The sequence below is a fragment of the Lytechinus pictus genome, chromosome 4, assembly GCF_037042905.1.
Source record: "Lytechinus pictus isolate F3 Inbred chromosome 4, Lp3.0, whole genome shotgun sequence".
NCBI classification, from domain to species: domain Eukaryota; kingdom Metazoa; phylum Echinodermata; class Echinoidea; order Temnopleuroida; family Toxopneustidae; genus Lytechinus; species Lytechinus pictus.
This window is the reverse complement of record NC_087248.1, coordinates 30,551,133-30,604,200: the sequence shown is the minus strand read 5'-3', so window position 1 is coordinate 30,604,200 and position 53,068 is coordinate 30,551,133. Positions and strand designations below refer to the sequence as shown.

At 38.2% G+C, this 53,068-nt stretch overlaps 3 protein-coding genes across 8 annotated transcripts; all 3 read right to left on the bottom strand.

The window, feature by feature from the left end:
* Positions 1-16,456: 16,456 nt before the first annotated feature.
* Positions 16,457-23,051, bottom strand: LOC129258712 (tubulin alpha-1 chain-like). Its single transcript, XM_054896942.2, has 3 exons — positions 22,529-23,051; positions 19,138-19,360; positions 16,457-18,659 (listed from the first exon to the last, which is right to left on the bottom strand). Exons 1-3 carry the CDS (start codon positions 22,529-22,531, stop codon positions 17,530-17,532), a joined length of 1,356 nt encoding a protein of 451 aa, XP_054752917.1. The 5' UTR covers positions 22,532-23,051; the 3' UTR covers positions 16,457-17,529.
* A 3,230-nt stretch (positions 23,052-26,281) lies between these two features.
* Positions 26,282-37,133, bottom strand: LOC129258713 (tubulin alpha-1 chain-like). Of its 2 annotated transcripts, none has more exons than XM_064098813.1 (3): positions 37,054-37,133; positions 29,190-29,412; positions 26,282-28,820 (listed from the first exon to the last, which is right to left on the bottom strand). In XM_064098813.1, the coding sequence occupies exons 1-3, from the start codon at positions 37,054-37,056 to the stop codon at positions 27,685-27,687; spliced, it is 1,362 nt and encodes a 453-aa protein (XP_063954883.1). In that variant the 5' UTR covers positions 37,057-37,133; the 3' UTR covers positions 26,282-27,684. The 2 variants fall into 2 exon arrangements, with proteins under 2 accessions (XP_063954883.1, XP_063954884.1); XM_064098814.1 differs by lacking the exon at positions 37,054-37,133 and adding an exon at positions 29,725-29,886.
* A 1,898-nt stretch (positions 37,134-39,031) lies between these two features.
* LOC129258715 (tubulin alpha-1A chain-like) lies at positions 39,032-52,841 on the bottom strand. 5 transcript variants are annotated; one of them, XM_064098810.1, is made up of 4 exons: positions 52,751-52,841; positions 48,940-49,383; positions 42,445-42,667; positions 39,032-41,341 (listed from the first exon to the last, which is right to left on the bottom strand). In XM_064098810.1, exons 3-4 carry the CDS (start codon positions 42,563-42,565, stop codon positions 40,212-40,214), a joined length of 1,251 nt encoding a protein of 416 aa, XP_063954880.1. In that variant the 5' UTR covers positions 42,566-42,667; positions 48,940-49,383; positions 52,751-52,841; the 3' UTR covers positions 39,032-40,211. The 5 variants fall into 5 exon arrangements, with proteins under 5 accessions (XP_063954880.1, XP_063954879.1, XP_063954881.1 ...); XM_064098809.1 differs by having other exon boundaries at positions 49,159-49,383; positions 52,751-52,839; XM_064098811.1 differs by having other exon boundaries at positions 49,311-49,383; positions 52,751-52,830.
* Positions 52,842-53,068: the final 227 nt, after the last annotated feature.

Sequence of the window (53,068 nt, the reverse complement as noted above, 5' to 3'; positions counted from 1 at the left end):
TAGTAGTAGTAGTAGTAGTAGTCGTAGTAGTCGTAGTAGTCGTAGTAGTCGTAGTAGTCGTAGTAGTCGTAGTAGTAGTCGTAGTAGTCGTAGTATAGTAGTAATAGTAGTAGTGGTAGTAGTGGTAGTGGTAGCAGTAGTAGTAGTATAGCAGCAGCAGTTAATGTGATAGTAGCAGTAGTGTAGTAATCGTTGCGTTCGTTAGTCATCATAGTGGGTGTAGTTGTTTTAATTGTTTCGTTTTTGCTGCTGTAATTGTCATATTCAAATGATAGTAGCAGTTTAATTTATTGAATCATGTTAAGAAAACGAGTATCAATTAATTCATACCTTCGAGTCCAGGGGGTTCTGACGAGTAAATATCTTCTTTCTGAGCTGAGATCGTTGATGATCCTGAAGATGTATCCAGTAACTACCAGAAAAAACATGTATTTCAGAGGCTTTGTATGAAATGCAAGGTTATCGTTCCGTTATGATGTGTATACTTTCTTAGCAGTCGTAATGTGATTGGTTAGATCTGTAACACGCCCAGTATATGGTATCATAAATTCTTATCAGCTCTATATAACTGGGCCAGAGATCAAAATATGACATATGATTCTCTTCTACCCCTTTGATTCAGCGCAAATAGGGCGGTGTACAAACTAGGCCGATATCGCACACGAAATATCAATTTCAAATGAATTGCATTGAATTCTATTCATAGAGCCCCACCCCCTTATCTCTTTCTGGAACATAGAGAATGTTTTATCAAATGCCAGTCATGACAATGAAATCTTTATCGAGGGTCAGTGAATCGAAAGAGCAGTTTCGTCTCCATGGTCATGGACTCTGGACAGACGACACACAGCAAAAACTGTGGTGTTAACCGGTGTATAGAGGACCACAACAGTTATTTTACACCAGTTAAATTGACAGGTTTAGTTCAACACCTATAGGTGTTATACAACACCTTTGGTTGTTACATTTGCACTCTTTGGTGTTATGTTCAATCTCTAGGGTGTAATTTTAACACCTCAGGGTGTGGTCCTCTATTAACATCAACTGGTGTCAGTTTTAGCACCACAGTTTTTACAATGCATGTTGGCAAATTTTCGTCTGCAACCAAACCACAGTTCTGATTCGCCAATAATATCGATAGAAACCTCCTAGCTATCCTTGTGATTTGACTTTCATTTTCAATGGTTTGTACGTTGTAGGATTCATTCCGCGTATATCGGTGCAAAAACTCGCTATTGTTGGAGCATTGACCCTCCACGTTATTCCACTATAGCACACGGTCTTGGGCACCCCCCCCCCAGATTGGGGGGTGCTACGTGTATTATTCTCCATATAGGCAGCACCCCTGGAATTCTGGTCGTTGTGACAAAATCAAGAAAATAATGTAGCCAAAATGACCAACATTCTGTATGGAAAACCTTTTTTGCTTTTCAATTTTCTAGCGACCAAAATGACCTACATTTTGTATATGGAAAATCTTTTTTTTTTGCTTGTCAAATTTCTCGCGACCGAAATGACCTACATTTTGTATTTTTCATTTACATGTATTTTCTTACTTTTATTTTTATTTTTGTTTATTTTTTTATTATCATTATCATTATTAGTACTTTCTCTCTTTTTTTTTTGGGGGGGGGGAGGGGCTTGTCTATATCTCGGGACCAAAATGACCTTCATTTTGAGATGAAACCCTCATTTTGATTGTCAAATTTACATCAGGAACCCCTTTAAAAAAATTTCCCTGGGCCCTGCATTAGCACTGCGAGAAATGGAAATCCAATCTCCTCTATGTATCCGCCCCCCCCCCCAATATTGCAATGCCCTTGGTAGACCTTCAAACCTTCTTGGTCACATGATCTACATTTTTGCCTCCCACTCAACTCCCTTAGCGGCATCAAGGGGGCAAGGGTTGAAATAAGACCAGACTTAATGGTAAAAAGGAATAATAATAACAATAATATAGGGTATTTATATTGCGCACATATCCACCTTGTTAGGTGCTCAAAGCGCTCCTATATTACCCGGCTAAGCTAGGCGTTCATAGCGCACACAGCTTTTTAAGGAATTACTTTCTACCGGTACCCATTTACCTCACCTGGGTTGAGTGCAGCACACTGTGGATCAGTTTCTTGCCGAAGGAAATTACGCCATGGCTGGGATTCGAACCCACGACCCTCTGTTTCAAAGTCCGAAGACTAATCGACTGGGCCACAACGCTCCATGAATGATGATAATAACTTTTAACTTTGGTTATTAGATATAGAGAGAAATTTCGATTCCAGTTTATATTCCTATCAATATACCCAATGGCGTACCGTGGGTCACGGCATGTATGGGGGGGGGGGGGGGGGGGGCATCAGCAACATTTTTCAGTCACATAGTCGGTGCGCAAAGCGCGTTCAATATCCAGGTATACTGACCTGATGGAGACAGTTAAGGACTGTGCTATTAAAATTATATGTATCTCACTGATCAAATAACGCGAGCCCAAAGCGCGAGCTGAAAATTTTGATATTCAGACTAAAAAGAGGCAATGCAAGCAAAATTATGTCATCATGATACTTACCTGTGTCATTAACTATGCGAGCACGGAGGGGGAGCTGAAATTTCTGTATATATTGACCCCAAACAGGGACTATTTTTTTAAGGACTTTATGAAGAGCATACATATTTCACCGTAGTCATCTAATGCGAGCGCTAAGCGCTTGCTGTTTTTTTTAAAGAGTTACGCATGAAGCACATTTTGCATTCATTGCATTCATGAACATGATACGTATCTCACTAATCAAATACTGCGAGCGCAAAGCGCGGGCCAAAATTTTTTGAAATTCAGACCTAAAGAGGGGCATTCTACATGTATAAGGCTTATTTGTAGGAATTCATTAAGACCATACGTATTTCACTAACCAAATAATGCGAACTCGAAGCACGAGCTGAAAATGTTTGATATTCAGACTAGAAAAGGGGTGATTTTACGGACTAATTTTAAGAATTCATGACGAGCAGATATATATTACCGATTCACTAAATGCGAAAATAAGCACGGACCAGTGTGATTACCAGGCACTAAAGCAAATTATTTTTCAACAAGTAATGAAAAAACATTTATTATGTAACAAGATATAATATATGTGTGAAGAGTAGAGTAGAATCAAGGATGAAGCAAAGTATGGACTATATTGTATAGCTTTTGGCCCTGGCCTTCTTCAGCTTTTATTTGCTAAACAAAACAAATAAAGCAAATCATAGAATAAGCAACAGAACGAACATAATGATATAGCAAATAATAGCAAATTAAGGCAAAACCAAAACAAATATGAGAAATCTTATGGTAATTACACAGAATAACAAATGATCATACTCAACAGAAATAAAAAGTAAAGTGAAATAGTACCTGACATGGGTCATAGCAAATTCTTCTGAATTAGGGTTGTGTTGTCTACCGTGCGTGTTATTTACAAAGTGAATTGTATCAAAAGCGAAGAGGGCGTACTCAGAAAATCGAAGTAAATTGTCTGCATTTGAGCAGAAATCATGAACAATGCAAGGTACAAGTGAATGGCTTAACGTAGGACATGTAGGACATATTAAGTTTAAATGTATATGTCACAGGTGGATATTCAAAATTAACATTTTGTAATTTATTTTCCTCATTTAGTCTAGGGAGCTTATGATAATTTTAAAGGATTTGATTATTTTAGTAAAGCTGTGAAATAGAGTTCTTTGCAGCGAGCGATCTGTTGTAAATATGCTTGATAGATGATCACTGGTGTAGAACTCTATTCTTTATGACCGCTTGCCCGTGGTAGCATAAATTACGCAAATGAATTTGGGGTAAAGGTCACGAGCCACACCCGTCGCATTAGGTCGGGCAAGGCTACGTGCGTTTGGTTGGGGACCCGTCATTACGTTTCTTGTGTTGATTCGGAAATGTTCTGTTTAAGTTCCTGCCTGCAAACTTAAGGAAAGCTGAGATGTTTTTTTTTGTTTGAAGCCAGTGTTTGGTAATTTCTGTAGTCGAAGATGACACAGCTAAACCTACACTTCAGTTCCAATACATTCTTTTTGCTTGGAAAACTCACGTGCGGTGGTAAGCGTTCATTTAAATCTTTATTCATTGCTTATCCGAAAATAATTTGTATTTTGAGGTTCTGAAGCATTCATCTATTAATACTTATTATACAAGCATGATAGAAAGTATCGCTTATGGTTTAATAGCTTTTTTTTGGAAATGTTATAGTGTGAAAAATGATCAATGATGACTCAAGGAATAATTGAATTTCATTGCATTCCTCTTATCAACATTTTCATTTGTTTTCTAATCAGATATAGGATTGGTGTGTATGTGTATGAATGCGAGTGATTGTGCTCAGAGGGCATTCGGTAAATCACAATGGTTTTCAGATGAGATTTCTAGATGAAATTTTGAATTATTCTTTCAAACAGAGTTTTCGTTGGGGTTTAAAACTGCTGATAATATGACGTCAAAATGACAGTCAAAGCATTCACCGATACATACAACGTAGACGTCAGAGGGCGCTGTCTCCGGTGGGACGCTACGGAATCGTCGAGGAGTCGTCGGTGGATCAGGACATTGCACATGCGTGACATCGATATCGTAGGACTGTTGTGTTTTGGCATGCCACATGTACATCGAGCCCATCCTCGAACTTTTTCAGGCTTTCCCCTTGTATGAATGTGCTTGATTGAGTGAGTGTTTGAGTGATTTATTTAGATGTTATTTTAGATCAACTTGGCCAAAAAGAAATTCATTGTTTAATTTGATATGGTTACTTTATTGATAATGGAATTTTACTGATTGTGTGACATCAGAGAATTGAATTCTAATTGAATTAAATGTACTCAAAATAAATTCAAAGTCTTAAAAGTCTATTATTTGGTCTCTTGTCCTAAGATCTCCTTCTCTTATTTACTGGTTCCTTAACCGGGCCGTGACAGTATATATAACTCTTTATTCATTTTTCGATATTATTACAAATTGGCGTAGAAATACATGTATGAGATGCATGGACGGCAAAAAGCAAAAATGTAGTATGTATATTCAAGTATACAAAAATTACACAAATTGAGGTCCAGACCAGAAAAAATGAAAGACAGACATCGACGGAATGAAGAAGAAAAAAGGGAAGATCAAGATGATCAAGAGGAAGTGGAAGAGGAAGAAGAAATAGAAAAAAGAAGTAAAGATAGAAAGAAAGAGAGAAAGAAATAAATAAAGAAAGAAAGAAAGGATTCAAAGAAAGAAAGAAAGAAAGAAAGTAAGAAAGAAAGAAAGAAAGTAAGAAAGAAAGAAGGATAGATAGATAGATAGGAAGAAAAAGAAAGAACGAAATAAAGAAAAAAAAAGAAGTAAGGGAGAGAAGGAAAGGAAAATAAACCTCTTTCGGTCTTCATTCATCTACATCTACATCTATTATATTCCCGCCTCTCTCTGATATAATATAACATAATATTATACAATGCGTCCCAGATAAAAGGAAACCTGAATTCAGTGTAATTTTCTCCTATCATTATCATAATCTTGCTTCGTGAGATGTACACCAATAAAGAAATATGTTTCCCTTCTTTCATTTGAAGCAAATATCAACGTTCATAATGCATGCATAACTGAGTTAAAACAATAAAAAGAGGTGCTGGTAAATTTCCATTTGCACGATTAAATTACGATTTTAAGTGAGTCTATTCGGAAAACAAAGTTCGTAACTTAAGGACGTTCCACAGTTATATTTGTGCGCATTATGATCTGCGCATAGTTTACACTCTGCGCGCTGACGTCACAATGGATGAACAGGTGATTAATTAGCTGCGGGTATGAGCTGATTTTTCTCATCTTCTGCACTTTAACTGCAGATCCGATGCGTTATTTCATGAAGCTAAAACATTGAATTATTCCATGGACCATTCAAAAAAATATTCTCTACAATTTCAAAATACTTTACTCTGCAGTGCTGCCAAGAATCACGAATATTACCCCGAGTTTGAATAAATGGTAGAGTGGTTTTGATTTTTTCTTCACATAGATACTAAGCATTCGGCCCATTTTTGGTGTTTTAAAAAGCACATTTGCTCTAATAAAAATGCTGATAGTTTAAAAACAAGCACATGAACCCCTATTTTTTAATGTTTGTACCTCTTAGGTATACCTTCCTCTACAACTCTGCAAATTTTGGTGAAAATGACATGGATTTTGAATAAAGTGCAGCATTTTTTGTACGTTTGTAGTTTGTTACTGAAATTTTACATTTTTTAGATTGGGATTTTTTTATCTTTTACGCCATTTTTAAGAACTGACAGTGCTGTTAAACTTAAAATTGCAAACAAATAGCACTATTAATAGATTCTCCATTCTAACGATACAATTATTAACTCTCTTGCGAAATTTGATGACTTTTTCATGTATTTTGACTGAGTAATGGAGGTTTAAACTCATTGTAGTAATCTTGGGCGGTCTAAAAATGCCAAATTCTTTTGAATGCGCAATTCTTAAGAACATCAATTTGGGTGAACTTTGAAGCTCTATAGCAAAAAATCAAGCACATGGACCTATGTTAATTTTTGCATATTTCGAATATTAAGGTTCTAATGTATCTATGTGCAAAGTTTGGTGAAAATGACATGGATTTCACTTTAACTGTGGAACGTCCTTAAATATCCATTTTGTCATCTTTCATAGGAGACCTTGTGCGTTAATATGATTGACGCATGGTCGAAAAAAAGTTGCATGAAAACATATTTGATTTCAACCTATTGAGCGGATCGTTAAAAACAAAGCATTTTCGTTTTCCCAAGCAAATTCAGCAGACAATTAACGGGGAGTGCTGTTCGGGCCAGGGAATGAAAGCGGGCTGGAGTCTATAGCTTTGGGAATTCAATTTCATAATGGTTGTCAATTTGTTATTTTTTATTTCAAACTTCTCTCAGTCATGTCAGTCGTTTCATTCGTCGTTACATTTCACAGGGGCGGCGGAACATGTTTGAAGGTTCGGGATGAAGCAGAAAAATGGTACAAAACTTTTGACAAGTGTAGAGGAGAAAACCATGTTTGACTTAGATGTCGATTTTATCTAAGTAGGCATACCCCCACCCCATCCAACATTCAGTTGCCCCTGCCTCTTCCAATCATTTCATATTAACAATTTTTTTTTACAAGTTTACAGAAAGAATTCAAACATATTATTATTATGTCAATCCAACCACAAAATCCCACTCACTGCGCATTCACCGGTAGCCAATTGTCTGCCGCTTTGTTGGATATGCTTAATTTTTCAACGATCCGTCAATAGGTTGAAATCAATTATGTTTTCATGCCACTTTTTCTCAACCATGCGTCAATCATATTTTACGCCCAAGGTCTCCTATGAAAGATGAAAAAAATGATTTTAATTATGAACTTTGTTTTCCGAATAGACTGCACACTTAAAATTGTAATTTAATCGTGCAAATGGAAATTTACCAGCACCTCTTTCTATTGTTTTAACTCAGTCATGTATGAATTATGAACTTTATAATTGGATTCAAAACGAAAGAAGGGAAACAAATCTCTTTATTTTTTACTGGGTCGCACTGCATAATATACATGTACCATGGAGCTAATACAGATTTCTTCTTCTACGTTTCTGTTTCTTTCTCCCTCTTTTTCTCCTTTCCCCCGTTTTTTCCCAGATGATGGGGGGGGGGGGGGGCACGTGCCCCCTTAGTTACGTTACTATTGTCATATGTTATCTTATGTTCATTTCACACACACATATACATGTACATATTGAGACAGTGATGTTGGCACTCCATACACACATTAACAACCAGACTGGCTGGACCTGAACTGTATATCACTTCTCAATCCGTGTCGTTATTTCTGTTTATCTCAGAGTCAAACCAACCCACATAACATCGTAACATGGTGGCAGCTAATTCAAGAACCCGTTGAGCAATGTGAGGAACTTTGAATCATTTTTGAACTGTTTTAGGAGATAATTTCATAGCAGACTGTCATTGGATTCCACTGGTGCTTTTTCACTACAGTCCCATATGCAGACTTTCGTGTGAGTAAACAGTGACTTTGACATTTGCATTATTATTGGTGGTGATATTGACTGCTGACTTAACAATGAGTGATTATACACCCCGAATGGATTGGGATGACCCTGATAGGGCTAGCGCAATAAAGCTCTTTCATCAACAGTGTGAGCTCTTTTTCTCAGTCAAGAACATTGATGTGGGTAAACAGGTGGACCATATCCTCTTTTTCACCGGTGCAACAGGCATCAAGCTCTACAACTCGTGGGGACTGGAGGGTGATGATCGTAATAACCCAGTCATTGTTTGGGAGAAGTTTGAGACACAGCTGAAACCTAGAGCTAATTTTCGTGTGGCTAGACTATTTCTCCAAAAGTATACGCAGAAGGAGAGGGAAAGTACAGATGACTTTGTATCACGTCTCAAGCTACAGGCGTATGATTGCGAGTTTCGAGATGAGACTGAACTTCAAGATCGAATCATCGAGCAATTTATAGCGGGTACAAGGTATCCAGAGCTCCAGAAGGACCTATTGGGTAAAGGCAAGACCCTCAGTCTCGCACAAGTTCTTGAACTGAGCAGGACATTTGAAGCATCCCAGATGCATATGGCCCAGCTTGCCCAAATACAGACCAACATGCAGCCAGCATCAGTTGATGTACATGTAGTTCGACAACCGTTAGCAGTAACCATGGTAACAAGTGTCCAAATTGTGGTGGCAAACATGCACGCAGTCCACGTGAGGCATGCCCAGCCTATGGCACTAAATGTAACAACTGCGGAAAATCTAACCACTGGAAGAGCGTGTGTCGATCCCCAGCTTCAAGTTCTGGTACCAAGAGGCAGAACTGCAATGGTCAGCACCAGAAGCATACTACACAACACCGCAGTGCCAGGGGCATGAACGTGATTCATAGCACAGCTGACAAAGACACAGAATTCCAACAGCTCCATGACGCTATGGATGTGCTGTCTTTTGACCAAATTGTTGTGTCTAGCATCAGCGCGGAGGATGACGACACCAACGACCTGGCGATGACATATGTTGAGGTGCAGCGGGATGAGCGCACGATAGCAAAGCTTCGCTCGAAGGTTGATTCTGGCGCGGAAGGCAATACAATTCCTCTCAGAATGTACAGAGGGATGTATCCTGGTCACCTTAACAAGGGTGGACTGCCCAACCCCCAGTATATACACAACTCAACCGCAAGGCTATTCGCGTACAACGAGACACCAGTTAGACATTATGGATCGGTGAGTCTGCCTTGCCGATTAAATAAGTCTCCTTGGCTATACGCCACCTTCTTCATTGTCGACTCGAAGGGACCGGCGATTGTTGGACTCAGCACAGCATTGAAGTTGAAAATGATCACTCTGCACACACGCGTCGACGAGATCAAACATTCAACAAAGATCAGCACTACTGATGACCTTGTGAGACAATTCCCTGACCAGTTCGACAAAATTGGCAACTTCCCTGGAGAGTATCATATTGTGCTAGATCCTGATGTTCAGCCTGTGGTCCATGCTCCCAGACGGTGCCCAATTCATGTGCGTGGTGAACTCAAGCGAGAGTTTGACAGCATGGAAGGTAGTGGTGTGGTCGCTAAAGTGGATGAACCTACAACTTGGGTGAGCAGCATCGCCATTTCCAGGAAGGCGAATGGCAAGCTACGTGTATGCTTAGACCCCAAGGATCTGAACAAGGCTATTCGACATTGTCACTATCGCTCTATGACAACCGATGAGGTGATACACAAACTAGCAGGTGCTAAATATTTCAGCAAGCTGGATGCCAAGAACGGTTACTGGTCGATCAAGCTTGACCATAGCAGCTCCCTTCTCACAACCTTCAATAGTCCCTTCGGACGCTACAGATTTCTTCGAATGCCATTCGGTCTTGCAATGGCACAGGATGTATTCCAGCAGCGGATGGATGTAATCCTCGAAGGCTGCCCAGGGACAATAGGAATTGCAGACGACATCGTTGTCTTCGGCAAGAGTGAAGAGGAACATGACTGGAACCTGAATCACCCCATGTCACAAGCCACAAAGTATGGTCTGCAGTTCAACAGTGACAAGTGCAGCATAAAGGTCAACCAGGTTGCCTTCTTTGGTATGATCTATGATGCTGAAGGCGTCCACCCAGATCCTCATAAGGTTGAGGCGATCAAGTCGATGTCTCCGCCTGAGAACAAGAGCCAACTTCGAGAGTTTCTTGGTATGATAACCTACCTCAGTCCCTTCATACCAAACCTCTCAGCTCAGACTGATAGCTTACGTGGTCTCTTGAAGCAAGACTCTGACTTCCAATGGACTCCAAGTCATGAGACCGCATTCAATAATCTGCGTGACAAGATCTGTCATGACGCCACTCTAGCATACTTTGATGTCAGCAAACCAACTGTGCTTCAGGTAGATGCCTCTCTGCAAGGATTAGGGGCAATGCTCCTTCAAGATGGCAAGGCTATTGCATTTGCAACCAAGGCCCTTAGTGATGCAGAGAAGAGATACGCAAACATTGAGCGGGAGTTGCTTGCTGTCGTTTTTAGTTGTGAGCGTTTCCACACATTCCTGTATGGAAAGAGCTTCACCGTGGAAACAGATCACAGACCTCTAGAGATGATACAACACAAGCACTTAGTAGCAGCTCCACCCAGACTCCAGCGTATGCTTCTTCGTCTTCAGCCATATTCGCTTACTATTGTCTACAGACCTGGAAAGGATGTACCGGTAGCTGACTGCTTGTCCAGGCGTCCCCTTGGTCCCCCAGAACACATTCCCCTTGACCTGCAAATCAACTTTGTACAATTCGCTCCAGACCGTTTGAGTCAGTTGAAGGAGGAAACAGCCAAAGATGCTGAGTTTGCAGCACTCCGGGAGGTTGTCGTTAGAGGCTGGCCAGAGAGAAGACGAGATTTACCAAGACATCTTCAGAGCTACTGGGCTTTCCGTGACGAGCTTGCTGTCGAGGATGGACTGATCCTGAAAGGAGAACGTATCCTAATCCCAAAGAGTATGAGAGAATACATACTGTCCAAGCTCCACGAGAGTCACCAGAGTATTGAGAAGACAAGACTTCGGGCTAAGGCTTCAGTGTACTGGGAATCTATCAATGATGACATTGAGGTTATGGTGAAGGACTGCACAGTCTGCCAAGAGCACAAGCCTTCACAACCCCGAGAGACTCTTTTACAGCATGAGATACCAACTAGACCTTGGCAAGTCTTGGGTACAGACTTGTTTTCCTTCGAAGGGTACAATTATCTCATCATAGCAGATTACTTTTCGAAGTTCCCCTTCGTCCGCAAGATGCCACAGGAGTGTACTAGTGCTGCTGTTGTCAATGCAACACGTCAGTTGTTTGCTGAACAGGGTGTCCCAGAACGCATCATCAGTGACAACGGTAGACACTTCGACTCCTCAACCTACAGAGAGCTTGCAACACAGTGGGGATTTAACCATGTGACTTCCTCTCCCCACTACCCCAGATCGAATGGCTTCATTGAGCGGATGATCCAAACTGTGAAGAACACGCTCAAGAAAGCTAAGGCGAGTGGCATAGACCCTAACATGGCTCTGCTGTGTATCCGTGCCACCCCAATAGATAGCTGCATTCCAAGTCCAGCTGATCTACTCTATGGAAGAAAGATGAAGGATAATCTCCCTGTGAGAATCCCCAACAACGCTTCATGCCGCGACAATGTCTACCGGCGCTTAGAACAGAGACAAGAGACCCAGAAGTACTACCATGACAAGTCGACACACCACCTTACCACCTCTTACAGCTGGTCAACTTGTCAGAGTCCAGGACCATCGAACTGGACATTGGTTTCCAGCTACTGTCCGAGACAAACTTCCAGCGCCTAGATCCTACCTGGTGGAGACGCCGAATTGTCGCCTATTGCGAAGGAACAGAAAACAGCTAGCAGATGCCCGACCTAGGCTTCCTCACAATGACCCGGAGATACCAGCACCAAATGCAACACCTGAAGACAAGGCTACCGCACCACCATCTCCCTTGTCTCGTCAGGACTCACCCCCACATGCTGACGGCCCAAACATCACCCGCAGTGGCCGTCATGTTAAGAAGCCTAACAGGTTCACCTATTAATTGTCCTTTAGCCATTACACGCATGTCTGGAACCGGATCTTCAAAAACCCTATACTCCTCCTCAAGCCATTATTAGTGGACATTTAAACAACCGCTGACCTTCAGTCGACCTATATTGATTGGATCTTAAGGACTTTGTCCCTGGAAATCTCGATTGGAACTATATATATGGACTCAGTTTTATTATCCGTAAGAGGGATGTCATATGTTATCTTATGTTCATTTCACACACATATATACATATTGAGACAGTGATGTTGGCACTCCATACACACATTAACAACCAGACTGGCTGGACCTGAACTGTATATCACTTCTCAATCCGTGTCGTTATTTCTGTTTATCTTAGAGTCAAACCAACCCACATAACATCGTAACAACTATAAAAAAAAAATATTGGGTAAGAATGTTCCATGAGGGTAATTATGTGTCCGACCAACATTGGGCATTTTTATTTTTCCAGTGTGATGAAAATTTTTCTAAAGTAATTATTTTTTAACCTTCCTGGACAATATGCTTCCCGCATTTGGTAAAATACTTCCCCAAATTGGTTGGACACATAATTACCCTCATGCTGGTTAAATTCTTACCCAACATTTTACAATGTACCTTACCTTGATCGTATTGGGTTTAACTAATGGTTGCACTCATTTATTTAAAGCTCTCAACATTTTGTTTTGAAAGAAAACAAAACAAGCCTCAGTTTCTATCTTTTTATTGTCAATCGATATTTTTATTCTTATGTACTAATTTATTTTATTTTTTGTATCATACATGTATAGTCTGTTATTGCATTTTGTCTGGGGTTTTTCATTGTCATTATTCTAAAGGTATGTGTACAGTCTTGAATTATTATTATAATAATAATTATTATAATAATATATATATTTACAGAACCACTCGGTACCGTCGAGTTTATTCGGCAACTCACGACTTGTTATATTAATGATTTGGAAATGCCTTTCACTGTTTTAGAATACGAAGAAAGCTCCAAATAGATTTGCATCTCGTCAATGGCACTTATGCACTTTGCCAACAATGTCGACATCGTTTGAGGCACTGGCGGATCCAGGGGGGCACAGCTGGCCCATGCCCCCACCCCTCCCCTCTGAGAGACACAACTAAAATATGTAATGTAAAAATACCGTTGAAACACAAGTGTGCACCCCCACTTTGAAAGTGAAGATCATTCTTTCCCCTTGGAAATTCATGGATCCGCCCCCTGGTTTGAGGTACACCCACAAAACCACTTTGACCTGCTTGTCCGCCATGATCTTGAGAGCATAAAAACTTTTAAAGGAAAATATTCAATGAACATGATAAGGGAGGCTGTGATATTTGACCAAAATCGTATTTATGTCCAATGATTAAACAATTCACTGAAAGGTTCATCTGATTGGTGTAGGGTTATTTTCAATTTGTCTAATGCCAATTCGTCCAATTACCTACTCGTCTACTATCATTTGGTATACCATCAGTTCGTCCACTCCACATGGTCTAATTGCCATCTCGTCCACTCACCATTTCGTCTAATAACCAGTTGGTCAAATAGCCATTCAGTCCATATACCATTTGGTCTAATTTTACTTTTTGGCTCTTGAACACTGTCTACAGGAACTTCGTAGATGGATGTTGAGCAGTAAGTTGAAACTCAATGAAAGCAAAACTGAGTTTCTTATCATTGGAACACCTAGACAAGTGTCTAAACTAAATATAGATTGCATAACAGTTGGAAATACTGTAGTCAAGCAGACCATGGTTGCAAAAAACCTTGGTGTCTGGTTTGACTCGCAGCTAAACATGGAAACCCACATATCCAAAACATGCAAAACTGCCTTCTATCATCTCTACAACTTACGTCATATCCGAAAATATTTTAGCAGCACATGTATTAATACATTGGTCCATGCATTTGTAACAAGAAAATTGGATTATTGTAATGGACTACTTTTTGGCTTACCAGATTCTTAGATAAACAAATTACAGCGTGTTCAAAATGCATGTGCCAGACTCATTTGTAATTCCCCCAAATTTTCCCATGTAAGGCCCCTACTCCACGATCTACATTGGCTTCCAGTACGTCAGCGAATCAAATTCAAAATAATGCTCCTAACATATAAGATACTACATGACATGGCCCCCACCTATCTCAGTGAACTCCTTAAATTAAAATCACCCACCCAGTCTTACGGGCTTCGTAGTTCCCATGACACAATGCTCCTCAGTCTCCCACCATGTAAAACAAAGATTACACTAGGTGACCGTGCCTTTTTCAGTGCTGCACCCAAACTCTGGAATAGTCTCCCTTCCTCAATAAGAAATGCATCCTCTGTCAACTTATTTAAAACTAAACTGAAATCCCACCTCTATCAAGAGAGTTTTTAATAAATAAGTCACTTTTTTGTTATGTATTTTGTAGAAATAATTAATCTTTACTTATTTTTCTTCGATTAATTTAGCGAGCTTAAATTTACTTCTAAAATTTTTGCGTATACTGTTAATAATTGTTTTTCTGCTTTTCTGTTATGTATTGTAATGCACAGTTGAGTATATCCAAATAGAAATTGCGCAATATAAATTAACAATTATTATTATTATTATTAATTATTAATTATTACTTAGTGTTAATTGGGCAAAATTAATGAAAATAAAATGGGTTTTAGACCAACTGGTTATGAGGCGAAATGGTCATAGACGAACTGGTGATTAGACGAAGTGGTAATTGGACCAAATGGCCAGTGGAACTGGTTGTTAGACGAAATGTTGATGGACGGAATGGCATTAGACTAAATGAAGATAGACCATGTGGTGAGTGGACGAGTTGGCTGTAGACGAATTGGCAATTTACCGATGTGGAGACATTTGAAAACGTTTTTTATTCCACTCTCTCTCAATCTTACCGGCTGACCTTCTTGCCATTCTCTCTCCCCCTCCATCTCTCTACCCCCATCTCTCTAACCCCCCTCTCCCCCTCTCTCAATCCCTCTATCAATCTTACTGGCTGACCTTCTTTGCATCCCCCTCTCTATTATCTATCATTCTCTTTACCCTCCACCTTTTGTTTTCACTCTCATGACAATCTCATTTCTCCAGAAAATCTTACCCAAGGTAATCATGATAATGATAATAGGCCTACGCCTCTCCGGACCACTTTTGATGGAGTTTCCCCGATTTTGTTAAAGTTTTCAAAAATAATTTAACACTGGGGTAATTACCGAAACTGAAGCATGCATGTTAATAAAAATGTTAATTTTGCAATATTCGTTGCAAACAGGTCAAGTTGAATAACTGATTTAATTATACTCGGCTTTTGTGTATATGCGTATTATAAGCGCTCATATTATATACATATACATGCATATTGTTTGTTATTACTTTTTTTCTTCTTAAAATTGCAATTAGCCAAAGTACCTGCTCCTGCTGTCCGCTTTCTTTCTACGTAATGTACACTGCACTTCTCTGTCCCTCCCCTCTTCTCCCTCTCACCTCCCCCTCTCTCCCTAATATTATAAAACAAAATATTTCTCACACGATCCATCAGTTACTTTTTTGTAAAGTGCGCAATAATTATTTGTATTCATTTTTAAATAAAAGTTCTATATATCATTACGACCCAATATTTCTTTGTTGTAATTTTGTAATGAAACTAAGTTAGGGGCTTGCCTTTTGTACAAGCTTTGCTTTTTTTCGGCAAGACCCTCCGTTTTACTTTTAAATACAAATGTCATCTTAGGTAACTTTATTTATTGAATTGTGTTTCTTAAATCTAAAATTATGTTATATATATATTTTATTATGTCTTGCAGTATTTTCGACCTTGTTATGTTATATTTATCATAATTATTTACAATTATTGTGAAACGGAAATCAATAAATCAAATCAAATCAAATCATGTCAAGGGAGGATTAGAGACATTACAGACATTCATATGTGACCTGCCACCCCAAAACCAACAATAAGTCGCCCAAAGTAAATTATGAGATCTTTTATGTATTTAGTTTTCTTAGTTCTTCTTCTTCTTCTTCTTTTTCTTCTTCTTTTTCTTCTCCTTCTTCTTCTCCTTCTTCTTCTTATTATTAATTCGTAATTATAATTTTTATTATTATAGTATTATTATGTTTATTAATATATTATCTAACAATTCATATCTTATGATAACTTGATATACCAAACGTAATTGGGAACTTGAGTTCGATTCTTATATCACACTTAAATCATTTTTTAAACACTCACTTTGGTCACTTTAAATCATAATCGATCAACTTTGGATAAAGAAAATGAGAATTATTACTCCATTTATGACAATAAAATTTCAGAACAGATTCATATTGTAAACTTTATTACACATTTGAAAGGCAAGAAAGTACATTTCTTTAATTCTGACAATTAAGTATGATTATTCATGAGTTTGATACTATTTGATTCAATTTGTTTTGTTCATAATTATTCCTTACTGACTTGATCATAAAATCTAGTCTCTGTGTTTATTGATCTAGAACAACATATTATATAAAAAATGATAAGTTTGTCATTCTCCATCAAAATTTCCATGTCTGATTAAAATTTGTTCAATCTCTAACGGACTTTTGCAATCCGTCGTTTCAATATGATTTGATCATATGAACATTATGAAATTTTGCTAGTGGAGATCGGGCGCAAATTTGATTTTTACATTACGACTGGAAAATTAACATTCAAATATGAATTTTACCATCGCGGACAAAAAAGGAATGAAATAAAAAACCGCTTCAGCCACAATGCTGTAACCAATTCGAGACTTATTACGTTATTATCAATGACAAACCATCGGTCAAAATGGGGTCGGTTTCGTTGGTATGACTGCAACGTATAATAATTCAGACAATGTTGAAGAGAAAATACGAAAATATTGCAATTACCCTCTTATTATCGTAATACACACAAAATACACACACAAATATACCCATTGGCTTAACGGGAGTGAGGGAGGATGGGGGGCAAATGAGAAGTGCCTCCCCCTGAGTATCCCCTTTTGAGAATTATAATGGAAAAACCTTGCATTTTTAAGTAAGGATTTGCCCCCTCATTATGCTCTGTTGACACTATTAGGATTTTTTTTAAAGTTAGATCCCTCTTTAGTTTTACTATTCAGTCTTCTACAAATTCGAAAAAAAAAATCCTCCCCTTTATCCGCATTGTGACATCCTTGATGCGCACCTTCACATTATTTTGTTTTGTTAAATTTTGTCATGAAAACATTCATATTAGATGGAACGCGCGAGATAACATACTATACATTCACAGAAAGAGACACGGCGAGGAAAAACAAATCAAATACCATCATCACGATGTTGATTGATAAAAATCAAAGTCGAATAAGGTAAGACAAATCAAACATCAAAGCTTAGTATTCATCTCCTTCCTCTCCTTCTTCTTCTTCGTGGGAGTCAGTTCCGACCTCTTCGTAGTCCTTTTCGAGAGCAGCCAAATCTTCACGAGCCTCAGAGAATTCTCCTTCTTCCATACCCTCTCCGACGTACCAATGGACGAAAGCACGCTTGGCGTACATCAGATCGAACTTATGGTCAAGACGAGCCCATGCCTCGGCAATGGCGGTAGTGTTGCTCAACATACAGACAGCACGCTGGACCTTGGCAAGATCACCACCGGGAACGACGGTGGGTGGTTGGTAGTTGATACCGACCTTGAAACCAGTTGGACACCAGTCGACGAACTGGATGGTACGCTTGGTCTTGATGGTAGCGATGGCAGCGTTGACATCCTTGGGGACGACATCACCACGGTACAGGAGACAGCAGGCCATGTACTTGCCATGCCGGGGATCACACTTTACCATCTGGTTGGCGGGCTCGAAACAGGCGTTAGTAATTTCAGCAACAGACAACTGCTCATGATAGGCCTTTTCAGCAGAAATAACTGGTGCATAGGTAGCCAGAGGGAAATGAATTCGCGGATAAGGAACCAAATTCGTCTGGAATTCAGTAAGATCGACGTTAAGGGCGCCATCAAATCGCAGAGAAGCAGTAATTGACGATACGATCTGCCCAATGAGACGATTGAGGTTGGTGTAAGTCGGCCGTTCGATGTCGAGGTTACGACGACAGATATCGTAGATAGCCTCGTTGTCGACCATGAAGGCACAGTCGGAGTGCTCCAGGGTAGTATGGGTAGTCAAGATCGAGTTGTAGGGTTCTACAACTGCGGTTGAGATCTGGGGTGCAGGATAGATGGCGAACTCGAGCTTAGACTTCTTCCCGTAGTCAACAGACAGACGCTCCATGAGCAGGGATGTAAATCCTGAGCCGGTGCCTCCACCAAAGCTGTGAAAGATTAGGAATCCTTGGAGTCCAGTGCACTGGTCAGCCAACTTCCTAACCCTGTCCAGAACTATATCGATCAACTCTTTCCCGACGGTGTAGTGACCTCGGGCGTAGTTGTTAGCTGCGTCTTCTTTGCCGGAAATCAGCTGCTCAGGGTGGAAGAGTTGACGGTACGTCCCAGTGCGAACTTCGTCTATAGAACGAACAAAGAATATACCTTTTAATACCATTGTTGCCCATTCAATCATAATAACGGTCCATTACTATATGTTTGAGTTTGATATGTTATTGTGTTGGATCAACATGAAAACAACATAGCAAAATATTAAAATCAATATTTTTTTTAAAATTTCGAATTGCCCTAATTCTTACAAAGGTTCGCTGGAAAGCCAGATGTGGCGTATATGTCTTCACATTTTTCCTCGTAAAGTGTGATTCTTCACTCTTTCAGACCATGGACCTATTATTCGTAATAGGTCCATGTTCAGACCTATATTCTAACTCTTCTTTATACTTCTCGTATCCGAAGGTTAAATGAATGTGAAAAAAATGATTAGCCTGGTGATGTTTTTTTCAGACGACCTCAGATTAGTAATCTTGTAACGTGGATCACACCAAATTTTCAGAGTGGCAGTGCATGAGATAGAATTAAAGAAGTTTCAAGCGCTTACCTACAACAGTTGGTTCGAGGTCAAGGAAAATGGCGCGAGGAACATGCTTTCCAGCTCCAGTTTCACTAAAGAAGGTGTTGAAGGAGTCATCACCACCTCCGATGGTCTTGTCTGAGGGCATCTGACCATCAGGCTGGATGCCATGCTCAAGACAGTACAACTCCCAGCAGGCATTGCCCATCTGGACTCCGGCTTGACCAACATGGAGAGAAATACATTCACGCTGGAGAATAAAAATTGCAAAGACTTCCATGACGAAACATATTTCTTAAGAATTCTAAACTTAGGTGTATTGTGGAGCGTTATGGCATAGAAAATTACTCTTCTCATTTTGTAACAGAGGGTCTAGGGTTCGAATCCCAGCCATTGCGGAATTTCCTTCAGCAAGAAATTGACCAATATTGTGCCTCACTCAATCCAGGTAAGGTAAATGTCTACCTGGTAAGAATGTATTCCTATAAGTGTTCGTGTTTTGCTAAATGCTTTCCGGGCTAAAGGGATCGAGGATAATAAATCTATGTTTTTTGCAGGCGCATAGAAACGTTAAAATATACACAACAAAAAAAGTAAGTCCCCCAAAACATCAATAATTTCCGAACCAATGCGAGTTTTTAATATATTTTTACATGAGCGTGTAGGTAATTTTATAAGCTACCCTCTGAGTAAACGTTATGGACGTATTTCACTTCATGCTTCAGTGAGCACCGTCAGAAGGCAAAAATGTCACTTTTCAAAAGTCACAAGCCAAATATCATGACTTTGATTCCATTTTATTGGAACTTATTCCACATTCTCATCATAAAAAATAGTCAGAAGGCTTGTAAAAGGTACTCTCTAAAAGACGATACAACTTTTTTGGCTAAATTTTACGGTTGAATAAACACAAGTCGAAATTTGCTATAATTTGATTTTTTACACATTTATATGAATAAAAATGATAAAATATGATGACAGTTATTTTTGGAAGAGTTTCTTCAACAATATTCATCGTTTCACGGTTCAATGAACATTTATTGAAAACAAAAAATACGTTTTTTAAATATCATAGGCAAGTATTGGTTCATTTTGGGAACTGAAAATGATCTTTTCTCAACTTTTTCGTTATGTTCATGACCAATTAACATGCTTCAATGATTCAAAGGCGTTTAATTAAATATCCACGCTTGAATGAACATGTGGAATGCGATTAGCTCTTTTTTACGTTATTGGAAAAATGCAGTTTGTTACTATGGATATCTGTCACAAACCTCCTTGCATAGTTCATTCGATTTGATTTTTATGAAAATCCCGATGTTTAATGCATCAGTGAGCACACAATATTCGAAAATTATGCAAATGAGAAGAAAGTTCAAGGCCTTGGCCCCACTCTGTGTCGTATCGAATGGTTATTTTGGTGTGCGCGCCTTTTGTATAGTGTTACTCTGAAGCCATGTACGAAGTTTCATGAAATAACTATTGGCAGAAGTAAGAAAAACCGTCCATGAAACAAACCCTCATTTCATATTTGCAAAAATTTTGACTTCATCTCTCATAGACTTGTGTACATTATGAGTGCACATGTTTAAGAATAAGTAACCCCTTATTCAATATGGTGGAACTTTTTTTCACGGCTGTCTTTAGCAATGTCATTTGGCACTAATGATTATCAACCTATAGGCATAATTCTGTGCAAAAATGAAATCGATTTGTTTATTTATGGATGAGTGAGCACGCATCAAAGTGGGAAAATTGGTATTTTCAATGTCACAGACTCATTTTAAGGGTAATAAAGAGAATATTGGGGGCAAATTCGGTTTCAAATAAGACTTTAATTGCTATTGTTTTATCATCCATCATTTCTATCACCACACACTTTCCAAACTTTAATTATTTTCATGGTTGAGCGAGCACATTCGAAAACTTAGGAATGAATACTCTTTATACTGCATAAATGTATTCTTTTCCTAACAATTTCTCATGATCAGTTTAATTCATGGACAAATCAGTGGTGGGTCCAGAATTTTAAAATGGGGGAGGGGCCTATAATCGGGGGAGCCACCAACATTTTCAAATTTTAACATGATCTAACAAGTTGTAGAGGATACTACCACAAACCCCTATGATGATACGTCACAATACAGGGGCTGGGGAAGGGGTTTTCAAAATGGGGGGGGGGGCTGACCATGCAAAAAAATCACAATCGTATGGTCATTTTTACATTTTTGTACATGCTTTTGGAAAAAAGTGGGGGGGGGGGGGGACTGAAGCTCCCTGCCCAGCCCCCCCCCCTCCCCCCCCCCCGCGGCCCCTGCAATACATTGTGCTCACTGAACCATGAACATATGATATCAAAATTGTGTGTGGAGTGGCTAAATGATGGATAGTAAAACACCATAACACCATAAAATTCACCTAAAGACAACATATGCCCAACTTTGTATTTGCACAATCTGAAAAACGACTCTTGTGACTTTCAAAAATTGTCATTTTTTATTCAATCTTTAATTACTCATGCATGACTCAACCGATCAATCTTATTTTTCTCCAGGAGTTGCTTAATGAGTGTAGAAAACCACCTACGGAATATCATATCTCAAAATAATTCCGTTCAAAAGTTACAGCAATTTGATTTAGGGGGGACTTACTTTTTTTGTTGTGTATAGTATTTGATATGCTCGAAAGACACATACTCACCCTGGATAAATGGCGGCAGAGAATCTAAAGAGTCTTTAAACACTCTGCCGACACACCGGTCATATGATTCTGGTTTGCCCGAACACAATTGAATTGATTTTTTCTGCTCTCATGAGCATTCTAGCAACAGCTCAAGTTCAAATATGCCATTGACTTTCACAACCTACCGGATACCACGTAGCACCCACAGGTCGACAAAAGAGATTTTCAGCTCTGCGACGAACGGAGGATTCAAGAAACAGAGTAAATGTATTGTAAAATGCCCGTTAGATGACAAAGAACACCTAGGATATCTGCGCGAAATTTGTTGACCAGAAACATCAGAAGCCTAGTTTCAGAGTTAATGGAAAATTGCAAATGTAGGCCTATCGTTTGTCATGAATTAAATACTAAACTGCTGTTTCGATTCCCCGGTTTGCGACAAAGACTTCTTGGTTGTTCTTTGTCATGAAGGGCCTTTGATGATACATTTTCTCTGGTCTTGAAGCTCTGAGCATCGCTGAGTCAAAGCTTCTTTTCGTAAAAGGGAAGGCGGACGGCTTTCCAAAGAGGATTAACGTTGCGATGGGATTCGAACACACGATTCTCGGAAGACAGGGCGTGAGTTAGAACCTATATACGCCAGGGAGGGTCACTATAATCTTCCATGAACATAACACGCCACTCTCAACTAACCTTTTTTTATTTGAATAAGCAGAAATGGTTTTAAAGAACTTACCATGATGACTTGATTTTAAGAACGATCGTCTATTATGATGAAACACGTCTATAAGGGCTAGGTGAGTAATGGAGGCGATCTGTTTCCAGGCAGCTGTTATATACCTCGCATCTCATGTACCAGACCACGCGGTGGATGCACGCAAGCTTTACTCAATAGATATCGGCCAACTCCCATAACAACCGGTAGGTCCATCCTTATTTGTTGTTAGCAACGTCAATGTCATCCAATTAATTACAGAAATTACCATGATGGCAAAATTTTAGTCTCGAATATGGTTTTGTTCCCACCGCACACTATCAATAAATTGAGCGGGTTCGTGAAGCGCGAATAGAAAATAGACCCATTATTAAAAAAGTCGATTTCAAGTAAATTAAAAAATAATTTCAAGGTTTAACGCTATGTTGACATTTATTTCCAGAGTTAATACACATTACGCGGTCCATAAAAACGACACCGAGAATTGTCGATGCATCATAACAAATGACATATCATCGAAAAGAGTCTTTTCTTTCATTTGGCTAAAGTCACATGATACATTGAACAAATAATAAATAATCATGCGTGCAATGGACAGAATGCTTCATGTAGTGAAAGATGAAACGAACCATTCAACGAGGCGTAGCCGAGTTGAATGAATCATTCATTTCATCTTTCACCGAATGAAGTATTCTGTCCACTGCTCGAATGAAAAGAACATTCATTATTTGACTTATATGACACCAAAAAAAATGAAATGAAATTTATTAATTTCGATGCAAAATATGCTCGTTCAGTTGATTGTCAGTACATACAGCATGCGCGCTACACACACTAGTAGTGCAATTTACAAATCTCCTATGGATCCAAAATTGCACGATGAATGAATCCAAAATTGTAAGGTTGATGACGTCATTGTAAAATGGACAGAATGATCGATATCAAACAACCAACCAAATGGCAATGATTTATCTAGGTGTCATATAACACGCATTAGCAAGTATGAACGATTTGAATAAAGGATACCCCCCGAAAAATAATACTAGCAGTGAATGAATGAATGAATGAATAAATAAATAAATACATAAATACATACATACACACATACATACACCCGTACACGCACGCACCCACACATACATACATACACACCTACATACATACATAAATTAATCAAATTGCTGAACAGTATCTAAATTTCAAAAAGAAAATAACACGTCAAAACTTTCATTATCATAAGCTCTCAAGGTTGATAACTCGATCTACAGATCTGAGAACTAATAAATAGCATTTTTTTCTGTTTCAATAATGATTCAATTTCCATAATTTTAGAAAGCTAAGACGTTTTACAATCAAGCTGCCCAACTTACTCAGTTTTGCTGACGATCGGCCATGCATTAAAAATTGTGTCAATTATACTATTGTTACAGTTTATGAAAACGCCTTTTAATGAAATCCTCATGAAAATGTCTTCATTGCTTTAATGAAACAGAACTTTGTTCTTGCTTCAATTTTTTTCTTTGGTTATAGTCTTTGAGAAATCACATAAGAGAACAGATAATGTAACTTTCGAGATGGTATTTTCTTTATGACATTCGGACGAATGGATATTCACTTTCTGTGTAACAATTAGTTGTTATATCATTGTTGTATTAAAATGAAAAAAAGGATGGACTTGACGTTGCATCACAAAAAATTGTCTGTCTGTCTCCCTCTCACACCACCTACACTCTACCCTCTCCCGACTCCCCAAAAAAAGTGGTAGGGGTGTGCCGCGGGCGAGACAAAAAAACAGGGGCTCTGGAGCGGGCTTATTGTAAAACGGATTGTCCTCGGAACGGGCTTCGGAACTACAAATGTTTGTGAAAACGGGGGTCGGCCTTGGAACGGATTGCCTGCGTGTGAGTGCGTATGCATCCCTATGGAACGGGCATACGTGCATGCAACTAGCCCGACGGCACGGGTGCCGGGTGCGCTAGCGCAGAGGCGATGGTCTGCGGCCGCTTTTCACCAAAATTGCAGCTCATTGTAGCGGATCATCCGATCAATGCGACCGAAACGGCGTAACGAAAAATATGCGAAGCTTTGGAGCGGATTTCTTTCTTCTTTTTTCTCGATGAGAAGAAAATGCTATGCTTTGGAGCGGCTTTCTTTGTTCTTTTTCTCAATAAGATAAAAATGCTATGCCTTGGAACGGAAATTTGAGTGTAAAAATGGGGGTCCCCTCCGCGGCACATACCCACTATGCATTATATACTGAGTGCCCCCCCCCCCCGGGCCCGACTCTCATGTCTGTTGACTTTCTTATAGCTCATTTTCTCTTCTCCCTCCTCTTCCCCCATTTACTTAGCTTTCTTACCATTCTCTCCCTCTCTCTTACTCCCTCCCCCTCCCATTCCCTCACACCCTTAATTCATTCTCCCACCCTCTTTTCTTTTGTCTGTCTCTTTTGTTGTTTCTTCATGTTTCTCGATCACTGGACCACGCTGGTCGTGTGGTCCCGTGGTTAGAGCATTGGACTCATAAGGTTGTGAGTTCGAATCCCAACTCTGCCATTGTCTCCACTTTGATAAAAAAAAAGGCCCAAGAGTAATAGCTGTCGTCTATAAGGTCAGCCGCTATGACTGATTAACTTAGACATAAAATGTTTCCTATGTAATTGGTTATACAGTGCGTCCCACAAAAAACGAAACCGATGATTTATCATAACTTAATCACAAATACAATAGACAAATGACCTACCGATGTAAAGCTTAGAATCTCCTCTCTTATCTGATATTACTTAGAGTATTCCTCATTCACGCATGAGTGAGCAAAAACAATTTGAAGAGAGAATACTAAAAAACTCACTTGGCGGTGGGGGGGGGGGGAGTATCTGAATTTCAAAATGAAAATCACATGCCTAAAAAGTTCAATATCTGTTCTTTTATTTGATACCTTGATCACAAAAAATGGTCAAGAAGTAAAAAGTTATGTTCCCTCGAAACAATGCTTGTATTTCCATAATTTCATTAAATAAACGTGTTTTCACCGGTTTCCCACAGAAGCTATCGCATGGTTAACAAAAGACCTAATGCATGGCTGATCGTCGACAAGTGTGTCGAGTGAGTTTGAACGCTAGCCTGTAAAACCTCTTAATTTTATGAAATTATTGAAATTCAAGCCTTATTTCAAATAACCAGAACTTTGTTATTTCTTGACCATTTTCTGTTATTGAGGTATCAAATTAAAGAGCAGATATTGAACTTTTTTAAAATGTGGTTTTGTTTTTGAAACCCAGATACAGCCCGCCAAATGACTTTTTGATATCCCCTCTTCAAATTGTTCTTGCTTACTCATGCGTAAATGAGGAATAATCTAATTAATTTCAGATGAAAGAGGAGATTTTAAGCGTTAGAATGGTAGGTCATTTGTCTATTGTATTTGCGATTAAGATATGATAAATCATCGATAAATCTCGGTTTCGTTTTTTGTGATACGCAACAGTATACCAGCTTGGCGTTTACCAGCAAAATGTTGTCCTGCCGAGTTCCTAAGGGAGTAACCATAAACAGAAACAGAACATAGGTATCTCCCAATTATATGTCAGTCACATTCACGACTTTCTCTCTCTCTCTCTCTCTCTCTCTCTCCTGCACGTCATGTATTTTCCTCTGCCCCCCTCCCTTCTCTTCCCATTCTCACACGGTACATACCTATATTCAGTTACTCCTTACAACTTAAAGAAAAAAATTACATCACTTCATTTATGACAAAATAATCTTAAAAATAAAATCACACTGAAAAGACTCAAAATTTATTTCATATATTCTTGACAAAGGCTCAATGTAAGGAATGTATACTCGGCGAGTTTAATTTGACAATTTAACATGTTTTATATAGTTATTTTATTCAAACAAGACTGACGCCAATAAATGATCAGATATTTGTTGTTCATATCACTTTCTGACTTGATCATAGGGCAAAGCCTATTGAACCAATTCAGCAATTGTATTGTATGTTTATCTAGAACGGTAATTTTATATTAAATATAAGATTATCGATATGTATGCTTTCTTCACCATGCTCTGATTCGCATTTGTTCACCATTTTCCTTTGGCAAAATTCATCTACTATTAAATAACTTTGACAATGTATTTTAAGTAATTGATTGTAGAATACAATTTGATTACCTTTGGACATTAGAAATTATATATTAGCTCATTGTGCTTTCTTTGTTTTGGGAAGGAGCGGAGTTGTATTTGAGTTTCATATTACAACTAGAAAATAAAAAGTCATATATCACAACTTACCATAGCAGATAAAAGATTATTCGAGGAACATTTCATGAACCAAATAGTGATAGTGTACTGATTATTTGTTAAAAGCCACTGAAATCCTTGCACCCGATTGGCTCAGGGGAAATTTGTCACTGAAAAACAAAGATAGGATACTTAATAAAACACTCATGTTCAGAAAAGGTGTTTAAAAAAATTCAAAATATTGCACATACACTCACAGGTCATGGCACAGCCGATACACATACACACACACACACTCACCCACACAACCTCACATATCCCTAGCCGCTGAACGGGAGCCTAGGGGAACAATTCTCATGGGCCCCGTTCATCGTGCCCATTTTGAAGTTATGGTAGCAAATTTTTTTTTATCATTAAGTGATGATCCTTTTTTATGCTTATATTTCCGTTGAGATTATCTTTTTCAGGCAGTTATACCACATCTTTAGGCAAAAATTTCGAACCCATTATAATTTCTACTTGTCAAATTCTGTCCATATTGAAACAATTTTTTGATCTGCCCCAACCGGGCGTCTTAAAATCATTCACATTCAGTCGCAATAATGCAGCATTGCTAGAGATAGCGTCTTGCTCTACGTTCACAGAAAGCACTAAGAATAAAAGCCTGGTGGGTGTTTCATAAAGCTGTTCGTAAGATACGAATGACTTTACGCATGACTGGTGATCCTTTCATGTGCTATGGGATATCCCTATGCAATTGATTTATGACCCAAGAACATGTTCCAGTCGTGCGTAAAGTCATGCTTAACTTTACGAACAGCTTTATGAAACACCCACCAGGACGGAGAAAACAAGAAATAAAATGCCGTCATTACGATGTTGTTTGATAGGAATTAAAATCGAGTATTAAAGGTAAGACAAATCAAACATCAAAGCTTAGTATTCATCTCCTTCCTCTCCTTCTTCTCCCTCTTCACCGGGGGAGTCGACACCGACCTCTTCGTAGTCCTTTTCAAGAGCAGCTAAATCTTCACGAGCCTCAGAGAATTCTCCTTCTTCCATACCCTCTCCGACGTACCAATGGACGAAAGCACGCTTGGCGTACATCAGATCGAATTTGTGGTCAAGACGAGCCCATGCCTCTGCGATGGCGGTGGTGTTGCTCAACATGCAGACAGCACGTTGGACCTTGGCAAGATCACCACCGGGAACGGCGGTGGGTGGCTGGTAGTTTATCCCAACCTTGAAGCCAGTTGGACACCAGTCGACGAACTGGATGGTACGCTTTGTCTTGAGGGTAGCGATTGCGGCGTTGACATCCTTGGGGACGACATCACCACGGTACAGGAGACAGCAGGCCATGTACTTGCCGTGACGGGGATCACATTTTACCATCTGGTTGGCAGGCTCGAAGCAGGCATTGGTGATCTCAGCAGTGGACAGGGACTCGTGGTAAGCCTTCTCAGCAGAGATGACTGGGGCATATGTAGCCATAGGGAAATGAATACGAGGATAGGGCACCAGATTTGTCTGGAACTCAGTCAGATCAACGTTGAGGGCGCCATCAAACCGCAGAGATGCAGTAATTGACGATACGATCTGCCCAATGAGACGGTTCAGGTTGGTGTAAGTCGGCCTTTCGATGTCGAGGTTACGACGACAGATATCGTAGATAGCCTCGTTGTCGACCATGAAGGCACAGTCGGAGTGCTCCAGGGTAGTGTGGGTAGTCAAGATCGAGTTGTAGGGTTCTACAACAGCGGTAGAGATCTGGGGAGCAGGATAGATGGCGAACTCGAGCTTAGACTTCTTTCCGTAGTCAACAGAGAGGCGTTCTAGGAGAAGTGATGTGAATCCTGAGCCGGTGCCTCCACCAAAGCTATGAAAGACTAGGAATCCCTGAAGACCTGTGCACTGGTCAGCCAATTTCCTGATCCTGTCAAGAACGATATCGATCAACTCTTTCCCGACTGTGTAATGACCTCGGGCGTAGTTGTTGGCAGCATCTTCTTTGCCAGTAATCAGCTGCTCTGGGTGAAAGAGCTGACGGTACGTGCCGGTTCGAACCTCATCTAAAGGGGATTATAAATATAAGAAATGGGTTAATATCCACTTGTATTTTTTAATCATCTAAGTTAGTTTTAAATCTACTGCATATCGATTGAGGTTTTTTATGTTGATGTGCATGTGTGTGTTTTCACCAACACTCAGCATGCTCAGGACGCCTGTTTCTGTGTGTAGATTGTGCTGTCATCAGTTATTTTATATTAATTTTGACAAAAAAATCAAACATTTTCCTTACATCTCAACAAATTAATGCTCCACTTATCATGTTCATGTAGGCCTTTAACCTGAATACATTCGTGTATTTTTACCAACCATATTTCAATATTCGGAAACAGAAAAGGGTTAAACAGAATAACAATTCTTATATGACTAACCAACAACGGTGGGTTCGAGGTCGACGAAGACGGCACGAGGAACATGCTTTCCAGCTCCAGTCTCACTGAAGAAGGTGTTGAAGGAGTCATCACCACCTCCGATGGTCTTGTCTGAGGGCATCTGACCATCAGGTTGGATGCCGTGCTCAAGACAGTACAACTCCCAGCAGGCATTGCCGATCTGGACTCCGGCTTGACCAACATGGAGAGAAATACATTCACGCTGGGGGGAGAAAAACAAATTGGGGGATTCGAAAATTTGATGATTTTTTCAGGTTGGTCTCACTTTGCAATTGTCAGTCTTTACTTATTAAACGTAAAAAGCGATGCTTACTTTGATCTCTAAAATGTGGACTTTTCAGGGTCAGTATATGGTATACCTGTTGTTTTTAAAATGGGGGTAAAATGGCTCAAAATAAAAATCTGCTAGGGGTCATGTTAAGTTTTTTTTTGTGGGACGGCCATGGTCATACATGAAGTGAAAAACGACCAGGGACGTAAGTTAGAAATTTGCACCAACTGAGAACAAATTCACCTGAAATCAAGCAGAAAGGTGTCATAAGGTCTGAAACCAAATCGAATATTTTATGCTAGGATGTATTGACTCAAGCACCCGCCAGCCGTGCACGTTTATCCATTCACTATATACCTCATCGAAGCTTTCTGCTTTCTAATTCATTTGCAATGACCATGGCATTTGGATGGATGGAAAAACAATTACAAGGCCGGTTCTTTTACATCAAACCAAGCTTTGTTTCCGTTGTTACTAGCAACAAATATCTGACTCTATCAAGATATAATTTGCACTCGCCCGTTCCGAACATGAATGACTAATACATTTAGACAAACACACGTAACCCCTAGCAACGACTGCTTGCATTTATTCAGAATGTCCTCGCTGGTTTTGTTTCCACCACAGTGCATCCATCTGCCTGTATTTGCATGGATGCCTCGTTACCACGGCAACCTTTCATGACTAATCGGAGCGCTCATTCTCCTAATTATTCTCCAAAGATGACTCGTAAATTTTGTATTGAATAGCGATGGCAATAGGGCAGCACTCAGTTTGCCTCATTTTAGTGGAAAGAATATCAATAATACAGCTTCTGAAGTATTTCATTAATTAAATTTAAAAGGTTTTAAAACAGGTCGTTACTAGAATTACGAAATGCATAGATTTTACATATATCTTAAATCATTAACAGTTAACCTTCGGTGAATTATTTATGTAACTATTTAAATATCACAGATTCGTAATCTGGAAATAGGCATTTGTTTAAGGGCATTATTCAATTTTTTTGCTCTGTTGACACGTGGGAAACGCATCTCATGATAACTCTTAAGGATCAATACCATAGTTCAAATTCGGCTTAATCTCTTTCTGGTAATAAGCCTACCGTTGTTCTTAAGAAAATGAAATTATAAAAAAATATATAAAAAGGTTAAGCCATCACCAACTGTATAGAGATGATGAGGTTCAATGAAAGCCGTGTTACAGTACTATATGATATTTAGTAAATAAATAAGACCTGTTGTTTTTTAATTTTCTTCACAGTCAGTACAGTATTCGTAAATTTCGCGTCAGAGAGACCAGGAAAATAGTCTGTTGTGCCCATAACAAGTTTTGGTTCGAAAGGAGAGGAAGGGGGAAGGGGCATGGGGCTGAACACCACATCCTTCAATTTTACTACTGGAAATGTAACAGTGGCCTCTTGATAGCTCAGACGCTTTGCTCCCTATTTTTGAGTACCTTCAAAAAGCCATACTACGCGTCTCATCAAGAACCTGGAAAAACTCGGCGTGAGGCCGTAGTTGCGAACGAAAAATTGTGAAATAGGCCAAGCACCCTCCCCCAAAGGTGTGTCCATGGGATTTTGCCCCCCCCCCCACCCACTGGCGTAAATCCGTGTTGATGGGTGGGGGGGGGGGGGATGACTGAAATATTTGGGCATTTTTTTGCAATCATGTTTTCAGATATGCAAGGAATTGTCAATGATATGTCCACAGTGGGTCACGGCATTGGGGGGCACCAGCAACATTTTTGAATCACTGAGTGAGTGCGCTAGTGAGGGCGCGAAGCGCGCTCAGTTGCCAGTTATACTGACCTAATATAGACATTTTAAGGACAATGTCATTAAACGGATATGTATCTCACTGATCAAATAATGCGAGCGCGAAGCGCGAGCTGAATTTTCTTTATATTCACACCTAAAAAGGGACATTATAATCAAATTTGTGTAATCATGATAGGTACCTGTCTCGCTAAACAATGCGAGCGCGAAGCGCGAGCAGAAAACTTAGATAATTCAGACCTGAGGTGGGGCATTCTAAGGTTTCTTTGTAGGAATTAACTAGGACCATACGTATTTCATTAACCAAACGATGCGAGCGCGAAGCGCGAGCTGAAAATTTTTGATATTCAGATCAAAAGAAGGGACATTTTAAGGACTGATTTTAGGAATTCATGAAGAGCAGACATATCTCACCAATCCACTAATGCGAACGTAATCACGGACAGGAAATGTTTCATATATACGAAGACCTTAACATGGGGCAATCACTTTTTGAGTCATGAAAAAGAAGCATATGTCACTACATAAAACAATGATAACTCAAGTGCTAGGAAATATATTTGGTTTATATTGACTTGAAAACGGGATGTTTTAGTACAACAGGATTATATATATCTCGTTAAACAGACAATGTGAGCACCAGGAACAATGAAGACGTAGGCGCTGGGCAAATTATGTTTCATAAAGTTATGATAAAAATGTTTCTTATGTAATGTAACATAACATAATTATAATATAATATAACATTATAATGAATAATATTTTCTTCTTTCCCAATACGTTTCTCTTCCTTTCTCCCTCTTTTCTCCTTTCCCTCCTTTCCCCGTTTTTTTTTTGGTCAGCCGATGGGGGGGATGTGCCCAGGGACCTGGGAACGATTTTTTCAGTGGGGGTGCTGAAATCTCTCCTCAATGGTGGGGGGTGGACAGAATTGAGTTTTCCATAATTACACACACACACACACACAATAGGGCACTACACACACACCCACACACACACACAAACACACACACATATATACACATATATATTACAGTCACTTATTACAGTCACTTCTTAGCTTTCTTCTTATAAAAGAACAGATATATAATTAGATAACTCGAGTGCAAAACGCGAGCTTTTTTTGGGGGGGGGGGGGGTTATATGTATTTTGTCCTGAAAATTGAACATTTTGAGCAATGTTTGTGGTCCTGAACAAGATGCGTATCATATGGAAAAGTTTGGGGTGGAAATTCGCATTTGCTCAAAATGACCGGGTTCCGCGGGTCACCGACGTACGCCGCCCGCTTCATGAATTATTCATGAGCTCTCCGGTCCAATGCGCACGCCAGCTTACGAAACTACGATACGGACGCGTCCATTATGGAAAATGGGTAAATTATCGTAAAATCTACATGCATACAGAACACTGTAGGCTTGATGTTTATGGCATTTTCTTTCGTTTTTTTTTTATAGTGGGCAGATCTACATGTAAATACAAAAGTTGTTTATGTTGTTTCTGCATATGTTGCGGTGTCGGCAATGAACGTCCTGTCAAGCTGGAATCCCCCCGTAGACACAAATGGTGCTATCCAACCTCTCTTTGTACAGTTATGAGAATGGGCGATCCTGAGCCGACATTGTAGAAAAAAGCACAATTCTCCTCGTTCTGTTCTTAACAATACATATAAATGAAAGTTTCAGACTCTTTGCAGTCTTATGTCACTAGATCAAAATCCAATTTAGCTAAATACCCGAAGTAAACCTCAAATGTTGTCTGATTTTCCGAGAATGTTAGGCCGCGCTACATGTAAAATCCACCATGATGAAACTCAGACGTCTTGATACGTCATGACCCGGTATGCTAATGAGGGCAGAGATCGCACTGACGGCTGATTGGGTGAACAAATGAAGGGGTCTTAGTTTTTCTTTATTTCCGTAGACAATTTTTAACCAATCAGCATCATTCTTACATGTATTGTAGAGAAATATATTCTGCACAGATTGGCGGGAAACCGGCTTTCGTACGATGTTTGGTTCATGAGATACAGTCTTTGACAGACCGTCCCACCTCGACACAGCGTGTGCAAACAGGGAAATTTACGTGTAATAATACGCAAATCTGGTGTGGGAGAAGCTCAAACATGTGTTTTATAAACAGCAATTCCTTGGAGCCTGAATTTCTAATTTCTTTAAAATTTGGTATTATCATAAAAAAAGGTGTAGAAAATAGATTTCCACTCAACCGAGCTTCGTAGGAATTTTACTTTTGAGTCAATTCACATTTCGGCCCCATTACAACATAATTTCGTATCTAGAGTGCCATAGCTTCTGTACACGTACGCGCGTTCGGTCGCTGCTCGGGAGCAAATGCGACTACTTTTCCATATGGTAACAAATAATAACTGCGAACGTGATCAGCGCGAGCAGATAGTTTTATATACGTTCTGGCCTGATCGAAAGGGACGTGTTATGCGGACTGTTTGCAGTTACCCATGAAGACGATACATATATCAACAATCAAATAATGCGAGCGCGAAGCGCGAGCTGAAAAATTCCGACATTCCGACCTAAATACTGGACATTCTAAGCACTTTTTGTAATCATGAACAGGATATGTATATAAATATACAATTGATGCGAGCGCGAAGCGCGAGCGGAAACAAAATTGAGATTTCAGACCAAAAAACGAGACATTCTAAGCACTTTTATAATCATGAAGAGGATAGGTATATAACTATACAATCGATGCGAGCGCGAAGCTCGAGCGGAAATAAAAATTGATATTTCAGACTTAAAAACGGGACATCTTGATCACTTTTCTAATCATGAACAGGATAGGTATATAACTATACAATTGATGTGAGCGCGAAGCGCGAGTGGAAACAAAATTGAGATTTCAGGCCAAAAAACGAGACATTCTAAGCACTTTTCTAATCATAAAGAAGATAAGTATATAATTATACAATTGATGCGAGCGCGAAGCGCGAGCGGAAATAAAAATGAGATTTCAGACCTTAAAACAGGACATCTTAAGCACTTTTCTAATCATGAACAGGATAGGTATATAACTATACAACTGATGCGAGCGCAAAGCGCGAGCGGAAACAAAATTGAGATTTCAGACCTATAAACGGGACATTCTATTCATGTTTTGTAAATCAAGAAAATGATTGGTAATTTGATATATTTTGACTTTGATAATGTGAGCGCGAAGCGCGAGCAGATTTTTTTTTCTATTATGATCTGAAATTCCGTACTGAATGTAATATGGTTTGAAAAGATAAAGAAAAATCAGACGAACATAAGAATAAAGATTTGATAAAAATCCGACAAGGAATATCAAAGTTATTGCATTTTAAAGATTAGCATTATTCCGGTGAAACAGTTTTAAGCATGTCTTCATTAATATTCAATGAGCAAACGGATGATGTCATATCCCCATTTGTTCTTTTGAATTTTATTATATAGAATTAGGTTTATTCATTATTTTCCCTTAAAGAACCAAAAACAGTTGAATTGACAACTGATTTAGTCCATTAGATATTCTTTGCTGCATCTTATTTAATTATAAGGGAGACATATCATTCACACTGGTATGAAAAAAATAAAACAATTTTGATTCCATGTAATAACACAAGAAACAGGATAGTGGGGATGTGACATTTTCAACCCACATGGGTGGAAATCCCAGAGGGGACAGGGGGACGTGTCCCCCTACCAAAAATAGGGGGACACAATATCAAATTTTGGTCTTTCATGATGGAGAAAAATACATCACTTTACAATCGAAATAATACATATATTTTAGACTAAATGACCTTACATTTTGGGTGAAAACTTTTTTTTATGGGGGGGGGGGGCTTGTCAAATTTTGTTAGGGTTAAAATGACCTTACATTTAGGGTGATAACCTTCTTTTTTTTTTTGCTTGTCAAATTTTACAGGCCCTCGTCCCCCTACCTTTGGGGACAGATTTCCGCCCATGTCAACCCACCTATAAAATATTCATGATGACATGCATATCACCATTTTTATAAAATATTGCTAAACTTTAGAATTAAATAACTTAACTATTTGTTATCAGATTTTCATAAAATCTATTTATTTTTGATAAAATGTATTTGATATAAATATTTTCAGCCCGGAGTACCCTCAAAACAAGCTGCGTATCTGAATAAACATGCGTGCGCGTGTTTAGAGTTAAAACTAGTATCTGGGCATTCTAAATACATTTTGTATTATAAAAATCAATAATGCGAGCAGAAAATATTTGATATTCCGATCTGAAAAAAAGTGAAAATTCTGAATGGCAGGGGGGGGTCTACAAAACGTCGTTCATTTTTATTACATTTCTGTCATTTATCATACCTACCACTAGCTTTCCAGGAAGTGCTGCCTATGGAAAAAAACACATGCAACACCCCGGGACAGCACCCCCAGATTTTGGGGGTGCTTCACCATCAGCACCCCCGCTTCCCAAGGCCATGGGGCAGGGCGAAAAAGACTGTGAAATTTGATTTATATTGTCTGATTTGTAATAGTTTATACAAAACACGGGCGGTGGGGCGCGCGCATACTTGATTCGACATAAAACCTGGAAGTTTTAAGTCCATCCCTTGGTCCAACCACACCCATATCCCATATGTCCCTCCCTGCTATCGAGTAGGGTGTAAACTACTATGGTTATCGCGTGTCGCGCGCGACCACGTCTGTATCGGAGTGCTGGAGCTTGATTGAGTCGCGTTACAGGAGGGATGTATTGGAATATGTGAAAGACTATGTAAATGTTTTGCGATTTTGGGATGTAATAATTATGTACATTATAACATATTTTTATAAAAATACAGGGGGGAATTCGTGGGGGTGCTGCCTATGGAAAATAATACACGCAGCACCCCCAGGGAAGTTTCTGGGGGTGCTTCAGCACCCCCAGCACCCCCGCTTCCCAGGTCCCTGGATGTGCCCCCCATGCCCCCCATGCCCCCCGTAGTTACGCCACTGTATGTCCATATGGCAAATACCCCTCCAATATTATTATCTTTTTTACCCCATGATGGTTTAATGGTTTTATTAGAGATTACATTCAAAATTTTTTGACATTCCATCTTAATCCCTCCCCAAAGACCCCAACATTGATGAATTGGAAGAAACGGGGGTTTCTCTTCAATGTTATAATAAGGACATAAGTATTTCGTTTGGAAATGGTGAACTGGCTCTTTATTTGCATTTTATGATTCAATAATATTTTTTTATTTGTTAAGCGGTATTTTAGGAAGAATTTTCACCAATAAAATAATTATCTCTTGTGATTTTTTTTATATTTCTTTCGTAAAAAGTGGGGGGGATGTTTGTACAGGCCATCCCCCCTCCTCGAAAAGTGGGGGGATATATCCCCCCATCCCCCCGGGATTTACGCCAGTGCCCCCACCCATTCATCTCAATGTCCCTCGGAGAGGACCTTAAGTTCTTGGCCCTCTGGTTGGTTACGTACAAATCACCACCAGACACTACGTATTTTTATTACCCGTTACAGTATAATCATACATGTTAGCAATAGATTATCTTTTAACTTATAGACGATTGACAGATTTTCTTTCTACTCAATAAATATTAAACATCCCAACCACCTACATATTCAAATTGAAATTATATTTCATTTTCATGAGAAAGACATATGATACAAAATCATTGCATACATATAAAATCATATTCGATAATGCTAATTTGTGGTAACAACTAAATAAATGTACAGAAAAATCAAACAGTCTCACAAGAAATATATGCATGGAATCTAGTTTCAAATCCACTCACCATGATAGTTGATTTTCAATCTTCGTGTCTTGCGATGAAACACAGTGATGACGGTCTGAGTCAGATATGGAGATGGTTTGTATCCAGGCTGGTTTTTTATCCCCGTAAGCCACGCCCATGATACATGTCCCGATGCTCCGTAATCGTCCAATCACCTTCCGCGATTGAATCTCCCCTAAAAAATTAGCATACATGTAATTACCACGCATTGCTATTGAAATACCCGCGCAAATTGCTATGACGACAAGGAACTAATTTGCTCTCATTTTTTCATCACTAACAATAATCAAATGAAGTGGTATTATGAATTGCACTGTGATGTGCAGGGTTATACGGAGTGTGATTGAATTAATTATCATTTTCAAGGCCAACGTGTTAATCATATATAATCAACACACACAGACATATGTATATATATATATATACATGTACATGTATATATAAATATATGTATCTATCTCTCTCTTTCATATATAAATATATATATAAGAACTTAATTGTTGGCACTTCAAAAACTGCATTACTCGTGAATTTGTTTCGCATTTCTGATGTCTTATTATGTCTTCTGTCTTATTATATATATCCAAGCATGGCGGCTTGTCATTGTTCGAAACCCACCTTCACCCGACAAAGGAAATTATAATTGGTATAGTATCGAAAATCTGTCTATCTGACGGTCAATCGGATCGGGGTCGCCCTAGCCACTAACCCGTCTCTGTGGTCTAGTGGTTAAGGCACCGGCGTTCAAAGCTGGGGGCCCGGGTTCGATTCCCGGCAGAGACGTTTTTTCGGCATCACCAATTTTTCCAAATGGTAAACAGCTCTGGGGAACCTTGATTTAAGCTACGCCTACCATTGTTCTCTTCATCCATTTCTTTACAATATTTAAAATAAAAGAGTTGCCAAAGCTGTTGTACATGTATAACTTTATATATATATATATATATATATATATATATATATACAGTGCGTCCCAGAAAAAAACGAAACCGAGATTAAACGATGATTTATCATAACTTATTCACAAATACAATAAACAAATGACCTACCATTTTAAAGCTCAGAATCTCCTCTTTCAGCTGATATCACTTAGATTATTCCTCATTCACGCATGAGTGAGCAAACACAATTTGAAGAAAGGATACCAAAAACTCATTTGGCGGAGGGTATCTGAATTTCAAAAAGAAAATCGCATGCCTAAAATGTTCAATATCTGCTCTTTTATTTGATACCTTAATCACAAAAAATGGTCAAGAAGTAACAAAGTTATGTTCCTTCGAAACAATGCTTGTATTTCCATAATTTTCATTAAATTACGTGTTTTCACCGTTTTCCCACAGAAGCTATCGCATGGTTAACAAAAGACTTAATGCATGGCTGATCGTCAACAAAACGGAGCGTCGAGTGAGTTTGAACGCTAGCCTGTAGAACCTCGTCATTTTATGAAATTATTGAAATTCAAGCCTTATTTCAAATAACCAGAACTTTGTTATTTTTTTTCCATTTTCTGTAATTGAGGTATCAAATTAAAGAGCAGATATTGAACTTTTTTAAAATGTGGTTTTCTTTTTGAAACCCAGATACAGCCCGCCAAATGACTTTTTGATATCCCCTCTTCAAATTGTTTTTGCTCACTCATGCGTGAATGAGAAATAATCTAGGTAATTTTAAATGAAAGAGGAGATCCTGAGCTTTAAAATGGTAGGTCATTTGTCTATTGTATTTATGATTAAGTTATGAAAAATCATCGATAAATCTCGGTTTCGTTTTTTGTGGGACGCACTGTATATATATATATATGTTTATGGGATAAATGAAAATGATTTTGATAAACAATTATGTTGAACAATTATATTTCGTTTGTGAAAATGGAAGAAAAGAATATTTATTTGAATGAATGAAAAATTCATTATTGGAACCAACACATCCACATTGACTTGCGATAACAGTACTTAAAACTTGACAACGGTACTCAGGGTTTTTCTTAAACAATACTCTTTATTGTGCATGCTCTGTCCAAACGACGAATGCCCCATGTGTTATATGCTATAGTCACACCGACGAAACTAACTCCAAACCGACCGATTATTATGCCAATCGAATAATGTAATAGCTCTGACGGTCTGTACACGGTCTTGTTGGTGTAACTGTGAAGATGATATGAACAAGAACCTCTTTTGTAAACATGTTAAATTGTATCGCAATGATCCAAGAACTGGCCCTCTGACACTGGTTTGCGAACAATTGCAAAATGGAAAAGATCAATCAAGATCATTGCAATTTCGTATAATATTAATAATTCAAATAATCACTATCAACAAATCACAAATGTTTGTAACTGTTTACACATACATGAATTTGTGTAACTGGGCCCGTAAACACAAAACTTAGCAATGATCGTAGAACATTTTTCAACGATTGATTCAATAAAATTGACTACAATGTACAATCAGTCGTGAAAATCAATCATACGATCAATCGCTAACTTTGTGTTACGGGACCCTGGTGAAGATGTGAACAGTTTAAGTTAAGATTAACATGATAAAAGGTGGGAAATAACTAATTTTTTATCCCATATCGACTGCGGTTTTTCACCTTCAGATACATACGTGTGCGTGATTAATTGCTTGTGCATTGCGCCACATTGTGCGGATGGTGTAAGGTTTTTAGGGGAAACTGCCGTGGTAACGATTAATGGGTTTTCTGATTGTAAAATAATTATTATTTTTGAAGGGTAAATGTAAATAATTCAACAATATTTAATGACGAATGTATCTTTGATTTAAAAACAAAACGCAAGAATGTCTGTACACTCGAGAAAAATGAAATGTTAAATCAACAATGGAAAGGTTAAAGGAGTGACAATATTTTCTAAATGTTGCATTTACCACTTTACATGGTTCCACTCAACAATTAAATTGGTGAATTCGTCTTTATGCAAAATTGGATATAACGTTTGGAAGAGCTTATCACTTCTCCAACCTTTGAATTATTGATTTTACATTTCCTTTTGGGGATATTCAGACATTTAAACGATATGTCACCACCGAGTGTGTGCAATAATTGAGTTGCATTTTAGTTTTGAGTATTATGGATAATATTGGTGAGAACCAGACCATTAACGCTTGAGAAAGACGATCATCATATTGGTAATCTTTTTAGTATTCCTCTCCTTCTTCTTCTCCCTCTTCATCGACGGAGTCGACACCGACTTCTTCGTAGTCCTTCTCGAGAGCAGCCAAATCTTCACGAGCCTCAGAGAATTCTCCTTCTTCCATACCCTCTCCGACGTACCAATGGACGAAAGCACGCTTGGCGTACATCAGATCGAACTTATGGTCGAGACGAGCCCATGCCTCTGCGATAGCGGTGGTGTTGCTCAACATGCAGACCGCACGCTGGACCTTGGCAAGATCACCACCAGGGACAACTGTGGGAGGTTGATAGTTGATACCGACCTTAAAGCCAGTTGGACACCAGTCGACGAACTGGATGGTACGCTTTGTCTTGATGGTAGCGATTGCGGCGTTGACATCCTTGGGGACAACATCACCACGGTACAGGAGACAGCAGGCCATGTACTTGCCGTGGCGGGGGTCGCACTTCACCATCTGGTTGGCGGGCTCGAAACATGCATTGGTGATCTCAGCAACAGTCAACTGCTCATGGTAAGCCTTCTCGGCAGAGATTACTGGGGCATAGGTTGCCAAAGGGAAATGGATGCGTGGGTAGGGTACGAGATTGGTCTGGAACTCTGTCAAATCAACGTTGAGGGCACCATCGAACCGCAGAGATGCAGTGATGGAGGAGACAATCTGGCCCATCAAGCGATTCAGGTTGGTGTAGGTTGGACGTTCGATGTCGAGGTTGCGACGGCAGATATCGTAGATAGCCTCGTTGTCGACCATAAAGGCACAGTCAGAGTGCTCCAGGGTAGTGTGGGTAGTCAAGATGGAGTTGTAGGGTTCAACAACTGCGGTTGAAACCTGAGGAGCTGGGTAAATGGCAAACTCCAGCTTGGACTTCTTTCCATAGTCAACAGAGAGACGCTCCATTAGCAATGAAGAGAACCCTGACCCGGTGCCACCACCGAAGCTGTGAAAGAGAAGGAAACCCTGTAGACCCGTGCATTGATCAGCCAGTTTCCTGATCCTGTCGAGGACAATATCGATGATTTCTTTTCCAACCGTGTAGTGGCCACGAGCGTAGTTGTTGGCAGCATCCTCCTTACCGGTGATCAGCTGCTCAGGATGAAAGAGCTGGCGGTAAGTTCCGGTACGGACCTCATCTACAATGATAAAAAATAGCATTTCATTAACACTTGTGTCTAACAAGTCCTTGATATTGATAAGCTTATAAGTACATAATGTCTGGCTGTTACTATCATTACTGTCAGATAAAACATTATATTTTCGAATATAATATTCGACCATTCCTTTCATTTCATGAAATCCCCTGGTTATCAACATTGACGTGCGCTGGAAGAGCTATGTGTTTTAATTAAAACCATTGGGTTGTGAGGAATCGGTGTTGCAACTATAAACATGTTAGAGGTGAAAATCCCAAGATGATGATTAGTGCACAATAATGATCACTGATAAACCTAATAGATGTTATTACACCATAATATGAATAAACACAAATTTATTTTTAAATCGAGGAGATAATACTTTTTCTCTATGGGTCTGTAGAGATCCAAACATATATATATATTTTCTAAATGGCTTGTGTAGTTTATTTACAAGTGAGTACCCAACGCAGTCTCGAGACAAACTGGGGGATAATGATTTTAACAGATGAATTTAAAGACGTTATGGACATATATATATATATATATATATATATATATATATATATATATATGATACTTTTAAATTGCTATCCTTATCACATCGATTATGGAGTACATATCACCACCATCGATTTTGTTCCATGCGTTAATAAAGCTCATTTATTCATTATTCTTATATGGGAATGAAAAGGTTCCAAAATATATGTTCATGGTTACAAGTAGAGAAACTAAAAAGAGTGGCTAGACATGCATGAGGATATGAAATTGGAATTTATCAATTTCTGTAAATCGGTACCGGGCGAAGATCGGAGGTGCCTTTGCTGAGTGGACATAGGCACATAACAAGACACATGCAAGTCCGGGATTCAATCTCCACACACGGCACCTACGCCATTGAGCAAGGTATTTATTTGACAATTCTCTTATCCTACTTTGGAGTAATTTGCCAGAATGCCAAAATGCCAGAATGTGTTAGAAAAAAACAAACAAAGATGTTAGAAAAGACAACTTATTAGCCTCGACGGAAAATAACATTAGGCTTCATTTGGGATTGACATGACGTAGGCTACCACTCTGACAAAATTATCGATTTTGCTTACCGACTACGGTTGGCTCGAGATCGACGAAGACGGCACGGGGCACGTGCTTGCCGGCTCCAGTCTCACTAAAGAAGGTGTTGAAGGAGTCATCACCACCTCCGATGGTCTTGTCTGAGGGCATCTGACCATCAGGCTGGATGCCATGCTCAAGACAGTACAACTCCCAGCAGGCATTACCGATCTGGACTCCGGCTTGGCCGATGTGAACTGAGATACATTCACGCTTCAAGGAAAGAGAGGTGAATCAGTGAAAGTCATTAGTATGATTAGTAGATAATAAGGGTGTGTTTAAAAAAAGATGCAATTTTTGGAAATAAAATCTACCCCCCTCCATTACCACCCGTGAAGATCCCCTTCTTGCAATGGAGAGTCTAAAAGCGATTTGATATTTAAAAATCGGTTTATCACTTGCAAATTTACTAATTAATAAGAATGCAAATGATGTTTTTGCTAGTATACACAATCGGTTATATTAGAAAAAATATGAACATGTTATTTGTGGTGTCATAGAACACCTTTAGAAAGCATGTGTCGTCGAGGAAAATCAAAACTGCCAATTCATCAACTCATCGGAGTTTTATCTAAAATTCTTTTGATTGGAGGTATGGTTAATGCTAAATCAACGGATATTCTAGTGTGAATCTGTAAGCAAATGAAAGTACATTTCTCATTTCATAAATATAGATAGACGATCATCAAGATTTTTTTGTCCGACACATTGTCATATCTGAAATCTGTCCTTGATTTGATTGGCTAAGAAGCAATGTCATTATGGTAACTGTCGCATAAAACGGCCGGCAGGTCCTTTCATGAAACGCTTTCCTGAACTTTTCAGACGACATACATGTGACAAGACATTTTACTTTTAATTGAATTTCTTTCTGCAATAGCCATCTGTTAACACCACATTATGATTATTTACTTTAATCAGAAAATTACTTCTTGTTCACATTTTTCAATTTCTTGAATTCAAATACTGCATTTTTTATATCAAAGGAAAAGGGGTTAATGAATAAAATACTGACAAGCGTCCGTCGGTAAACACTAAGTAAAGGTAAACTTGTGAGAGCCCGTACTTAGAAGCCTACTGGTTCTTATCACTCTGACCCAGTGTTTTTTTTAGGGAGAGGGGTATATGCCCCCGAGTATATGCCCCCGGGTATATGCCCAAGATAGCGTTGTACATACATCATTTTAACCAGTCGCGGCTATTTCATTTGGCGGGGGGGGGGGATGTGAATTCCTTCTGCACCCTTGGAAATATCGAAATCAGTACGGAGCATAACTTCTTGTTCATCTCGGGGGGGGGGGGGGGGCGGTGATTGCCGGGAACGCGTCATAAATAAAAATTTATATAGATATAATATGAATTCAGATTTAAAAATATGTCACAAATGCTTTGAAAGTGGTAAAAAAAAATTAAGCTTTGAAAATCAAGAGGGGGGGGGGGGCACGTACCCCATCCGGGATCGACGCCTATGATTTCAACGCCCTAATGTGACAGACCCGCGCATTATTTTACTATCATACTATTATATTCGACGTATTAGACTATCTTCGAAATATTAGCTGTTCTTCTGACCTCAATCAGTATTCTACGGTCGAATTAATTACAAATATTTGCGGACGACGACTCCATAAGAATAACAATCTTGAGTTACAAAGAAAAGTTTATTTGATCGCCTCTTTGTTCATGAGCTGATAGAATGCTCGAATTTGTTTTCGTGTCCTTAATTACTTGTATCATATTTCATTTTTGCTATACCAAATGGAACTGAAGGAGATTCTTGTTTTGTAGGTGTGGATCGCTTGGGTGTTTTACTCCATTTATAGTTGGTCATATATTTTATCAACCTACAAAATGCCATAAAAAATTGTGTAAACAATGATATACAACAATTATCGTATGACTTGCAATCATCTTATCAATGTGAAAGAAAATGTACATTTCTTTTATAAACTATATTTCCAGAAGCAGTTTTACACTAGGAGAACGATACATATGATGGAAGACAATACTGCAAATGTTTTATTTTTGTAAATGCATCACTTCCCCATACACCATTCGTACATTATACAAAAATTAATTGCATCGGCAAATCAAATTAAACTACCAAAGTTTTTTCTTCATTTTTATGGCTTATTGAATGATTTAACCTGGTTCTATTCGTCAAAGAATTCACATTTGATTCAAATTTTTTAAAAATGTAGATTTATACATGCATATTACTTAATCCTCGACTCAAAGTACAGTTTAATGTCAATCGATCACATTTAACTTCATTGAAAAAATCTAATTATCTGAAAATCTGATGAATACACGAAAGAGGGAAATAGACACCATTCTATTGTATTCACATGAACTGATAAAAGAGGAACTGATTTAGTCAAAATCTACAATTCTGTAATACGAAGTAACCAAGAAACCCAATGCATGATGTTGAGAATCCTACCATTTATGTAACCGTTGAAAAAAATAGCTGCAGCCTCCTTCTCAATGCTGAGTGATCTTGTCATTTATTGTTTTTCAATCACGTAAATATTACCGAATTGCTGAAGCTAGGTGACATCTTTCGAAATTTTATTCTTTGATTGGCTGTGCTCTTCATTTTCACTTGAAATTCAACTAACCGTTATTACTGTTATAGATTGTACGTGTTACCACCATGGCTACGTATATCGAAAAGATCAATTGCTTAATAGGAGACTGATACTCTACTAACCCTTGTGACAAAGCACGATTTCTCTGTGAACTTGGATTTAATCAGATATTACTGAAAATGGGGAGCTAGCTGCACGACGCTTTGGTAATATAATCATATTTTGATACTTGACATCTGTGGTATTCACACAGCAGGCAGGCGTATCTAGTTATTTGATCTTTAGTCTTCATGGTCTTGGGGCTATCACTAGATTTCCAGCGAATCATACCACATAGACCACGGTATAAATACCTTTGACATTTTCCCACGCAAAAAATATTATCCACTCTCCACACATATTATGCTTTATTCGCTTTCCCTTCTGTATTATTCCACGAATTTTCGAATAATCTTGTGATTTCGATATAAGCTTAATGTTTAAGAAGAAACAAACGTCACATATTGAATTGAAATTTGAATACGAAACTCAAAGAAAGTACAGCTAAGTAAAGTTTAAAAACAAAATAATACCCAAAATATATATATTTCAATGATACATTGACCCCAAAAGAAGAGAATTAAAACAAATCACAACTACCAAAGTAACCAACATGTTTTTATGAAATACCAACTAATTTCAGTAATACACCGTGCCAGGTTATTGATGTGAATAAAAACAGAAAACTCAAACAATCATAACACTGAAAATTTCATCAAAATCGGATGTAAAATAAGAAAGTTATGACATTTTAAATGTTTGCTTAATTTCACATCCTGGTTGGTATGCAAATGAGGAGACTGATGACGTATCCACTCACTATTACTTTTGTAATTTATTATATGAAATACAAAATATTCTAATTTTCTCCTTATTGTCAAGTGAAACAACAACTAATTCCTCCCTGAACATGTGGAATTAGCATTGTTTAATGGTTCTGTCAAAATCCTTATTGTAAAATATGTATAAAAAAAAGAAATATTGTATAATTCAAACAATAAAAAACGAAAGAAATAGTGAGTGAAGGACATCATCGACTGTCTAATTTGCATGTCACTTAATTGTGCATATCACTGTTTTGTGAAAAATAAGCGAAACTCGAAAATGTCATAACTTTCTTAATTTACATCCGATTTCGATGGAATTTTCAGCGTTATGCTTGTTTGATTTTTTTTTTAAATCAACATTTTTCTGGGGTGGACTTGACTTTTAATATACCAATAGGAAAAACAAATAGTCCTCTAGATGATCGCAAGATTAATAACTGTACGACACACAATCACTATGATGTAAAACTACACTGGCATTGCTATTAGTCTAGGAGATAGGGGGCTTTATTCAGAATTTTTGGTGGGGAAGGTTTGACAAGCTTATCTGGGGTAAAATTGTGCGTTGATTCCAAAAATGTCACTCTTATTGACCGTACTCACGCCATTTTGGTCATTTTGGCCAAATTTTGACCAAAAATGACAATTTTGACCACTCTTTAAAAAATGGTCCCTTAACAGACTGCTTTTGTAGCCACATGCAATTAAAATGGTCTGTCTTAAGTAAAATGCACACAGATTCCAGATAAAGTGCTTTCATTTGCCAAATCACAATAGCAGTGGTAATTTTGGCCATAATTTGGCCAAAAATGACAATTTTCATGATTTTTTGGCCGAAATGTGTTACAAATATTGATCAGAGCTACGACTGGATGTTTTTAGAAATCCACATTTATTTTCAAAATGTGCGCTTGATCATAACCATCAACCTCATGTAATTTATTCCGTCAGTTTTTACTTGTGAAGGTCATTTTGGGTACTTTAGACATAACTGACCATTCGCGCAGTTTTGCATTATTAACTGTTCAAATAGGCAGGAAATTGAGGTCTTCAGCATGTTTTATCTTCTTCCCTTATAAAATGAGAATGCATTTAAATGGCCTTCTTGTGTAGAATGTTATGCTGATTCCAAATATATAAGTCTTAATGACCCTATTTAACAGCTTTAGGTTATTTGGCCACTTATGGCCCTTAAAATGACCAATGGCATCAGTTCAATTTATCCAAAAAAACTTTGAATGTTACCAGAATCGTTACAAGGGCATACTGTGACACCTAACATTGTTGTATTAATCCTTGAAATTGAACATCTCAAACGTATTTTGACCTCATGCAATTTATTCCATCAGTTTTGACCTATGAGAGTCATTTGGCGTACTTTAGACACAACTGACCATTCACGCAGTTTTGCATATAATAAACTGCACATAGACAGGAATTTGAGGTCTTCAGCGTGTTTTATCTTCTTCCCATATAAAATGGAAATGCATTCCAAAGTTCATCTTATGTAAAATGTGATGCTGATTCCAAATATATCAGTCTTAATGACCCTATTTAACAGCTTTAGGTTATTTGGCCACTTATGGCCCTTAAAATGACCAATGGCATCAGTTCAATTTATCCAAAAAAACTTTGAATGTTACCAGAATCGTTACAAGGGCATACTGTGACACCTAACATTGGTGTATTAATCCTTGAAATTGAACATCTCAAACGTATTTTGACCTCATGCAATTTATTCCATCAGTTTTGACCTATGAGGGTCATTTGGCGCACTTTAGACATAACTGACCATTCACGCAGTTTTGCATAATAAACTGCACATGGGCAGGAATTTGAGGTCTTCAGCATGTTTTATCTTCTTCCATATAAAATTGAAATGCATTCAAAAGTCCATCTTGTGTAAATTTGATGCTGATTCTAAATATATCAGACTTAATGACCCTATTCAACATCTTAAGGTCATTTTGGCCACTTATGGCCCTTAAAATGGCCAATAACATCAGTTCAATTTATCCACAAATACTTCGAATGTTACCAGAATCTTAACAAGGGTGTGCTGTAATACCCAACACTGGTGAATTAATCCTTAAAATTGAGCATCCCCAAAGTTGACTACCTTGGTCATTTTGGCCACCTTGACCCCCCGGCCAGCCCTGCTCATTGTGTATATTAATTCAGGTTATATCGAACATGGTGAGGAGAAATTTTGGATTGCGTTAATATTAGCATCAATTATTGTTAAATGGGGAAGTTTGAAAGCTTCTTGGTGGAAATCAATGAAATTATTGCACACAGACCAGTGTTATTGGCGTAACTATTGGACCCTGTGGTCATTTTGACCACGTTTCCCTCAATATTGACCAGTGACCATGGACCCTAGGAATCTCCAATTAGTGGAGGGATCAGCTATAAGAGAGAGACCACACATGCTTTGATGAGTCAAAAAGGGCTCAAATGCTAGTCAGTATCATTATCAGCATGAGCTACCAATAATCGGTGAAGAGTGTTGATAATTGTGATAAAATCCTTTACATCGAGCATACATAGGGTTGTTTGACCATGCACTGTGGTCATTTACATGATTTTAGCCACCTTGACCACACAGTAAATGTTTATGGAAACCTCACATATATGGGGCAGCAAATTCAGGAATGAGACATTTTAGCATGTTATGTTAAGACACTTTTCTAGATTAATGTAGATTAATGATTCCAAATATATTAGTCTTAATGACCATTTATGAGCTAGTGGTCTTTTTGGTCGCTTTTGGTCCCAACAATGACCAATCACATTTGCATGTATCAAAGAGGATTCAAATGTTGTTGTCGCTCCGTATTGTTAATAAGATGTATTATATCAATTATTGATTTCAATATGATATGACTAGTAGCACATTATCAAAATTTTGAAACCAATTTGGCCATTTTGATTATTTATCGCATGTATGACATTCGTAAATAAACATGACAGGAGCAATTGTGGAAATGCGTTCAATCCCTTTCGATTGGAAATATTACACGCTCACCTTGAGTAAAAAATTGTGCCAAATACCTCACCACTGTCTAATGTGGCCCAAGTGGTCATTGAGTAGCCATAACATCATTCCCTCCTTTTTAATTTAAATTATACAGATAACTATATTCTAGAGGAAGGCACTAATCCTGAATTCAAAGGTGCGTCATTACAAAGCTAATGGTCAAATTGAATTTCACGAATAGATTTGACCATGATGCATTTTTATCACCTTTGCCATTTTGTATAATGTTTCACAAACCTCACATTGGCATGATTGGTAAACATGGTAAAGTTGAAAGTGGAAAACTTGCCCTAAATTGTTAAAGAGTGACCAAAATTCGGCACAGAGAATAATTTCATATAGAGAATGTGTTTTATTACCCAGTACGTCTTCAAAAGAATTAAGGGTAAATTTGCTGCTCACCAATCATGCCAATGTAAGGTTTGTGAACCACTGTACAAGAAAAAACAAAGATGGTAAAAATGAATGATAGTCAAAACTCTTTGTGAACTTCACTGTGACCTATTTTGCTTTGTAATGATTCTCAGTACAATTTGACTTTAAAGAAGGAAAATAATGCTGGCTATTTAGGAACATACAGTGATCAAAGGGGCCACAGTAGACAGTCACATGATATTTGGCACAATTTTTACTCAAGGTGATCCTTTAATATTTCCCATCAAAAGGGATTGAACGCATTTCATCATGTTCATAGACCTACAATTGCTGCTAAGTCATGTTTATTTCAAAATTCACACATTGGATAAACGGTCAAAGTAGCCAAAATGGTCACATTTTGATTATGTACTATTAGTAATATCATATTGAATCAAATAATTTGTCACTGATTATGATTGATACAACAAATCTTACAAAAAATATAGAGCAACATTGGAATACTTTTGATACATGTAATTGTCATTGCTAATTGTAGGGACCAAAAGTGACCAAAATGACCACTAAGTAGTCATTAAGACTGATAGATTCTAAATCATTGTATTAATCTGGTGCAGAAAGTTTTTGTAATATGTCCTATCTAACATCATTCTTGAATTCGTTTCCATGAATTACAAAATGGTCAATGTGCCTAAAATCATGAAAATTACCAAAGTGCATGGTCAAACAACCTTATGTATACTTGATGTAAAGGTTTTTATCACATTCATTAAGCTCTTGATTATTGGTGTAGTAGCTCACGCTGAAAATAATATTAAGCAACATTTGAGCCCTTTTTAAATCAAATAATGTGTGGTCACTAGAAATTATTGAGGAAAAGTGATCAAAATTACCACAAAGTCCAATAGTTTGGCCAATAACACTGATTTATATGGAATCATTGCATTGATTTTCACCGAAAAGCTTTCAAACCTTTCCCATTTAACAATAATTGATGCTAATATTAACACAATCCTGAATTGTCTCCTCACTATGTTCACTATAGGCTAATTTAGTATACACATTGGGCAGGGGACAATCTGGCCAAAATGACCAAGGTTGTCAAAATATTTTTGGGACACTCAATCTAAATGAATAATACACCAGTTTTAGGTGTCACAGCACACCCTTGTAACGATTATAGTAACATTCAAAGTATTTTTGGATAAATTGAAGTATTGAACAGATGGTATTGGTCATTTGGGGGCCAAAAAGTGGCCAAAATGACCATAATCTGTTAAATTGGGTCATTAAGACTGACATATTGGGAATCAGCATGAAATTCTACACAAGAACGACCTATGCATCATTCCCATTTCATAAAGGAGGAAGATAAAGCACACTGAAGACCTCAAATTCCTGCCGATTTGCACAGTTATTATGCAAAATTACAGTTATTTTGCAAAATGGCCCTCATAGGTCAAAAGTCAAAACTAATGATATAAATTACATGAGGTCAAAATACTTTTGAAATGTTCATTTTAAAGGATTACACCAATGTTAGATGTCACAGCACATCCTGGTAACTATTCTTGTAACATTGAGGTATTTTGGATAAATTGAACTGATGTTATTGGTCATTTTTATGGCCATAAGTGGCCAAAATTACCATAAGGTGTTCAATAGGGTCATTAAGACTGATATATTTAGAAACAGTATAATATTCTATACAAGATGGACATTTAAATGCATTCCCATTTTATAAGGGAAGAAGATAAAACACGCTGAAGACCTCAAATTCCTGCCTATGTGCGAATGGTCAGTTATGTCTAAAGTACCCCCAAATGACCCTCATAGGTCAAAACTGATGGAATGAGGTCAAAATAATTTTGAGATGTGTTCAATTTAAAGGATTAACACACCCCAATGTTAGGTGTTGCAACACACCCTTGTAACGATTCTGGTAACGTTCGAAGTATTTGGGGGTAAAATGAACTGATGTCATTGGCCATTTTGAGGGCCATAAGTGGTCAAAATGCTACAAGCTATTAAATAAGGTTATTATGACTGATATATTTGGAATCAGCATAAAATTCTACACATGAAGGACATTTAAATGCATTCTCATTTTATAAGGGAAGAAGAAAAAACATGCTGAAGACCTCAATTTCCTGCCTATTTGAACAGTTAATAATGCAAACTGCGAATGGTCAGTTATGTCTAAAGTACCCAAAATGACCCTCATAGGTCAAAACTGACGGAATAAATTACATGAGGTTGATGGTTATGATCCAGCGCATATTTTGAAAATAAATGTGGATTTCTAAAAAACATCCAGTCGTAGCTCTGATCAATATTTGTAACACATTTCGGCCAAAAAATCATGAAAATTGTCATTTTTTGCCAAATTATGGCCAAAATGACCACTGCTATTGTGATTTGGCAAATGAAAGCACTTTATCTGGAATCTGTGTGCATTTTTACTTAAGACAGACCCTTTTAATTGCATGTGGCTACAAAAGCAGTCTGTTAAGGGACCATTTTCCAAAGAGTGGTCAAAATGTTCATTTTTGGTCAAAATTTGGCCAAAATGACCAAAATGGCGTGAGTACGGTCAATATGAGTGACATTTTTAGAATCAGCGCACAATTTTACCCCGGATAAGCTTGTCAAACCTTCCCCACCAAAAATTCTGAATAAAGCCCCCTATCTCCTAGACTATATGTCTTGGTTATCATGGTTACTGCTCAAAATAGTCTTTGGACTTTGGTCTTCTGACGGTTGGACTGTGGACACAGTTGCTAAGCTGCCAACCTCGTGTATAACCATTAAAATATCTTAACAGATATAAGCAACATGTACCTCCAACATGTCCAATGAGAACGGAGGTAAAAGTGGCGCGCAAAATATAGAAGAAATCATTCGTTATGGAAGTGGATTTTAGGATGCAAATCATGATTAGGATATGCATCAGGAATCGTTAAAATAAGGCGTATTGTCAAGGAATTGAACAAATGGGTATAGACTTCCAAAATACACCATGGATTCATGATAAGCTAGATTCATTCTTATCCCGGAGTCCTGGAATAACACAATGAGAGTTGTAATAATACAAGAGTCAGTTAGAATCCATTTTTTTTTAAATAAATTGTTGCCAAGTGTTCCAAGTCACGTCAGCAACTGTTGTACGATAGTACCACAGAACAGAGTAAAATTTAAAAAATTGGAATGCTATACAAATTCGATCTGGAACAATTGGATAGAAATATTGAGAGATAGATTAACGAAACTTTAAATAAATCGCACAACGTTTGAATTTAGTCTTTAAGAATAGGCGATGACAAGTTAAATGATTTAAAGTCTTAAAACTTGCCTTGGTGTCGAATCACAGTTAAATATATTATATGATTTACATTAATAAAAGAAACATTTAAAACTAACTCACCATGATTAGTTTTGGGTGGAGATATGACTGCTGTGCTTTACGATGTAACAAGCAGACGGCTGTGATATCGAATGATGATCGTTTGCCACGAACCAATCTTTAAATACGACGCATTACAAACCTGGCGCGAAAGATCCGACGTTGACATTTACTAGTTGTCATTTCTAGACCCCGTTAATATGAAATAGGCTTCGGAATATAACATTTCCCTTTTTCTCGAAAGGATTGATTACATATTTAGATTTAAGATCAGCTGTGTTAGACAATATGAAATATGAATCCTTTGGATACTATACTCTGATAGTTTTATAAAATTTG

Bases quoted from the DNA above. Each gene is read 5' to 3' on its own strand.
- LOC129258712 (XM_054896942.2), bottom strand. The intron at 18,660-19,137 runs GTAAGCGCTTGA...TTCGTTCTATAG, and splicing joins CCTCGAACCAACTGTTGTAG to ACGAAGTTCGCACTGGGACG.
- LOC129258713 (XM_064098813.1), bottom strand. The intron at 28,821-29,189 runs GTTAGTCATATA...AATCCCCTTTAG, and splicing joins CCTCGAACCCACCGTTGTTG to ATGAGGTTCGAACCGGCACG.
- LOC129258715 (XM_064098809.1), bottom strand. The intron at 41,342-42,444 runs GTAAGCAAAATC...TTATCATTGTAG, and splicing joins TCTCGAGCCAACCGTAGTCG to ATGAGGTCCGTACCGGAACT.